Source organism: Electrophorus electricus, chromosome 3 (genome assembly GCF_041902795.1).
Source record: "Electrophorus electricus isolate QZ-2024a chromosome 3, ASM4190279v1, whole genome shotgun sequence".
Classification (NCBI taxonomy): Eukaryota; Metazoa; Chordata; class Actinopteri; order Gymnotiformes; family Gymnotidae; genus Electrophorus; species Electrophorus electricus.
Genome location: NC_137499.1, coordinates 39,502,835 through 39,556,472, shown reverse-complemented (window position 1 = coordinate 39,556,472; position 53,638 = coordinate 39,502,835). Strand labels below are relative to the sequence as shown.

Genomic DNA, 53,638 nt, shown 5'->3' with positions numbered 1-53,638 from the left:
TTGATAAATATTTATTATTCAGTACAGACACTACCTGAGATTTTCAGATCATTCCAAGGGGTTCCTACTTTTGCTAGGCCACATGCGCTTGAATACCTGACATACGGAACTGTTATGAGTTGCTCATAACAGAAAGAGGAAGAATGAAAAGCAATTTTGCTTTTTGATTTTAAAGAAGCGAAACTATCCCTTAGCTTATTTTGACTCAGTAATATGCCATAATTACATATGTGAATTCGTCAAAGACGAATTATTTGGGTTTCTATGTGCTTATATAGTTGATATGCTCTGTATTTGTGAGGTAGACGGTGGGCAGTTTATCTCGTATGCTGATCCCGCTCTCGTTTTGGAACGGGAACAAGGCCCCTGAACGTCACTAACTTTGTGGACCTGGTGAGGAAAACAAATACTAATTGTGACTTTTTTCATTCCCAATTTTTGGGGAAAAAAGACCTAAAACACTGGCATACACCTACATGATCTTACCTGACCTCACTAACGAAACCTTTTCTCCTAAGGGGATTTGGCACGAAATGACCCAAAGTTACCTGCCTCAGATGTTGAAGGCTGCTCATTGTCCTCCTCGGGACTGCTTAGATATACATCTTCCGTCTCATGGAGCATGCCAGCATCTTACATATCTATGGCGTTAACCTTTACTGAATTCCTCAAAGAAATCAGAATTTCACATTAAGTAGCTTAGCTATTTCTTACCTATAACTAGGTTAGCTAGTTAGCAGTAGCTAGATATCAACACCGTCAGACGTGTCAGTTATCGGTTTTACAGCATTTGTCATGAACATATCAGAGAGTGTTGATGCTGATCCTGATACCGTTAGTGAGGGTAAGTAGCTAACATTAGCTATGTTTGGTAAGTTGATGTTTAGCCAAACAGTAGCAAGCTAGCTAACTGAACTGTCTGGTACGTGTCATGAGATTGATGATGTGTCCTTAGGTAGGGGGGGGGGGGGGGGGGGGGCTACTGGGACTGTGTAATAACTTTGCCTACGTGGTTATGCTGAGTGCTGCCCAAGACATTTTAAAACAACAGGAATCTCAGAACACAACAGTGCGTGCAAATTATAGGTCTGTATATGCTTGTCTGCCTGTATTACAGTGTGCCTAGTTGCCTGCAGAAAAATGATCTTGTCACACAATTACAATAAATAATTTAATTTGCCAGAATAAAATTAATAAATGGCATCTAAAATTTCTCATACTGAATGCCTACCTCAGTGTGGCTATCTGTACAGGAAATGCACTGAAGCACTTTTGTAAGCTGTTCTGGAAAAGAGCCATCTGATAAATGCCATAAATGCTGATGAAGTTGCCTGGTAGCAGAGGGTACATGCTGAGTTGGCTGAGTGTGTTGCCCTGTGTATTTTGTAGACTCCAGCACCAGGTCTGCAGCAAACAAAGAGTGGAAACAGCAGCAACTCGAGTCGCTATGACTGCAACCCTGTGTCAACTGCAGTAAGTCTCTCGCATGCACAGAAACGAATGATGCATCCTGTATGTGTCCCATACCCTGATAGTTTTATCAACACACTGTCATTACATGTGCTAGTTATTTTCTTTTTTTGAACTGTGCCATGATGCAAGTTAATTGGCTTATTGTAAAGATGTGTTGGTATGCTTACAGACCTATTATTGTGTCTGTTCTGTCATATGCTATAATTCTTCTCTCTGTCTTCAGGCGGTCCTTCTGGCTGACATCATACCCACTCTACTAATCAAGCTAACAGCACTGTGTTTCTTACAAAAATGGTTTATGGGTACTGGCTACAAATATGTAGTATGAAAGGTCACAGTTTGAATTAGGAACACAAGTCTGACTGCCTAACATCAGTACCAGGGTGTAGATTTTCAGGGCCAAAAATGGGCCAAAAAAGATTTAACTAACTCTGAAAAGTCAAAAATTGCAAAAAGTGTTTCAGAGGGATGTAGCACTCTTAAAATTGCTAAGCTGTTGGGGCGTGATCACAGAACCCTCAAAGGTTTTGTTGCAAATAGTCAACAGGGTCGCAAGAAACGTGTTGAGAAAAAAAGACGGAAATTAACTGCCAAAGATTTGAGAAGAATCAAAAGTGCAGCGACCAGGAACCAATTATCCTCCAGTGCTGTCATATTCCAGAACTGCAACCTATCTGGAGTGCCCAGAAGTACAAGGTGTTCAGTACTCAGAGATATGGCCAAAGTAAGGAAGGCTGAAACCTGACCACCACTGAACAAGACATATAAGGTGAAATGTTCTTGTCATCACTGACAACCAGTTCTTGTCATCACTGACACATTTAAGAAGGCTAAATTAAAAGTCGTGGTGTTGTTCCAAATGCATAACTGCTTCCATACAGCAGAAACCACACATGCACATGCACCCCTGTAACTAGTCATTAGTAAATCATGACTCTTGTAGCACTGAAGAAGCATAAAGGCGGTCAATTAATTAAAAAAACAAACGAACAAAAAAAAAAACCATATATTTAATATGACGTGAGCTTCACATATACTGCTGCTGAGTATATGTGAAGAGAGGCAGGATTGGCGGGTGGGGATTGCCGGGTGGGGCTTGTCATAAATGATTTTGAGCTGTTTCATTCTAAATAGTTTAGAAGAGTGCAGATCTGCAAACTCCATCACAGTTTGGGCATCTGAAAATTACATGGACCATAAATATTTTTTATATTGTAAATCTGTGTAGTTTTATCCATCTTGCAACTTTTATTTCACTGTTTATATTGTACACTCAATTTGATCAGGTTTTATGTTCTATGATTTTATTATCCAGTGCATTACCATTATGTTTGTACTGTTTTTTATCTTGTGTGTACTATTTTGTTCTGAAGTTTTGAAAAGCCCTATACAACTAAAGTTTACTTATTATTATTATTATTAATAGTAGTAGTAGTACTAGTAGTAGTAGTAGTACAATCAAACGGTTTAGTTTAATGGTTTAGTTGGCTTTATTGAAGCTTCATGTTTTAATTCAGGCCACATGATCATAGTGATCTGAGTGTAGTCCTCTTCCTCCTCTTCATCTGTGATGGGCACAGTGATGCCAATCTGTCCATCCTCATCTAATATGGATGAAAGTAGAGGATGGTTGCACAGCGTCCATTTTCATTTAGTCAAAGAAATAACCTGATAAGCCTGCCTGCATGGCATTAATGTTACTCTAATGCAGCATATTTACCTGGGGAACAGGACATCCTGCGTGACTGAGCTCAGCGATGGCAGGCTTGGGAGTTCCGCATGCAGGCAGGCAAGGAGGGAGAGAGGCTGGGGAGACAGGCAGGCAGGCAAGGAGGAAGGCTGGGGAGGCAGACAGACAGGCATGCAGGGAAAGAGGGAGGGAGGTAGGAATGGAGGGAGGAAGGCTGCAGAGGCAGGCAGGCATGCAAGCGGGGAGGGAGGGAGGGAGGGAGGGAAGCTGGGGAGGCAGGTAGGCAGGAACTGAGGGAGGCCGAGGAGGCACAGAGGGAGGCTAAAGAGGCATACAGGCAAGCAAGCAGGGGGGGGAGTGAGGGAGGCAGGGGAGGAAGGGAGGCCATCAGGGAGAGAGGGAGGGAAGCTGGGGAGGGAGGAAGGCTGGGAGGCAAGCATGTAGGGAGGGAGTGAGAGAGGCTGGGGTGGGAGTGCGGCAGGCAGGGAGGCCAGCAGGGAGAGAGGGAGGGAGACTGGGAAGCTGGCAGGGATAGAGGGAGGAAGGCTAGGGAGGCAGGGGAGGAAGGGAGGCCAGCAGGCAGGCAAGAAGGCAAGCAGGTAGGGAGGGAGTGAGAGAGGCTGGGGTGGGAGTGCGGCAGGCAGGCAGACAGGGTGGGAGGGAAGGCTGGGGTGGTAGGAAGAGAAGGATGCTGGGGATACATGCAGCCAGACAAGCAACATGTGACCCGTACTCCAGGGGAAGGCTGGGAATACATGCGGCTGGACAATTAGAATGGAGACCCAGACTCCGGGTGGAGGCCGGGTATAACCAGAGCTGGACGATTTGAATAGAGACCCAGACTCCAGGGAGAGACTGGGGATACATGCAGCTGGACAAGCAGCATGGAGTCCCAGACTCTGGGTGGAGGCTGGGGATACATACGGCCAGAATGTTTGAATGGAGACCCAGACTCCAAGGAGACCCTGGGGATGCATGCGGCTGGATGAGCAGCATGGAGACCCAGATTCCAGATGGAGGCTGGGGATACATACAGCCAGAGGATTTGAATTGAGACCCAGACTCCTGGTGGAGGCTGGGGACACCCGGAGCTGGAAGATTTGAATAGAGACCCAGACTCCAGGGAGACAGTGTCAATACATGCGACTGGACAAGCAGCATGGAGACACCGACTCCGCATGGAGCCTGGGGATACATACGGCCAGAGTATTTGAATAGACACACAGACTCTGGGGAGACTCTGTGGATACATGTGGCTGGACGAGCAGCATGGAGACCCAGACTCCGCGCGGAGGTTCATGATACATGCTGTTCATTTGGCCAAATCTAACCCCAGTCTTCCTCCCTTGCTCTTTCCCTACCCTCCCTCCCTCACTGCCTGCCTTTCTCCTTCACTCCCCAGCTCCCCTCCCTCCTTGCCTATCTGTCTGCATGCCTGCCTCCCCATACTTCCTCCCTCCCTCCCTTCCTGTCTCCTGCCTCCTTCCCTCCCTTTCTTTCTCTCTGCCTGCCTCCCTCCCTGCCTGCCTGACACAGTGAAGCATTCACCCTTGCCACGCTCACTCTCCATCGTTACGCAGAAAACATGAGACGAAGCTTTCAGCTGGGGGCTGACGATGAGTCTTGAAGCTGGCTGGAGCAACAGTCTGTCCATCCTTGTCTAAAATGGATGAAAGTAGAGGATGTTTGCACAATGTTTATTTTCATTTAGTCAGAGAAATAACTTGATAAGCCTGCCTACATTGTGTTAATGTTACTCTAATGCAGCATATTTACCTGGGGAACGGGACATCCTGCGTGACTGAGCTCAGCGATGGCAGGCTTGGGAGGTCCGCATGCAGGCAGGCAAGGAGGGAGAGAGGCTGGGGAGGCAGGTAGGGATAGAGGGAGTGGGGCTGGGGAGGCAGACAGATAGGCAGGCAGGGAAAGAGGGAGGAAAGTTGGAATGGAGGGAGGAAGGCTGCAGAGGCAGGCAGGCATGCAAGCAGGCAGGTAGGCTGGAACTGAGGGAGGCCGAGGAGGCAGAGAGGGAGGCTAAAGAGGCATACAGTCAAGCAAGCAGGGGAGGAGTGAGGGAGGCAGGGGAGGAAGGGAGGCCATCAGAGAGAGAAGGAGGGAGGCTGGGGAGGCAAACAGGTAGGGAGGGAGGGAGAGAGGCTGGGGTGGGAGTGCGGCAAGCAGGGAGGACAGTAGGGAGAGAGGGAGGGAGGCTGAGGAGGGAGCAAGGGAGGCTGGGAAGCTGGCAGGGAAAGAGGGAGGAAGGCTGGGGAGGAAAGCAGGCAAGTAGGCAGGAACTGAGGGAGGCCGAGGAGGCAGAGAGGGAGGCTGGAGAGGCATACAGGCAAGCAAGCAGGGAGGGAGTGAGGGAGGCAGGGGAGGAAGGGAGGCCATCAGGGAGAGAAGGAGGGAGGCTGGGGAGGCAAGCAGGTAGGGAGGGAGTTAGAGAGGCTGGGGTGGGAGTGCGGCAGGCAGGCAGACAGGGTGGGAGGGAAGGCTGGGGTGGCAGGAAGAGAAGGATGCTGGGGATACATGCAGCCAGACAAGCAACATGTGACCCGTACTCCAGGGGAAGGCAGGGAATACATGCGGCTGGACAATTAGAATGGAGACCCAGACTCCGGGTGGAGGCCGGGTATAACCAGAGCTGGACGATTTGAATAGAGACCCAGACTCCAGGGAGAGACTGGGGATACATGCAGCTGGACAAGCAGCATGGAGTCCCAGACTCTGGGTGGAGGCTGGGGATACATACGGCCAGAATGTTTGAATGGAGACCCAGACTCCAAGGAGACCCTGGGGATGCATGCGGCTGGATGAGCAGCATGGAGACCCAGATTCCAGATGGAGGCTGGGGATATATACAGCCAGAGGATTTGAATTGAGACCCAGACTCCTGGTGGAGGCTGGGGACACCCGGAGCTGGAAGATTTGAATAGAGACCCAGACTCCAGGGAGACAGTGTCAATACATGCAACTGGACAAGCAGCATGGAGACTCAGACTCCGGATGGAGCCTGGGGATACATACGGCCAGAGTATTTGAATAGACACCCAGACTCTGGGGAGCCTATGTGGATACATGCGGCCAGACGAGCAGCATGGAGACCCAGACTCCGCGCGGAGGTTCATGATACATGCTGTTCAGCTGGCCACATCTAACCCCAGTCTACCTCCCTTCCTCTTTCCCCACCCTCCCTCCCTCACTGCCTGCCTGCCTTTCTCCTTCACTCCCCAGCTCCCCTCCCTCCTTGCCTATCTGTCTGCATGCCTGCCTCCCCATCCTTCCTCCCTCCCTCCCTCCGTTCCTCCCTGCCTGCCTGACACAGCGAAGCATTCACCCTTGCCACGCTCACTCTCCATCGTTCTGCAGAAAACATGAGACGGAGCTTTCAGCTGGGGGCTGACGATGAGTCTTGAAGCTGGCTGGAGCAACAGTCTGTCCATCCTTGTCTAATATGGATGAAAGTAGAGGATGTTTGCACGGTGTTCATTTTCGTTTAGTCAGAGAAATAAGTTGATAAGCCTGCCTACATTGTGTTAATGTTACTCTAATGCAGCATATTTACCTGGGGAACGGGACGTCCTGCTTGACTGAGCTCAGCGATGGCAGGGTTTGGAGGTCCGTAACCAGGCAGGCAAGGAGGGAGAGAGGCTGGGCAGACAGGCAGGCAGGGAAGGAGGAAGGCGGGTGAGGCAGGCAGGCATGCATGCATGCATGGAGGGAGGGAGGGAGGCTGGGGAGGCAAGCAGGCAGGCAGGCAGGAAGTAAGTAAGGAAGGCCGAGGAGGCAGGGCAAGAGGGAGGGACGCAAGCAAGCAGGGATGGAGTGAGGGAGGCTAGGGACGAAGAGAGGCCAGCAGCGAGAGAGGGAGGGAGGCTGGGGACGCAAGCAGGCAGGCAAGAAGGCAAGCAGGTAGGGAGGGAGTGAGAGAGGCTGGGGCGGGAGTGAGGCAGGCAGGCAGACAGGGTGGGAGGGAAGGCTGGGGTGGTAGGAAGAGAGGGAGGCTGGGGATACATGCAGCCAGAGAAGCAACATGTGACCTATACTCCAGCGGATGGCTGGGAATACATGCGGCCAGACAATTGGAATGGAAACCCAGACTCCAGGGAGAGGCTGTGGATACAAACAGCCAGAGGATTGGAATGGAGACCCAGACTCCAGGGAGACCCTGGTGAGCATGCGGCTGGATGAGCAGCATGGAGACGCAGACTCCAGATGGAGGCTGGGGATACATATGGCCAGAGGATATGAATGGAGACCCAGACTCCTGGTGGAGGCTGGGGACATGCGGAGCTGGAGGATTTCAATAGAGACCCAGACTCCAGGGAGACAGTGTCGATACATGCGGCTGGACAAGCAGCATGGAGACCCAGACTCCGGATGGAGGCTGGGGATACATACAGCCAGAGGATTTGAATGGAGACCCAGACTCCTGGTGGAGGCTGGGGACACCTGGAGCTGGAAGATTTGAATAGAGACCCAGACTCCAGGGAGACAGTGTCAATACATGTGACTGGACAAGTAGCATGGAGACCCAGACTCCGCGCGGAGGTTCATGATACATGCTGTTCATTTGGCCACATCTAACCCCAGTCTACCTCCCTTCCTCTTTCCCCACCCTCCCTCCCTCACTGCCTGCCTGCCTTTCTCCTTCACTCCCCAGCTCCCCTCCCTCCTTGCCTATCTGTCTGAATACCTGCCTCCCCATCCTTCCTCCCTCCATCCCTCCCTTCTTTCCTGTCTGCCTGCCTCCTTAGACTCCCTCCCTCATTTTCTGCCTGCCTCCCTCCCTGTCTGCCTGCCTGGCACATTGATGTGTTCGCCCTTGCCGCACGCTCACTCCCCGTTGTTGTGCAGCAAACATGAGACGGAGCTTTCAGCTTGGGGCTGACGATAAGTTTTGAAGCTGGCTGGAGCAACAGTCTGTCCATCTTCGTCTAATATGGATGAAAGTAAAGGATGTTTGACCCACTGTCAGAAAAGCATTGCTAAAAACAAGTGTTTATCTCGGCGTCGTATAATTGTGATGGATTGGACAATTTGGAACTGGTTCCCGATTCCCGTCACTTTGCTTCATGATTGAAAACGTTGATTGTGTGTTGAAAACAGATGGGGTTTTTTATATAAGTGGCTGTGAATAGATTTGCTTTTGCTATTAAAGTGTGTTCTTCCTAACATCATACCTTCTCAGATTCACTATTAATTTGAGTTGTCTCTTGTTTATAGTCTCAGACTGCTACTTATGTATCTTACACAAAATTGAATGTTTCCCATTGCAAAGCCAAGACTATTCTGACATATTAAAGGAAGCGTTATTAAAATGACTTCATTCTGGTTACCATGGTATTAAGACTGGAACGCTTTGAGAATACCAACTCCGGACAGATAAACAGAAAACCTATAGTAGAGATGATGCATAAAATGACTGCTTGATGAAAATAGATATTTACTCTCATGTGCAGGAGAAGCTGCCGCATCTCTCGCCTCCTTCAGTGTCTGCTGCTCCTCCCTCGTCTTCCTCGGCCACTTTCCCGGCGTCCCCTCATCCGCTGCCTTGTGGTGTCCCAGGTGGAAAAGGAATACTCACACTGCGATGTGAGGGGTTGGTGCCGATGTCTACTCTATACGTAAAAGGATGGATTCTGTTTCAACGAAAATCCGTGTCAGTTTAAAACCAGGGTAACATGGTAAACCACAAAGTTAGTTTTCAGCTCATGAGGCACAGCTTTGGAAATACCCGAGACAAATGCCAATAATTACCAATATCTGAGCTGCGTGATTTTATCCCCAACACTTCTTAAAATTGTATTAAGAAAATATAACTATTTCCTTACAAGCTTGATTTCGCGTCAATTGTAACATATAATTCGATGAAGAAGTTGTTTTGGTCTATAAATCTAATCGCATTATCTTCTTAATGACAATCGGAACACGTTCGCGCTAATATTTTGTTGACACAATGACGAAATAATACACGCTTGTTTCACCAAGACCAGTCGCGATGCACGCGCCCATTTAACAGGCGTAATAATGACCGTTGCTAAGCAACCTGCGCTGCTACGTAGCAAAATTGCTACTCGTACTCACTGTGGCAAGATAGTTCGCTGTTTCCTACTAGATTACCAAGTATAGAGCAAAACAAAACCCACCGACAGTGAAATACATAAATCAATCGAATTACATAGTTCATATAAACCACACTGACCTCTAAACAAAGCAGTGTAACAACAACGGTTACCTCGGTTACCAATTTGCTCCTAAGTCTCTGAATCAGGCCTGCGTTGTTATAGCTAGACATCAGAAGAACTGCAACGATGTCTGCATCGCAGCCACCCTGCTATTGCAACGTTTAAAACTGTTCCCAAAGACGCTGCCTATGAAATCTGAACATACACCTGTTCCCGTCTAGGCGTAAATTTTACGGCCGGTCCTGTGGAAAATTTAGCTTGTGACCGGTGGATAAAACCTTACACTAGCAGTTAGCCAGTCGAAAAGATCAGATACGATCAGAACGGAGTCGGGCGGTTTGCCTTTATCGTGTGCTGTGTTGCTTTACGCCCTGTAATCTCCACCTCGCTGGGTGAACGGCTTATCCGTAAATAAGGTCAAGTAGCATACCGTCTATCCACAGATAAGAATTAATGGAAGAAATTAATTAGCTAACAGTATCTATGTAAATGTATGTATACACACCAACGGTGAAAGTTCCTGCCTCAAATCGGACACGTTTCAAAGCTTTAAAACTTGTCTCGTGAAATGACCGTATTTATACCTTTTTGTAGCCACATAGTGATGTCACAACGATGTGACGTCATTATGGACCGTGCCATTAGGCCTAGCGCTTTATTAGTAGGACTCTACTAATTTCAGAAGAAAATCAGTTAATTTCACTGACCTGTTTTATCAAAAATATTTCACGAATTTTAGGATACAAATTAATTTGCTACATTTCACGGAATGTATTAAATAACACTTCACAAGCTTCATGGTAGGATAGTCACTTAGTCTCACTAGGCCTGCCATCCTAAGATAATTGCCTTTGTCTGAGTGGTAAGCACTGAACATCAGGAGACGTTGTTGGGCTTCATTCCTTCTCACTGAGAATTCGTGGATAGGCAGCCCCGTACTGACTTTAGTTTAGCCTGGAACCGTAAATAACTTCCAAAACATAACAGCGATGTTTGTAAAGCAACGTTTTTTAAAACCAGAATCAGGAATGTTCATGAAAAAGAAACCCACATCAGCAATCAAAAGGAGAAATAGTGCAGGTCATTTCCCAGTTACTTTTGTTTTCTTTTACTCTGCTCTGTAGGCTTCAGCATAAATCCTTAGGAGGCCTCTTTGACAGGCCTCTAGGCGCCTCAGTCAAAGGCCTCTAGAGGACTCAGTCCTTGGTTCAAGGATGAACAGCCCGGCCAAGTGTTTGCTACCTGCTATTGTTGTTCTTGTGCCTTGGACTGTACTCGTGTTTTTTCACTTTTGACTCATACATTTGCCCCTTTTTCCTCTGCGTTCATTCTGGTTTTGACCCTGTTTTTGCCTTTGGACCTTGATTTTTGGCCGTACCCTGTTTTGTGCTCCTTTTGTTAAAACCCCTTACCTGCATATGGATCCTTCTCACCACTCTGAGCCTCATTTATTACATTAATATAAGCTGCTTGCTTTCATTTTAGTTGCTTTGTTTGATTTGCTAAGAACATGATGCTCAGATATCACCTCACATCACTTCTCTGTATGTTTTCTTAGACCTATTTAATTTCTGGCTTTTTTTGAACTATTTGTTTAGCATTGTCATTGTAGTGTTGAGTCTCCCAATACATGTAGGCTATCTTACTAATACTAAGTTCCTCACTGCACCTAACACTTTCCTAATGATGATGAGACTAGAAAGAACTGAAATGGTCTTAGAATCATTAAGTCACATAGCCTATGTTTTGCTGTATACTAAAACATTTCTACTGACAATGAAGTATAATAGTTATTGTAACAGATCTTAGTGTAATAGTGTAACATTGGGTGCTAAGAGTTGTTTGTTGTTTGCATTATTCAAACAACTTGGCACACAAACATCTGGTGCATGCAAATGTCACCAACTGCTAGATGATTCCAGAAAGCACTAGAGAACAGTCTAATATACTGAGTGCTGTTCAAGAATCTGGAATGGCCGATGAACAGTTAATGGTTATAAAATGTTATAAACCCACTGATGAACAATTAATACTTATAAAATGTTATAAACCCACTGATGAACAATTAATGGTTATACATGTTATGTGTTCTGCAGATCAACAAAAAATGTCAAATGCTAATCAGAAATGCCTAGCACAATAAATTTCTATTATGAGAGAGACCAAAAGAGCATGTGGGCTCCCAGGAGACATAGTTCCTGTCTGAAAAGAGAATGAAGCCAATCTTCATGGACCCGGGGCCAGCTCTTTAAAGGGAAGTCATCACCCCCCTTTTCCACAGTCTGCACCTGTGGACACAAACCCATGGGCACCCATGTGCTGGTACATGTAACAGCAAATGAAATCTAGAAATAACAACAAAATGTCTTACCCAAAAGAAGCCCCCAATGAAATATTTTTTGTTTAGGCATGCAGAATGTTCAGTGTAACCTATACCTGGTTTCTCTGACATAGGTTCCTTTTCCATCTTTTGTATGGTAAAGCATCAGTATCTCATCACTATTCACTGATCAAGCTCATCACTGCTGTCCTCCTCTTCATCTTCATCGGTGCCACCCCAACAGTCTCTCCTACTCAGAGCTCAAAGTAGGCCGGTACTCACTGGTACGCAGGACCGGCACGTCTACATTTTATTATTTGGCTTTTTTTTCTTTTTTTTGCGTAACAGCACTTCTCTAGCTGATGCTCATGTGTTCCTGTTCTCTCTACAATTCTATTACAGGACAAGTAACATTAATGCTGGACAAGAAACGGAACCTTAATGCTAGTCTACGTGATGTTAATGAGAAATAATGATGTTGGCTTGGCTCCAAAAGGGCACATACAGTCAGGCACTGACACAACAGAGCTTCAACCAGAACTAGTATTAAATATATGCGGGGACCTGGCCACCACCCTGGGCCAGCCAACCCACCCAGGCTCAGGCAAGGACCCAACCCAAACAAGGCCATTACTTTTTGGCTGTCTCTTCTTTTGTGTATCTCCACAGACTGCACACCAGTGTTGTTTATCTACAGTTCCCATATCATCCCAGCCATTCAACAGATGATGCAATTGCTCCAACTCTTCCTCTGACCCTTATCCATCTGAACAAAAAGACACATACGTTAGAATGCTGTTCTGACTGGGAAATCCCCATCAGTCTGGATCAGGATCAATGTCTCCAGCACCACTACACTGAACACTGTTACCCATAGTGTTGTGTGCTCAGTCCACTGTTGTTCACTTTGCTGACCCAAAACTGCAGAGATGCACAGCTTGAACCACGTCATCAAGTTCACTGATGACAGGCCTGTGGGGGGTCTCATCAGCGGGATGATGAGTCAGCATACAGAGAGGAAGTGCAGTGGCAAAGTCAAGAAACTGTCTCTGAATGTGGAAAAAACTAAAGAGATGGTGGATGACTTTAGGAAAGTACATGGTGATCAATCTCCAGTCAATATCAATATCCAGTCAATATCAATATCAGCTCCTTTGTGGAAATCATCACAAGCACCAAGTTCATTGGTGTCCACCTAGCAGAGAACCTCACCTGGACCCTCAAAACCAGCTCCATAGCCAAGAAAACCCAGCAGTAATTCCTACTTCTAGCTCATCCCCCTACCACTATCCTCACCATGTTCTACAATAGAGCGCATCCTGAGCAGCTGCTTCACTACCTGGTTTGGGAATTGCTCTGTCTCAGATGGCAAAACCCCGAGGAGAATAGAATGAACAGCCGAAAAGGTCCTCAGGGTCTCTCTCCCCACGGTCCTGGAAGAACATTATTTATATTTGTATGTTTATAGCTACTAAGACAATAAAAAGCGTCTTGACCTCTCTTTTGACCTCTTGATCTTTGTTTACCAGACTAGATCTTAAGTTATGGGCCACCCATTGTATTTCTTCTGTAACCAGGCCCCACCTTTGATCTTTATGCCCTTCTGAAGATCTGTCATTTTGCTGACTTCGAGTTGGCTTTATCTTGGTTTGAAGTTTCCGATTTCAAGGGGCACAGAGGAAGTGGCCTGTTGCTTGTATACTGTATCCTAGGATCTTGAGCATAACTATAGCAGTGGTATATACCAGTTTGTTGGTTTCAGTTATACAGGTTGTTGGTATTGTGCTTATTGCTGCATTTACATCTGCAAGCATACTGTCTGATGGTAGCTTACCACCAAGTTAGGTGAGCCTCAAGCAGTGGATGACAGTAGTTACCTTGGTCATGATCATCATCTGCATGGCCACAGTTGGACCACACAATGTCCACATTACAGTTTGGCTCTGGTGGATTCCAGGTGCAGTCTGCACTTTCTGTCTCAGATGCAATACGTGTTCTGTTTGGGCATCTTTACATTATTATTATACTTTACATACAAAATATAACAGAATCCAGTATTATTTATTATCTTTTATATACGGTGAATATAAAGTTTTTCCTTCTTTTTATATTGTATATTGTACAGCAGAAACCACACATACACATGCACCCCTGTAACTATAGTGATTAGTAAATCATGCCTTCTAGCACTGATGAAACAAAAAAGGGGTCAATTATGAAAAAAAAAAAAGGTATACAATTTAATGTGATGTGAGCTTCACATATAGTGCTGCTGAGTATTTGTAGGACTAACACACCATTTCAGTTTAATTACATTTATTTAATTAGATTTCAGGAGCTCAAAAAGCTAAAAATGTTTTTTATGTTTCCTTAGTTTTTCTTCTTAATATATTTATTTTCATAAGAAAGATTACATTATGGACTGTCAAGACCACAAATTTAAGCCATTTTGTCCAGATCATTTTATTAACAATAAATATCAAAATATATTTAGATGAATATTTACAACACCGTAATATTTACCTTTTTGTAAAATGTTTCACTGGAAAAACATTGTAATGACAAATCTCACATATTGATAGTGTTACAAGGTTCTAAACGTTATTAATGCACTAGCAATGACAAAAGATGCTATTGTCCACATCAGCTAATTCTCCACATGCTGTGAAGCACAACTGAACAATACAGGCAACAACATTTTCTTCAGGAGAAACTAATTCAAAAAGAGCACTCTGAGTCCATACAAGAAGTTCACGTCCCTAATCGACCTCTTCAATAGTGGGCCCCTGGGTGCCGGCCCCTGAGCGGGCACGGGCCTGAGCTCCACAGCTTCCAGCTGGCATCCCTCCATGGTACAGTTTGGCGATGATGGGGTTGCACACCTTCTCCAGCTCCTTCAACTGATGTACGTACTCCTCCTTTTCAGCCAGCTGGTTGTTCTCCAGCCACATGATGGCTTGGTTGCACCTCTCAATGACTTTCTTCTTGTCATCCTCACTGATGTTGTTCTTCAAGTTCTCATCTTCCACACTGTTCTTCATGTTAAAGGCATAGGACTCCAGAGTGTTCTTAGCAGCAATCTTCTCTCTCTGCAGGTCATCCTCTGCCTTATATTTGTCTGCAACCTGCACCATCCTCTCAATCTCCTCCTTGCTCAGCCTGCCCTTATCGTTGGTGATGGTGATCTTGTTCACTTTGCCAGTGCTTTTGTCCACTGCCGACACATTCAAAATGCCATTGGCGTCAATGTCAAAGGTCACCTCAATCTGAGGGACTCCTCGAGGTGCAGGTGGGAGGCCCGTCAGCTCAAACTTCCCCAGCAGGTTGTTGTCTTTTGTCATGGCTCTTTCACCTTCGTAAACCTGGATCAGAACACCGGGCTGGTTGTCTGCATATGTGCTGAAGATCTGGGTCTGCTTGGTGGGGATGGTGGTGTTGCCATTGATGAGAGCGGTCATGACTCCACCTGCGGTCTCCATGCCCAGAGACAGCGGGGCCACATTCAGCAGCAACAGGTCCTGGACATTTCCAGATGTGTCGCCCATTAAGATGGCAGCCTGAACTGCGGCACCGGAAGCCACTGCCTCATCTGGATTGATGCTTTTGTTCAACTCTTTGCCGTTGAAGAAAGGCTGCAAAAGTTTCTGGATTTTGGGGATTCTCGTAGCACCTCCAACCAAGACAATGTCATGGATCTGGGATTTGTCCATTTTGGCATCTCTAAGGGCTTTCTCCACAGGATTCAGTGTTCCCCTGAACAGGTCAGAGCACAGCTCCTCAAAACGTGCTCTGGTAACAGAAGTGTAGAAGTCAATGCCCTCATACAGGGAGTCGATCTCGATGCTTGCCTGAGAGCTGGAGGACAGGGTTCTCTTGGCCCTCTCACAGGCTGTGCGCAATCTCCTCAGTGCACGCTTGTTCTGGCTGATGTCCTTCTTGCACTTCCTCTTAAACTCCTCCACAAAATGGTTGACCAGGCAGTTGTCAAAGTCCTCCCCACCCAGGTGTGTGTCTCCTGCTGTTGCTTTCACCTCAAAGATGCCATCTTCAATAGTCAGGATGGACACATCGAACGTACCCCCTCCTAAGTCAAAGATCAGCACATTGCGCTCTCCCTGCTTGCCTTTGTCCAGGCCGTAGGCGATCGCTGCAGCTGTGGGCTCATTGATTATCCTTAGGACGTTCAGCCCAGCAATCGCACCAGCAAATTTGGTTGCTTGCCTCTGAGAGTCATTGAAGTAGGCAGGTACAGTAATAACAGCGTTGGTTACCTTCTGACCCAGGTAGGCCTCTGCAGTTTCCTTCATTTTCACCAGGACCATGGAGGAGATCTCTTCAGGGTAAAAGGACTTCTTCTCTCCTTTGTACTCAACTTGCCCTGTTAAAGCCGTTGGTTTACTCCTCCTCGCTCGTGCGTTAGTTACCTGTCCGTGAACGCTGTGTCTTCCACGAGCTGCCGCTCGCGCTTTATATTCAAGCAGGTAACGCCCCCGTTCACCTCGCGACAGTTCTAGAGGTTTCTCCATTGCGCGAGCTCACCAACCGCGAGTCAGCCAGCGACGCCGCCAGTCCAACTGTAGACTACTGATGTCTCTGAGACCGAATTAGTCCGTAGAAATGAAACAAAGATCCAGGATGGTCTGAAAGGGGACAATACCAACAAATAACCAAACAAGTTGGAAAATGGGACATAAATGGGAAAGCGGAACCACATAGGCTATGTAAATGACTATAAATAAATGTTTTACTTTATCATAAAATTACTTCAGTCATTCCGGGCCAACGTAACGTTTCCTATTTCCCCACATTTAAGGACTGCTGTATATGTTATATTGTTCAATAAATCTGTATACAAAAGGTATTCATTAAACGTGTTTTTACTTAGATTAGTTTCAGTAGGACATTCGAGTAAAAGCAACAGAAAAAACGTGGTCCGTCCAGAACTTTCCCCCGCTGTGGTCTTGCGTCAGTGGTGGGCGTGGCCGCATCAGCTTGCTTTATTCTAATTGGTCTGATTCGCACGAGCGTTGGAGAAACAAAGAGAAATGTCAGGAAGTGAAGGGAGAGCGGTGTGGCCGGGAAGTTCATAAAATCAGAGGATTAATAAAACTGCGAGAGGGAACATGTGGATGCAGTGATCGAATACTCTGGGTCATTAGAGAGGGAAACACATTCACATGGCAAGCAGGAGACAAAACCAAAACAAAGACACGTGGCCATGGCAACGCGAAGGGTTGGTCTTCAGCCCGCCCTTCGCCATGGCCTGCCACTCCCTACGCTGAAGATGGAAATCACTGGACTGTATAAATTCTTATTGATAAATATTTATTATTCAGTACAGACACTACCTGAGATTTTCAGATCATTCCAAGGGGTTCCTACTTTTGCTAGGCCACATGCGCTTGAATACCTGACATACGGAACTGTTATGAGTTGCTCATAACAGAAAGAGGAAGAATGAAAAGCAATTTTGCTTTTTGATTTTAAAGAAGCGAAACTATCCCTTAGCTTATTTTGACTCAGTAATATGCCATAATTACATATGTGAATTCGTCAAAGACTAATTATTTGGGTTTCTATGTGCTTATATAGTTGATATGCTCTGTACTTGTGAGGTAGACGGTGGGCAGTTTATCTCGTATGCTGATCCCGCTCTCGTTTTGGAACGGGAACAAGGCCCCTGAACGTCACTAACTTTGTGGACCTGGTGAGGAAAACAAATACTAATTGTGACTTTTTTCATTCCCAATTTTTGGGGAAAAAAGACCTAAAACACTGGCATACACCTACATGATCTTACCTGACCTCACTAACGAAACCTTTTCTCCTAAGGGGATTTGGCACGAAATGACCCAAAGTTACCTGCCTCAGATGTTGAAGGCTGCTCATTGTCCTCCTCGGGACTGCTTAGATATACATCTTCCGTCTCATGGAGCATGCCAGCATCTTACATATCTATGGCGTTAACCTTTACTGAATTCCTCAAAGAAATCAGAATTTCACATTAAGTAGCTTAGCTATTTCTTACCTATAACTAGGTTAGCTAGTTAGCAGTAGCTAGATATCAACACCGTCAGACGTGTCAGTTATCGGTTTTACAGCATTTGTCATGAACATATCAGAGAGTGTTGATGCTGATCCTGATACCGTTAGTGAGGGTAAGTAGCTAACATTAGCTATGTTTGGTAAGTTGATGTTTAGCCAAACAGTAGCAAGCTAGCTAACTGAACTGTCTGGTACGTGTCATGAGATTGATGATGTGTCCTTAGGTAGCAGATCTTGACACCGGTTGAGGAATCAAAGCCGATTTTGTTTAGTGTGTTCCACTAGTCAGATAACTAGCTAGCTAACTAAATGGATGAGGAAAGCAGTAATTTGTGTGAGGGAGTGTTGTTGGTTATGTGAACATTACTGATTATATTTGAGTAAACTCAACCCTTTACCTCTCTCTCTCTCTCTCTCTCTCTCTCTCTCTCTCTCTCTCTCTCTCTCTCTCTCTCTCTCTCTGTGTGTGTGTGTGTATGTGTGTGTGTGTGTGTGTGTGTGGGCTACTGGGACTGTGTAATAACTTTGCCTACGTGGTTATGCTGAGTGCTGCCCAAGACATTTTAAAACAACAGGAATCTCAGAACACAACAGTGCGTGCAAATTATAGGTCTGTATATGCTTGTCTGCCTGTATTACAGTGTGCCTAGTTGCCTGCAGAAAAATGATCTTGTCACACAATTACAATAAATAATTTAATTTGCCAGAATAAAATTAATAAATGGCATCTAAAATTTCTCATACTGAATGCCTACCTCAGTGTGGCTATCTGTACAGGAAATGCACTGAAGCACTTTTGTAAGCTGTTCTGGAAAAGAGCCATCTGATAAATGCCATAAATGCTGATGAAGTTGCCTGGTAGCAGAGGGTACATGCTGAGTTGGCTGAGTGTGTTGCCCTGTGTATTTTGTAGACTCCAGCACCAGGTCTGCAGCAAACAAAGAGTGGAAACAGCAGCAACTCGAGTCGCTATGACTGCAACCCTGTGTCAACTGCAGTAAGTCTCTCGCATGCACAGAAACGAATGATGCATCCTGTATGTGTCCCATACCCTGATAGTTTTATCAACACACTGTCATTACATGTGCTAGTTATTTTCTTTTTTTGAACTGTGCCATGATGCAAGTTAATTGGCTTATTGTAAAGATGTGTTGGTATGCTTACAGACCTATTATTGTGTCTGTTCTGTCATATGCTATAATTCTTCTCTCTGTCTTCAGGCGGTCCTTCTGGCTGACATCATACCCACTCTACTAATCAAGCTAACAGCACTGTGTTTCTTACAAAAATGGTTTATGGGTACTGGCTACAAATATGTAGTATGAAAGGTCACAGTTTGAATTAGGAACACAAGTCTGACTGCCTAACATCAGTACCAGGGTGTAGATTTTCAGGGCCAAAAATGGGCCAAAAAAGATTTAACTGACTCTGAAAAGTCAAAAATTGCAAAAAGTGTTTCAGAGGGATGTAGCACTCTTAAAATTGCTAAGCTGTTGGGGCGTGATCACAGAACCCTCAAAGGTTTTGTTGCAAATAGTCAACAGGGTCGCAAGAAACGTGTTGAGAAAAAAAGACGGAAATTAACTGCCAAAGATTTGAGAAGAATCAAAAGTGCAGCGACCAGGAACCAATTATCCTCCAGTGCTGTCATATTCCAGAACTGCAACCTATCTGGAGTGCCCAGAAGTACAAGGTGTTCAGTACTCAGAGATATGGCCAAAGTAAGGAAGGCTGAAACCTGACCACCACTGAACAAGACATATAAGGTGAAATGTTCTTGTCATCACTGACAACCAGTTCTTGTCATCACTGACACATTTAAGAAGGCTAAATTAAAAGTCGTGGTGTTGTTCCAAATGCATAACTGCTTCCATACAGCAGAAACCACACATGCACATGCACCCCTGTAACTAGTCATTAGTAAATCATGACTCTTGTAGCACTGAAGAAGCATAAAGGCGGTCAATTAATTAAAAAAACAAACAAACAAACAAAAAAAAACATATATTTAATATGACGTGAGCTTCACATATACTGCTGCTGAGTATATGTGAAGAGAGGCAGGATTGGCGGGTGGGGATTGCCGGGTGGGGCTTGTCATAAATGATTTTGAGCTGTTTCATTCTAAATAGTTTAGAAGAGTGCAGATCTGCAAACTCCATCAGTTTGGGCATCTGAAAATTACATGGACCATAAATATTTTTTATATTGTAAATCTGTGTAGTTTTATCCATCTTGCAACTTTTATTTCACTGTTTATATTGTACTCAATTTGATCAGGTTTTATGTTCTATGATTTTATTATCCACTGCATTACCATTATGTTTGTACTGTTTTTTATCTTGTGTGTACTATTTTGTTCTGAAGTTTTGAAAAGCCCTATACAACTAAAGTTTACTTATTATTATTATTATTAGTAGTAGTAGTAGTACTAGTAGTAGTAGTAGTACAATCAAACGGTTTAGTTTAATGGTTTAGTTGGCTTTATTGAAGCTTCATGTTTTAATTCAGGCCACATGATCATAGTGATCTGAGTGTAGTCCTCTTCCTCCTCTTCATCTGTGATGGGCACAGTGATGCCAATCTGTCCATCCTCATCTAATATGGATGAAAGTAGAGGATGGTTGCACAGTGTCCATTTTCATTTAGTCAAAGAAATAACCTGATAAGCCTGCCTGCATGGCATTAATGTTACTCTAATGCAGCATATTTACCTGGGGAACAGGACATCCTGCGTGACTGAGCTCAGCGATGGCAGGCTTGGGAGTTCCGCATGCAGGCAGGCAAGGAGGGAGAGAGGCTGGGGAGACAGGCAGGCAGGCAAGGAGGAAGGCTGGGGAGGCAGACAGACAGGCATGCAGGGAAAGAGGGAGGGAGGTAGGAATGGAGGGAGGAAGGCTGCAGAGGCAGGCAGGCATGCAAGCGGGGAGGGAGGGAGGGAGGGAGGGAAGCTGGGGAGGCAGGTAGGCAGGAACTGAGGGAGGCCGAGGAGGCACAGAGGGAGGCTAAAGAGGCATACAGGCAAGCAAGCAGGGGGGGGGAGTGAGGGAGGCAGGGGAGGAAGGGAGGCCATCAGGGAGAGAGGGAGGGAAGCTGGGGAGGGAGGAAGGCTGGGAGGCAAGCATGTAGGGAGGGAGTGAGAGAGGCTGGGGTGGGAGTGCGGCAGGCAGGGAGGCCAGCAGGGAGAGAGGGAGGGAGACTGGGAAGCTGGCAGGGATAGAGGGAGGAAGGCTAGGGAGGCAGGGGAGGAAGGGAGGCCAGCAGGCAGGCAAGAAGGCAAGCAGGTAGGGAGGGAGTGAGAGAGGCTGGGGTGGGAGTGCGGCAGGCAGGCAGACAGGGTGGGAGGGAAGGCTGGGGTGGTAGGAAGAGAAGGATGCTGGGGATACATGCAGCCAGACAAGCAACATGTGACCCGTACTCCAGGGGAAGGCTGGGAATACATGCGGCTGGACAATTAGAATGGAGACCCAGACTCCGGGTGGAGGCCGGGTATAACCAGAGCTGGACGATTTGAATAGAGACCCAGACTCCAGGGAGAGACTGGGGATACATGCAGCTGGACAAGCAGCATGGAGTCCCAGACTCTGGGTGGAGGCTGGGGATACATACGGCCAGAAGGTTTGAATGGAGACCCAGACTCCAAGGAGACCCTGGGGATGCATGCGGCTGGATGAGCAGCATGGAGACCCATATTCCAGATGGAGGCTGGGGATACATACAGCCAGAGGATTTGAATTGAGACCCAGACTCCTGGTGGAGGCTGGGGACACCCGGAGCTGGAAGATTTGAATAGAGACCCAGACTCCAGGGAGACAGTGTCAATACATGCAACTGGACAAGCAGCATGGAGACTCAGACTCCGGATGGAGCCTGGGGATACATACGGCCAGAGTATTTGAATAGACACACAGACTCTGGGGAGACTCTGTGGATACATGTGGCTGGACGAGCAGCATGGAGACCCAGACTCCGCGCGGAGGTTCATGATACATGCTGTTCATTTGGCCAAATCTAACCCCAGTCTTCCTCCCTTGCTCTTTCCCTACCCTCCCTCCCTCACTGCCTGCCTTTCTCCTTCACTCCCCAGCTCCCCTCCCTCCTTGCCTATCTGTCTGTATGCCTGCCTCCCCATACTTCCTCCCTCCCTCCCTTCCTGTCTCCTGCCTCCTTCCCTCCCTTTCTTTCTCTCTGCCTGCCTCCCTCCCTGCCTGCCTGACACAGTGAAGCATTCACCCTTGCCACGCTCACTCTCCATCGTTACGCAGAAAACATGAGACGAAGCTTTCAGCTGGGGGCTGACGATGAGTCTTGAAGCTGGCTGGAGCAACAGTCTGTCCATCCTTGTCTAAAATGGATGAAAGTAGAGGATGTTTGCACAATGTTTATTTTCATTTAGTCAGAGAAATAACTTGATAAGCCTGCCTACATTGTGTTAATGTTACTCTAATGCAGCATATTTACCTGGGGAACGGGACGTCCTGCGTGACTGAGCTCAGCGATGGCAGGCTTGGGAGGTCCGCATGCAGGCAGGCAAGGAGGGAGAGAGGCTGGGGAGGCAGGTAGGGATAGAGGGAGTGGGGCTGGGGAGGCAGACAGATAGGCAGGCAGGGAAAGAGGGAGGAAAGTTGGAATGGAGGGAGGAAGGCTGCAGAGGCAGGCAGGCATGCAAGCAGGCAGGTAGGCTGGAACTGAGGGAGGCCGAGGAGGCAGAGAGGGAGGCTAAAGAGGCATACAGGCAAGCAAGCAGGGGAGGAGTGAGGGAGGCAGGGGAGGAAGGGAGGCCATCAGAGAGAGAAGGAGGGAGGCTGGGGAGGCAAACAGGTAGGGAGGGAGGGAGAGAGGCTGGGGTGGGAGTGCGGCAAGCAGGGAGGACAGTAGGGAGAGAGGGAGGGAGGCTGAGGAGGGAGCAAGGGAGGCTGGGAAGCTGGCAGGGAAAGAGGGAGGAAGGCTGGGGAGGAAAGCAGGCAAGTAGGCAGGAACTGAGGGAGGCCGAGGAGGCAGAGAGGGAGGCTGGAGAGGCATACAGGCAAGCAAGCAGGGAGGGAGTGAGGGAGGCAGGGGAGGAAGGGAGGCCATCAGGGAGAGAAGGAGGGAGGCTGGGGAGGCAAGCAGGTAGGGAGGGAGTTAGAGAGGCTGGGGTGGGAGTGCGGCAAGCAGGGAGGCCAGTAGGGAGAGACGGAGGGAGGCTGAGGAGGGAGGGAGGGAGGCTGGGAAGCTGGCGTGGAAAGAGGGAGGAAGGCTGGGGAGGCAAGCAGGCAGGTAGGCAGGAACTGAGGGAGGCCGAGGAGGCAGAGAGGGAGGCTGGAGAGACATACAGGCAAGCAAGCAGGGAGGGAGTGAGGGAGGCAGGGGAGGAAGGGAGGCCAGCAGGCAGGCAAGAAGGCAAGCAGCTAGGGAGGGAGTGAGAGAGGCTGGGGTGGGAGTGCGGCAGGCAGGCAGACAGGGTGGGAGGGAAGGCTGGGGTGGTAGGAAGAGAAGGATGCTGGGGATACATGCAGCCAGACAAGCAACATGTGACCCGTACTCCAGGGGAAGGCTGGGAATACATGCGGCTGGACAATTAGAATGGAGACCCAGACTCCGGGTGGAGGCCGGGTATAACCAGAGCTGGACGATTTGAATAGAGACCCAGACTCCAGGGAGAGACTGGGGATACATGCAGCTGGACAAGCAGCATGGAGTCCCAGACTCTGGGTGGAGGCTGGGGATACATACGGCCAGAATGTTTGAATGGAGACCCAGACTCCAAGGAGACCCTGGGGATGCATGCGGCTGGATGAGCAGCATGGAGACCCAGATTCCAGATGGAGGCTGGGGATACATACAGCCAGAGGATGTGAATTGAGACCCAGACTCCTGGTGGAGGCTGGGGACACCCGGAGCTGGAAGATTTGAATAGAGACCCAGACTCCAGGGAGACAGTGTCAATACATGCAACTGGACAAGCAGCATGGAGACTCAGACTCCGGATGGAGCCTGGGGATACATACGGCCAGAGTATTTGAATAGACACCCAGACTCTGGGGAGCCTATGTGGATACATGCGGCCAGACGAGCAGCATGGACACCCAGACTCCTCGCGGAGGTTCATGATACATGCTGTTCATCTGGCCACATCTAACCCCAGTCTACCTCCCTTCCTCTTTCCCCACCCTCCCTCCCTCACTGCCTGCCTGCCTTTCTCCTTCACTCCCCAGCTCCCCTCCCTCCTTGCCTATCTGTCTGCATGCCTGCCTCCCCATCCTTCCTCCCTCCCTCCCTCCGTTCCTCCCTGCCTGCCTGACACAGCGAAGCATTCACCCTTGCCACGCTCACTCTCCATCGTTCTGCAGAAAACATGAGACGGAGCTTTCAGCTGGGGGCTGACGATGAGTCTTGAAGCTGGCTGGAGCAACAGTCTGTCCATCCTTGTCTAATATGGATGAAAGTAGAGGATGTTTGCACGGTGTTCATTTTCGTTTAGTCAGAGAAATAAGTTGATAAGCCTGCCTACATTGTGTTAATGTTACTCTAATGCAGCATATTTACCTGGGGAACGGGACGTCCTGCTTGACTGAGCTCAGCGATGGCAGGGTTTGGAGGTCCGTAACCAGGCAGGCAAGGAGGGAGAGAGGCTGGGGAGACAGGCAGGCAGGGAAGGAGGAAGGCGGGTGAGGCAGGCAGGCATGCATGCATGCATGGAGGGAGGGAGGGAGGCTGGGGAGGCAAGCAGGCAGGCAGGCAGGAAGTAAGTAAGGAAGGCCGAGGAGGCAGGGCAAGAGGGAGGGACGCAAGCAAGCAGGGATGGAGTGAGGGAGGCTAGGGACGAAGAGAGGCCAGCAGCGAGAGAGGGAGGGAGGCTGGGGACGCAAGCAGGCAGGCAAGAAGGCAAGCAGGTAGGGAGGGAGTGAGAGAGGCTGGGGCGGGAGTGAGGCAGGCAGGCAGACAGGGTGGGAGGGAAGGCTGGGGTGGTAGGAAGAGAGGGAGGCTGGGGATACATGCAGCCAGAGAAGCAACATGTGACCTATACTCCAGCGGATGGCTGGGAATACATGCGGCCAGACAATTGGAATGGAAACCCAGACTCCAGGGAGAGGCTGTGGATACATACAGCCAGAGGATTGGAATGGAGACCCAGACTCCAGGGAGACCCTGGTGATGCATGCGGCTGGATGAGCAGCATGGAGACGCAGACTCCAGATGGAGGCTGGGGATACATATGGCCAGAGGATATGAATGGAGACCCAGACTCCTGGTGGAGGCTGGGGACATGCGGAGCTGGAGGATTTCAATAGAGACCCAGACTCCAGGGAGACAGTGTCGATACATGCGGCTGGACAAGCAGCATGGAGACCCAGACTCCGGATGGAGGCTGGGGATACATACAGCCAGAGGATTTGAATGGAGACCCAGACTCCTGGTGGAGGCTGGGGACACCTGGAGCTGGAAGATTTGAATAGAGACCCAGACTCCAGGGAGACAGTGTCAATACATGTGACTGGACAAGTAGCATGGAGACCCAGACTCCGCGCGGAGGTTCATGATACATGCTGTTCATTTGGCCACATCTAACCCCAGTCTACCTCCCTTCCTCTTTCCCCACCCTCCCTCCCTCACTGCCTGCCTGCCTTTCTCCTTCACTCCCCAGCTCCCCTCCCTCCTTGCCTATCTGTCTGAATACCTGCCTCCCCATCCTTCCTCCCTCCATCCCTCCCTTCTTTCCTGTCTGCCTGCCTCCTTAGACTCCCTCCCTCATTTTCTGCCTGCCTCCCTCCCTGTCTGCCTGCCTGGCACATTGATGTGTTCGCCCTTGCCGCACGCTCACTCCCCGTTGTTGTGCAGCAAACATGAGACGGAGCTTTCAGCTTGGGGCTGACGATAAGTTTTGAAGCTGGCTGGAGCAACAGTCTGTCCATCTTCGTCTAATATGGATGAAAGTAAAGGATGTTTGACCCACTGTCAGAAAAGCATTGCTAAAAACAAGTGTTTATCTCGGCGTCGTATAATTGTGATGGATTGGACAATTTGGAACTGGTTCCCGATTCCCGTCACTTTGCTTCATGATTGAAAACGTTGATTGTGTGTTGAAAACAGATGGGGTTTTTTATATAAGTGGCTGTGAATAGATTTGCTTTTGCTATTAAAGTGTGTTCTTCCTAACATCATACCTTCTCAGATTCACTATTAATTTGAGTTGTCTCTTGTTTATAGTCTCAGACTGCTACTTATGTATCTTACACAAAATTGAATGTTTCCCATTGCAAAGCCAAGACTATTCTGACATATTAAAGGAAGCGTTATTAAAATGACTTCATTCTGGTTACCATGGTATTAAGACTGGAACGCTTTGAGAATACCAACTCCGGACAGATAAACAGAAAACCTATAGTAGAGATGATGCATAAAATGACTGCTTGATGAAAATAGATATTTACTCTCATGTGCAGGAGAAGCTGCCGCATCTCTCGCCTCCTTCAGTGTCTGCTGCTCCTCCCTCGTCTTCCTCGGCCACTTTCCCGGCGTCCCCTCATCCGCTGCCTTGTGGTGTCCCAGGTGGAAAAGGAATACTCACACTGCGATGTGGGGGGTTGGTGCCGATGTCTACTCTATACGTAAAAGGATGGATTCTGTTTCAACGAAAATCCGTGTCAGTTTAAAACCAGGGTAACATGGTAAACCACAAAGTTAGTTTTCAGCTCATGAGGCACAGCTTTGGAAATACCCGAGACAAATGCCAATAATTACCAATATCTGAGCTGCGTGATTTTATCCCCAACACTTCTTAAAATTGTATTAAGAAAATATAAGTATTTCCTTACAAGCTTGATTTCGCGTCAATTGTAACATATAATTCGATGAAGAAGTTGTTTTGGTCTATAAATCTAATCGCATTATCTTCTTAATGACAATCGGAACACGTTCGCGCTAATATTTTGTTGACACAATGACGAAATAATACACGCTTGTTTCACCAAGACCAGTCGCGATGCACGCGCCCATTTAACAGGCGTAATAATGACCGTTGCTAAGCAACCTGCGCTGCTACGTAGCAAAATTGCTACTCGTACTCACTGTGGCAAGATAGTTCGCTGTTTCCTACTAGATTACCAAGTATAGAGCAAAACAAAACCCACCGACAGTGAAATACATAAATCAATCGAATTACATAGTTCATATAAACCACACTGACCTCTAAACAAAGCAGTGTAACAACAACGGTTACCTCGGTTACCAATTTGCTCCTAAGTCTCTGAATCAGGCCTGCGTTGTTATAGCTAGACATCAGAAGAACTGCAACGATGTCTGCATCGCAGCCACCCTGCTATCGCAACGTTTAAAACTGTTCCCAAAGACGCTGCCTATGAAATCTGAACATACACCTGTTCCCGTCTAGGCGTAAATTTTACGGACGGTCCTGTGGAAAATTTAGCTTGTGACCGGTGGATAAAACCTTACACTAGCAGTTAGCCAGTCGAAAAGATCAGATACGATCAGAACGGAGTCGGGCGGTTTGCCTTTATCGTGTGCTGTGTTGCTTTACGCCCTGTAATCTCCACCTCGCTGGGTGAACGGCTTATCCGTAAATAAGGTCAAGTAGCATACCGTCTATCCACAGATAAGAATTAATGGAAGAAATTAATTAGCTAACAGTATCTATGTAAATGTATGTATACACACCAACGGTGAAAGTTCCTGCCTCAAATCGGACACGTTTCAAAGCTTTAAAACTTGTCTCGTGAAATGACCGTATTTATACCTTTTTGTAGCCACATAGTGATGTCACAACGATGTGACGTCATAATGGACCGTGCCATTAGGCCTAGCGCTTTATTAGTAGGACTCTACTAATTTCAGAAGAAAATCAGTTAATTTCACTGACCTGTTTTATCAAAAATATTTCACGAATTTTAGGATACAAATTAATTTGCTACATTTCACGGAATGTATTAAATAACACTTCACAAGCTTCATGGTAGGATAGTCACTTAGTCTCACTAGGCCTGCCATCCTAAGATAATTGCCTTTGTCTGAGTGGTAAGCACTGAACATCAGGAGACGTTGTTGGGCTTCATTCCTTCTCACTGAGAATTCGTGGATAGGCAGCCCCGTACTGACTTTAGTTTAGCCTGGAACCGTAAATAACTTCCAAAACATAACAGCGATGTTTGTAAAGCAACGTTTTTTAAAACCAGAATCAGGAATGTTCATGAAAAAGAAACCCACATCAGCAATCAAAAGGAGAAATAGTGCAGGTCATTTCCCAGTTACTTTTGTTTTCTTTTACTCTGCTCTGTAGGCTTCAGCATAAATCCTTAGGAGGCCTCTTTGACAGGCCTCTAGGCGCCTCAGTCAAAGGCCTCTAGAGGACTCAGTCCTTGGTTCAAGGATGAACAGCCCGGCCAAGTGTTTGCTACCTGCTATTGTTGTTCTTGTGCCTTGGACTGTACTCGTGTTTTTTCACTTTTGACTCATACATTTGCCCCTTTTTCCTCTGCGTTCATTCTGGTTTTGACCCTGTTTTTGCCTTTGGACCTTGATTTTTGGCCGTACCCTGTTTTGTGCTCCTTTTGTTAAAACCCCTTACCTGCATATGGATCCTTCTCACCACTCTGAGCCTCATTTATTACATTAATATAAGCTGCTTGCTTTCATTTTAGTTGCTTTGTTTGATTTGCTAAGAACATGATGCTCAGATATCACCTCACATCACTTCTCTGTATGTTTTCTTAGACCTATTTAATTTCTGGCTTTTTTTGAACTATTTGTTTAGCATTGTCATTGTAGTGTTGAGTCTCCCAATACATGTAGGCTATCTTACTAATACTAAGTTCCTCACTGCACCTAACACTTTCCTAATGATGATGAGACTAGAAAGAACTGAAATGGTCTTAGAATCATTAAGTCACATAGCCTATGTTTTGCTGTATACTAAAACATTTCTACTGACAATGAAGTATAATAGTTATTGTAACAGATCTTAGTGTAATAGTGTAACATTGGGTGCTAAGAGTTGTTTGTTGTTTGCATTATTCAAACAACTTGGCACACAAACATCTGGTGCATGCAAATGTCACCAACTGCTAGATGATTCCAGAAAGCACTAGAGAACAGTCTAATATACTGAGTGCTGTTCAAGAATCTGGAATGGCCGATGAACAGTTAATGGTTATAAAATGTTATAAACCCACTGATGAACAATTAATACTTATAAAATGTTATAAACCCACTGGTGAACAATTAATGGTTATACATGTTATGTGTTCTGCAGATTAACAAAAAATGTCAAATGCTAATCAGAAATGCCTAGCACAACAAATTTCTATTATGAGAGAGACCAAAAGAGCATGTGGGCTCCCAGGAGACATAGTTCCTGTCTGAAAAGAGAATGAAGCCAATCTTCATGGACCCGGGGCCAGCTCTTTAAAGGGAAGTCATCATCCCCCTTTTCCACAGTCTGCACCTGTGGACACAAACCCATGGGCACCCATGTGCTGGTACATGTAACAGCAAATGAAATCTAGAAATAACAACAAAATGTCTTACCCAAAAGAAGCCCCCAATGAAATATTTTTTGTTTAGGCATGCAGAATGTTCAGTGTAACCTATACCTGGTTTCTCTGACATAGGTTCCTTTTCCATCTTTTGTATGGTAAAGCATCAGTATCTCATCACTATTCACTGATCAAGCTCATCACTGCTGTCCTCCTCTTCATCTTCATCGGTGCCACCCCAACAGTCTCTCCTACTCAGAGCTCAAAGTAGGCCGGTACTCACTGGTACGCAGGACCGGCACGTCTACATTTTATTATTTGGCTTTTTTTTCTTTTTTTTGCGTAACAGCACTTCTCTAGCTGATGCTCATGTGTTCCTGTTCTCTCTACAATTCTATTACAGGACAAGTAACATTAATGCTGGACAAGAAACGGAACCTTAATGCTAGTCTACGTGATGTTAATGAGAAATAATGATGTTGGCTTGGCTCCAAAAGGGCACATACAGTCAGGCACTGACACAACAGAGCTTCAACCAGAACTAGTATTAAATATATGCGGGGACCTGGCCACCACCCTGGGCCAGCCAACCCACCCAGGCTCAGGCAAGGACCCAACCCAAACAAGGCCATTACTTTTTGGCTGTCTCTTCTTTTGTGTATCTCCACAGACTGCACACCAGTGTTGTTTATCTACAGTTCACATATCATCCCAGCCATTCAACAGATGATGCAATTGCTCCAACTCTTCCTCTGACCCTTATCCATCTGAACAAAAAGACACATACGTTAGAATGCTGTTCTGACTGGGAAATCCCCATCAGTCTGGATCAGGATCAATGTCTCCAGCACCACTACACTGAACACTGTTACCCATAGTGTTGTGTGCTCAGTCCACTGTTGTTCACTTTGCTGACCCAAAACTGCAGCGATGCACAGCTTGAACCACGTCATCAAGTTCACTGATGACAAGACTGTGGGGGGTCTCATCAGCGGGATGATGAGTCAGCATACAGAGAGGAAGTGCAGTGGCAAAGTCAAGAAACTGTCTCTGAATGTGGAAAAAACTAAAGAGATGGTGGATGACTTTAGGAAAGTACATGGTGATCAATCTCCAGTCAATATCAATATCCAGTCAATATCAATATCAGCTCCTTTGTGGAAATCATCACAAGCACCAAGTTCATTGGTGTCCACCTAGCAGAGAACCTCACCTGGACCCTCAAAACCAGCTCCATAGCCAAGAAAACCCAGCAGTAATTCCTACTTCTAGCTCATCCCCCTACCACTATCCTCACCATGTTCTACAATAGAGCGCATCCTGAGCAGCTGCTTCACTACCTGGTTTGGGAATTGCTCTGTCTCAGATGGCAAAACCCCGAGGAGAATAGAATGAACAGCCAAAAAGGTCCTCAGGGTCTCTCTCCCCACGGTCCTGGAAGAACATTATTTATATTTGTATGTTTATAGCTACTAAGACAATAAAAAGCGTCTTGACCTCTCTTTTGACCTCTTGATCTTTGTTTACCAGACTAGATCTTAAGTTATGGGCCACCCATTGTATTTCTTCTGTAACCAGGCCCCACCTTTGATCTTTATGCCCTTCTGAAGATCTGTCATTTTGCTGACTTCGAGTTGGCTTTATCTTGGTTTGAAGTTTCCGATTTCAAGGGGCACAGAGGAAGTGGCCTGTTGCTTGTATACTGTATCCTAGGATCTTGAGCATAACTATAGCAGTGGTATATACCAGTTTGTTGGTTTCAGTTATACAGGTTGTTGGTATTGTGCTTATTGCTGCATTTACATCTGCAAGCATACTGTCTGATGGTAGCTTACCACCAAGTTAGGTGAGCCTCAAGCAGTGGATGACAGTAGTTACCTTGGTCATGATCATCATCTGCATGGCCACAGTTGGACCACACAATGTCCACATTACAGTTTGGCTCTGGTGGATTCCAGGTGCAGTCTGCACTTTCTGTCTCAGATGCAATACGTGTTCTGTTTGGGCATCTTTACATTATTATTATACTTTACATACAAAATATAACAGAATCCAGTATTATTTATTATCTTTTATATACGGTGAATATAAAGTTTTTCCTTCTTTTTATATTGTATATTGTACAGCAGAAACCACACATACACATGCACCCCTGTAACTATAGTGATTAGTAAATCATGCCTTCTAGCACTGATGAAACAAAAAAGGGGTCAATTATGAAAAAAAAAAAAGGTATATAATTTAATGTGATGTGAGCTTCACATATAGTGCTGCTGAGTATTTGTAGGACTAACACACCATTTCAGTTTAATTACATTTATTTAATTAGATTTCAGGAGCTCAAAAAGCTAAAAATGTTTTTTATGTTTCCTTAGTTTTTCTTCTTAATATATTTATTTTCATAAGAAAGATTACATTATGGACTGTCAAGACCACAAATTTAAGCCATTTTGTCCAGATCATTTTATTAACAATAAATATCAAAATATATTTAGATGAATATTTACAACACCGTAATATTTACCTTTTTGTAAAATGTTTCACTGGAAAAACATTGTAATGACAAATCTCACATATTGATAGTGTTACAAGGTTCTAAACGTTATTAATGCACTAGCAATGACAAAAGATGCTATTGTCCACATCAGCTAATTCTCCACATGCTGTGAAGCACAACTGAACAATACAGGCAACAACATTTTCTTCAGGAGAAACTAATTCAAAAAGAGCACTCTGAGTCCATACAAGAAGTTCACGTCCCTAATCGACCTCTTCAATAGTGGGCCCCTGGGTGCCGGCCCCTGAGCGGGCACGGGCCTGAGCTCCACAGCTTCCAGCTGGCATCCCTCCATGGTACAGTTTGGCGATGATGGGGTTGCACACCTTCTCCAGCTCCTTCAACTGATGTACGTACTCCTCCTTTTCAGCCAGCTGGTTGTTCTCCAGCCACATGATGGCTTGGTTGCACCTCTCAATGACTTTCTTCTTGTCACCCTCACTGATGTTGTTCTTCAAGTTCTCATCTTCCACACTGTTCTTCATGTTAAAGGCATAGGACTCCAGAGTGTTCTTAGCAGCAATCTTCTCTCTCTGCAGGTCATCCTCTGCCTTATATTTGTCTGCAACCTGCACCATCCTCTCAATCTCCTCCTTGCTCAGCCTGCCCTTATCGTTGGTGATGGTGATCTTGTTCACTTTGCCAGTGCTTTTGTCCACTGCCGACACATTCAAAATGCCATTGGCGTCAATGTCAAAGGTCACCTCAATCTGAGGGACTCCTCGAGGTGCAGGTGGGAGGCCCGTCAGCTCAAACTTCCCCAGCAGGTTGTTGTCTTTTGTCATGGCTCTTTCACCTTCGTAAACCTGGATCAGAACACCGGGCTGGTTGTCTGCATATGTGCTGAAGATCTGGGTCTGCTTGGTGGGGATGGTGGTGTTGCCATTGATGAGAGCGGTCATGACTCCACCTGCGGTCTCCATGCCCAGAGACAGCGGGGCCACATTCAGCAGCAACAGGTCCTGGACATTTCCAGATGTGTCGCCCATTAAGATGGCAGCCTGAACTGCGGCACCGGAAGCCACTGCCTCATCTGGATTGATGCTTTTGTTCAACTCTTTGCCGTTGAAGAAAGGCTGCAAAAGTTTCTGGATTTTGGGGATTTTCGTAGCACCTCCAACCAAGACAATGTCATGGATCTGGGATTTGTCCATTTTGGCATCTCTAAGGGCTTTCTCCACAGGATTCAGTGTTCCCCTGAACAGGTCAGAGCACAGCTCCTCAAAACGTGCTCTGGTAACAGAAGTGTAGAAGTCAATGCCCTCATACAGGGAGTCGATCTCAATGCTTGCCTGAGAGCTGGAGGACAGGGTTCTCTTGGCCCTCTCACAGGCTGTGCGCAATCTCCTCAGTGCACGCTTGTTCTGGCTGATGTCCTTCTTGCACTTCCTCTTAAACTCCTCCACAAAATGGTTGACCAGGCAGTTGTCAAAGTCCTCCCCACCCAGGTGTGTGTCTCCTGCTGTTGCTTTCACCTCAAAGATGCCATCTTCAATAGTCAGGATGGACACATCGAACGTACCCCCTCCTAAGTCAAAGATCAGCACATTGCGCTCTCCCTGCTTGCCTTTGTCCAGGCCGTAGGCGATCGCTGCAGCTGTGGGCTCATTGATTATCCTTAGGACGTTCAGCCCAGCAATCGCACCAGCAAATTTGGTTGCTTGCCTCTGAGAGTCATTGAAGTAGGCAGGTACAGTAATAACAGCGTTGGTTACCTTCTGACCCAGGTAGGCCTCTGCAGTTTCCTTCATTTTCACCAGGACCATGGAGGAGATCTCTTCAGGGTAAAAGGACTTCTTCTCTCCTTTGTACTCAACTTGCCCTGTTAAAGCCGTTGGTTTACTCCTCCTCGCTCGTGCGTTAGTTACCTGTCCGTGAACGCTGTGTCTTCCACGAGCTGCCGCTCGCGCTTTATATTCAAGCAGGTAACGCCCCCGTTCACCTCGCGACAGTTCTAGAGGTTTCTCCATTGCGCGAGCTCACCAACCGCGAGTCAGCCGGCGACGCCGCCAGTCCAACTGTAGACTACTGATGTCTCTGAGACCGAATTAGTCTGTAGAAATGAAACAAAGATCCAGGATGGTCTGAAAGGGGACAATACCAACAAATAACCAAACAAGTTGGAAAATGGGAAAGCGGAACCACATAGGCTATGTAAATGATTATAAATAAATGTTTTACTTCATCATAAAATTACTTCAGTCATTCCGGGCCAACGTAACGTTTCCTATTTCCCCACATTTAAGGACTGCTGTATATGTTATATTGTTCAATAAATCTGTATACAAAAGGTATTCATTAAACGTGTTTTTACTTAGATTAGTTTCAGTAGGACATTCGAGTAAAAGCAACAGAAAAAACGTGGTCCGTCCAGAACTTTCCCCCGCTGTGGTCTTGCGTCAGTGGTGGGCGTGGCCGCATCAGCTTGCTTTATTCTAATTGGTCTGATTCGCACGAGCGTTGGAGAAACAACGAGAAATGTCAGGAAGTGAAGGGAGAGCGGTGTGGCCGGGAAGTTCATAAAATCAGAGGATTAATAAAACTGCGAGAGGGAACATGTGGATGCAGTGATCGAATACTCTGGGTCATTAGAGAGGGAAACACATTCACATGGCAAGCAGGAGACAAAACCAAAACAAAGACACGTGGCCATGGCAACGCGAAGGGTTGGTCTTCAGCCCGCCCTTCGCCATGGCCTGCCACTCCCTACGCTGAAGATGGAAATCACTGGACTGTATAAATTCTTATTGATAAATATTTATTATTCAGTACAGACACTACCTGAGATTTTCAGATCATTCCAAGGGGTTCCTACTTTTGCTAGGCCACATGCGCTTGAATACCTGACATACGGAACTGTTATGAGTTGCTCATAACAGAAAGAGGAAGAATGAAAAGCAATTTTGCTTTTTGATTTTAAAGAAGCGAAACTATCCCTTAGCTTATTTTGACTCAGTAATATGCCATAATTACATATGTGAATTCGTCAAAGACGAATTATTTGGGTTTCTATGTGCTTATATAGTTGATATGCTCTGTACTTGTGAGGTAGACGGTGGGCAGTTTATCTCGTATGCTGATCCCGCTCTCGTTTTGGAACGGGAACAAGGCCCCTGAACGTCACTAACTTTGTGGACCTGGTGAGGAAAACAAATACTAATTGTGACTTTTTTCATTCCCAATTTTTGGGGAAAAAAGACCTAAAACACTGGCATACACCTACATGATCTTACCTGACCTCACTAACGAAACCTTTTCTCCTAAGGGGATTTGGCACGAAATGACCCAAAGTTACCTGCCTCAGATGTTGAAGGCTGCTCATTGTCCTCCTCGGGACTGCTTAGATATACATCTTCCGTCTCATGGAGCATGCCAGCATCTTACATATCTATGGCGTTAACCTTTACTGAATTCCTCAAAGAAATCAGAATTTCACATTAAGTAGCTTAGCTATTTCTTACCTATAACTAGGTTAGCTAGTTAGCAGTAGCTAGATATCAACACCGTCAGACGTGTCAGTTATCGGTTTTACAGCATTTGTCATGAACATATCAGAGAGTGTTGATGCTGATCCTGATACCGTTAGTGAGGGTAAGTAGCTAACATTAGCTATGTTTGGTAAGTTGATGTTTAGCCAAACAGTAGCAAGCTAGCTAACTGAACTGTCTGGTACGTGTCATGAGATTGATGATGTGTCCTTAGGTAGCAGATCTTGACACCGGTTGAGGAATCAAAGCCGATTTTGTTTAGTGTGTTCCACTAGTCAGATAACTAGCTAGCTAACTAAATGGATGAGGAAAGCAGTAATTTGTGTGAGGGAGTGTTGTTGGTTATGTGAACATTACTGATTATATTTGAGTAAACTCAACCCTTTACCTCTCTCTCTCTCTCTGTGTGTGTGTGTGGGCTACTGGGACTGTGTAATAACTTTGCCTACGTGGTTATGCTGAGTGCTGCCCAAGACATTTTAAAACAACAGGAATCTCAGAACACAACAGTGCGTGCAAATTATAGGTCTGTATATGCTTGTCTGCCTGTATTACAGTGTGCCTAGTTGCCTGCAGAAAAATGATCTTGTCACACAATTACAATAAATAATTTAATTTGCCAGAATAAAATTAATAAATGGCATCTAAAATTTCTCATACTGAATGCCTACCTCAGTGTGGCTATCTGTACAGGAAATGCACTGAAGCACTTTTGTAAGCTGTTCTGGAAAAGAGCCATCTGATAAATGCCATAAATGCTGATGAAGTTGCCTGGTAGCAGAGGGTACATGCTGAGTTGGCTGAGTGTGTTGCCCTGTGTATTTTGTAGACTCCAGCACCAGGTCTGCAGCAAACAAAGAGTGGAAACAGCAGCAACTCGAGTCGCTATGACTGCAACCCTGTGTCAACTGCAGTAAGTCTCTCGCATGCACAGAAACGAATGATGCATCCTGTATGTGTCCCATACCCTGATAGTTTTATCAACACACTGTCATTACATGTGCTAGTTATTTTCTTTTTTTGAACTGTGCCATGATGCAAGTTAATTGGCTTATTGTAAAGATGTGTTGGTATGCTTACAGACCTATTATTGTGTCTGTTCTGTCATATGCTATAATTCTTCTCTCTGTCTTCAGGCGGTCCTTCTGGCTGACATCATACCCACTCTACTAATCAAGCTAACAGCACTGTGTTTCTTACAAAAATGGTTTATGGGTACTGGCTACAAATATGTAGTATGAAAGGTCACAGTTTGAATTAGGAACACAAGTCTGACTGCCTAACATCAGTACCAGGGTGTAGATTTTCAGGGCCAAAAATGGGCCAAAAAAGATTTAACTGACTCTGAAAAGTCAAAAATTGCAAAAAGTGTTTCAGAGGGATGTAGCACTCTTAAAATTGCTAAGCTGTTGGGGCGTGATCACAGAACCCTCAAAGGTTTTGTTGCAAATAGTCAACAGGGTCGCAAGAAACGTGTTGAGAAAAAAAGACGGAAATTAACTGCCAAAGATTTGAGAAGAATCAAAAGTGCAGCGACCAGGAACCAATTATCCTCCAGTGCTGTCATATTCCAGAACTGCAACCTATCTGGAGTGCCCAGAAGTACAAGGTGTTCAGTACTCAGAGATATGGCCAAAGTAAGGAAGGCTGAAACCTGACCACCACTGAACAAGACATATAAGGTGAAATGTTCTTGTCATCACTGACAACCAGTTCTTGTCATCACTGACACATTTAAGAAGGCTAAATTAAAAGTCATGGTGTTGTTCCAAATGCATAACTGCTTCCATACAGCAGAAACCACACATGCACATGCACCCCTGTAACTAGTCATTAGTAAATCATGACTCTTGTAGCACTGAAGAAGCATAAAGGCGGTCAATTAATTAAAAAAACAAACAAACAAACAAAAAAAAACCATATATTTAATATGACGTGAGCTTCACATATACTGCTGCTGAGTATATGTGAAGAGAGGCAGGATTGGCGGGTGGGGCTTGTCATAAATGATTTTGAGCTGTTTCATTCTAAATAGTTTAGAAGAGTGCAGATCTGCAAACTCCATCACAGTTTGGGCATCTGAAAATTACATGGACCATAAATATTTTTTATATTGTAAATCTGTGTAGTTTTATCCATCTTGCAACTTTTATTTCACTGTTTATATTGTACACTCAATTTGATCAGGTTTTATGTTCTATGATTTTATTATCCAGTGCATTACCATTATGTTTGTACTGTTTTTTATCTTGTGTGTACTATTTTGTTCTGAAGTTTTGAAAAGCCCTATACAACTAAAGTTTACTTATTATTATTATTATTATTATTAATAGTAGTAGTAGTACTAGTAGTAGTAGTAGTACAATCAAACAGTTTAGTTTAATGGTTTAGTTGGCTTTATTGAAGCTTCATGTTTTAATTCAGGCCACATGATCATAGTGATCTGAGTGTAGTCCTCTTCCTCCTCTTCATCTGTGATGGGCACAGTGATGCCAATCTGTCCATCCTCATCTAATATGGATGAAAGTAGAGGATGGTTGCACAGCGTCCATTTTCATTTAGTCAAAGAAATAACCTGATAAGCCTGCCTGCATGGCATTAATGTTACTCTAATGCAGCATATTTACCTGGGGAACAGGACATCCTGCGTGACTGAGCTCAGCGATGGCAGGCTTGGGAGTTCCGCAAGCAGGCAGGCAAGGAGGGAGAGAGGCTGGGGAGACAGGCAGGCAGGCAAGGAGGAAGGCTGGGGAGGCAGACAGACAGGCATGCAGGGAAAGAGGGAGGGAGGTAGGAATGGAGGGAGGAAGGCTGCAGAGGCAGGCAGGCATGCAAGCGGGGAGGGAGGGAAGCTGGGGAGGCAGGTAGGCAGGAACTGAGGGAGGCCGAGGAGGCACAGAGGGAGGCTAAAGAGGCATACAGGCAAGCAAGCGGGGGGGGAGTGAGGGAGGCAGGGGAGGAAGGGAGGCCATCAGGGAGAGAGGGAGGGAAGCTGGGGAGGGAGGAAGGCTGGGAGGCAAGCATGTAGGGAGGGAGTGAGAGAGGCTGGGGTGGGAGTGCGGCAGGCAGGGAGGCCAGCAGGGAGAGAGGGAGGGAGACTGGGAAGCTGGCAGGGATAGAGGGAGGAAGGCTAGGGAGGCAGGGGAGGAAGGGAGGCCAGCAGGCAGGCAAGAAGGCAAGCAGGTAGGGAGGGAGTGAGAGAGGCTGGGGTGGGAGTGCGGCAGGCAGGCAGACAGGGTGGGAGGGAAGGCTGGGGTGGTAGGAAGAGAAGGATGCTGGGGATACATGCAGCCAGACAAGCAACATGTGACCCGTACTCCAGGGGAAGGCTGGGAATACATGCGGCTGGACAATTAGAATGGAGACCCAGACTCCGGGTGGAGGCCGGGTATAACCAGAGCTGGACGATTTGAATAGAGACCCAGACTCCAGGGAGAGACTGGGGATACATGCAGCTGGACAAGCAGCATGGACTCCCAGACTCTGGGTGGAGGCTGGGGATACATACGGCCAGAATGTTTGAATGGAGACCCAGACTCCAAGGAGACCCTGGGGATGCATGCGGCTGAATGAGCAGCATGGAGACCCAGATTCCAGATGGAGGCTGGGGATACATACAGCCAGAGGATTTGAATTGAGACCCAGACTCCTGGTGGAGGCTGGGGACACCCGGAGCTGGAAGATTTGAATAGAGACCCAGACTCCAGGAAGACAGTGTCAATACATGCGACTGGACAAGCAGCATGGAGACACCGACTCCGCATGGAGCCTGGGGATACATACGGCCAGAGTATTTGAATAGACACACAGACTCTGGGGAGACTCTGTGGATACATGTGGCTGGACGAGCAGCATGGAGACCCAGAATCCGCGCGGAGGTTCATGATACATGCTGTTCATTTGGCCAAATCTAACCCCAGTCTTCCTCCCTTGCTCTTTCCCTACCCTCCCTCCCTCACTGCCTGCCTTTCTCCTTCACTCCCCAGCTCCCCTCCCTCCTTGCCTATCTGTCTGCATGCCTGCCTCCCCATACTTCCTCCCTCCCTCCCTTCCTGTCTCCTGCCTCCTTCCCTCCCTTTCTTTCTCTCTGCCTGCCTCCCTCCCTGCCTGCCTGACACAGTGAAGCATTCACCCTTGCCACGCTCACTCTCCATCGTTACGCAGAAAACATGACGAAGCTTTCAGCTGGGGGCTGACGATGAGTCTTGAAGCTGGCTGGAGCAACAGTCTGTCCATCCTTGTCTAAAATGGATGAAAGTAGAGGATGTTTGCACAATGTTTATTTTCATTTAGTCAGAGAAATAACTTGATAAGCCTGCCTACATTGTGTTAATGTTACTCTAATGCAGCATATTTACCTGGGGAACGGGACGTCCTGCGTGACTGAGCTCAGCGATGGCAGGCTTGGGAGGTCCGCATGCAGGCAGGCAAGGAGGGAGAGAGGCTGGGGAGGCAGGTAGGGATAGAGGGAGTGGGGCTGGGGAGGCAGACAGATAGGCAGGCAGGGAAAGAGGGAGGAAAGTTGGAATGGAGGGAGGAAGGCTGCAGAGGCAGGCAGGCATGCAAGCAGGCAGGTAGGCTGGAACTGAGGGAGGCCGAGGAGGCAGAGAGGGAGGCTAAAGAGGCATACAGGCAAGCAAGCAGGGGAGGAGTGAGGGAGGCAGGGGAGGAAGGGAGGCCATCAGAGAGAGAAGGAGGGAGGCTGGGGAGGCAAACAGGTAGGGAGGGAGGGAGAGAGGCTGGGGTGGGAGTGCGGCAAGCAGGGAGGACAGTAGGGAGAGAGGGAGGGAGGCTGAGGAGGGAGCAAGGGAGGCTGGGAAGCTGGCAGGGAAAGAGGGAGGAAGGCTGGGGAGGAAAGCAGGCAAGTAGGCAGGAACTGAGGGAGGCCGAGGAGGCAGAGAGGGAGGCTGGAGAGGCATACAGGCAAGCAAGCAGGGAGGGAGTGAGGGAGGCAGGGGAGGAAGGGAGGCCATCAGGGAGAGAAGGAGGGAGGCTGGGGAGGCAAGCAGGTAGGGAGGGAGTTAGAGAGGCTGGGGTGGGAGTGCGGCAAGCAGGGAGGCCAGTAGGGAGAGACGGAGGGAGGCTGAGGAGGGAGGGAGGGAGGCTGGGAAGCTGGCGTGGAAAGAGGGAGGAAGGCTGGGGAGGCAAGCAGGCAGGTAGGCAGGAACTGAGGGAGGCCGAGGAGGCAGAGAGGGAGGCTGGAGAGACATACAGGCAAGCAAGCAGGGAGGGAGTGAGGGAGGCAGGGGAGGAAGGGAGGCCAGCAGGCAGGCAAGAAGGCAAGCAGCTAGGGAGGGAGTGAGAGAGGCTGGGGTGGGAGTGCGGCAGGCAGGCAGACAGGGTGGGAGGGAAGGCTGGGGTGGTAGGAAGAGAAGGATGCTGGGGATACATGCAGCCAGACAAGCAACATGTGACCCGTACTCCAGGGGAAGGCTGGGAATACATGCGGCTGGACAATTAGAATGGAGACCCAGACTCCGGGTGGAGGCCGGGTATAACCAGAGCTGGACGATTTGAATAGAGACCCAGACTCCAGGGAGAGACTGGGGATACATGCAGCTGGACAAGCAGCATGGAGTCCCAGACTCTGGGTGGAGGCTGGGGATACATACGGCCAGAATGTTTGAATGGAGACCCAGACTCCAAGGAGACCCTGGGGATGCATGCGGCTGGATGAGCAGCATGGAGACCCAGATTCCAGATGGAGGCTGGGGATACATACAGCCAGAGGATGTGAATTGAGACCCAGACTCCTGGTGGAGGCTGGGGACACCCGGAGCTGGAAGATTTGAATAGAGACCCAGACTCCAGGGAGACAGTGTCAATACATGCAACTGGACAAGCAGCATGGAGACTCAGACTCCGGATGGAGCCTGGGGATACATACGGCCAGAGTATTTGAATAGACACCCAGACTCTGGGGAGCCTATGTGGATACATGCGGCCAGACGAGCAGCATGGACACCCAGACTCCTCGCGGAGGTTCATGATACATGCTGTTCATCTGGCCACATCTAACCCCAGTCTACCTCCCTTCCTCTTTCCCCACCCTCCCTCCCTCACTGCCTGCCTGCCTTTCTCCTTCACTCCCCAGCTCCCCTCCCTCCTTGCCTATCTGTCTGCATGCCTGCCTCCCCATCCTTCCTCCCTCCCTCCCTCCGTTCCTCCCTGCCTGCCTGACACAGCGAAGCATTCACCCTTGCCACGCTCACTCTCCATCGTTCTGCAGAAAACATGAGACGGAGCTTTCAGCTGGGGGCTGACGATGAGTCTTGAAGCTGGCTGGAGCAACAGTCTGTCCATCCTTGTCTAATATGGATGAAAGTAGAGGATGTTTGCACGGTGTTCATTTTCGTTTAGTCAGAGAAATAAGTTGATAAGCCTGCCTACATTGTGTTAATGTTACTCTAATGCAGCATATTTACCTGGGGAACGGGACGTCCTGCTTGACTGAGCTCAGCGATGGCAGGGTTTGGAGGTCCGTAACCAGGCAGGCAAGGAGGGAGAGAGGCTGGGGAGACAGGCAGGCAGGGAAGGAGGAAGGCGGGTGAGGCAGGCAGGCATGCATGCATGCATGGAGGGAGGGAGGGAGGCTGGGGAGGCAAGCAGGCAGGCAGGCAGGAAGTAAGTAAGGAAGGCCGAGGAGGCAGGGCAAGAGGGAGGGACGCAAGCAAGCAGGGATGGAGTGAGGGAGGCTAGGGACGAAGAGAGGCCAGCAGCGAGAGAGGGAGGGAGGCTGGGGACGCAAGCAGGCAGGCAAGAAGGCAAGCAGGTAGGGAGGGAGTGAGAGAGGCTGGGGCGGGAGTGAGGCAGGCAGGCAGACAGGGTGGGAGGGAAGGCTGGGGTGGTAGGAAGAGAGGGAGGCTGGGGATACATGCAGCCAGAGAAGCAACATGTGACCTATACTCCAGCGGATGGCTGGGAATACATGCGGCCAGACAATTGGAATGGAAACCCAGACTCCAGGGAGAGGCTGTGGATACATACAGCCAGAGGATTGGAATGGAGACCCAGACTCCAGGGAGACCCTGGTGATGCATGCGGCTGGATGAGCAGCATGGAGACGCAGACTCCAGATGGAGGCTGGGGATACATATGGCCAGAGGATATGAATGGAGACCCAGACTCCTGGTGGAGGCTGGGGACATGCGGAGCTGGAGGATTTCAATAGAGACCCAGACTCCAGGGAGACAGTGTCGATACATGCGGCTGGACAAGCAGCATGGAGACCCAGACTCCGGATGGAGGCTGGGGATACATACAGCCAGAGGATTTGAATGGAGACCCAGACTCCTGGTGGAGGCTGGGGACACCTGGAGCTGGAAGATTTGAATAGAGACCCAGACTCCAGGGAGACAGTGTCAATACATGTGACTGGACAAGTAGCATGGAGACCCAGACTCCGCGCGGAGGTTCATGATACATGCTGTTCATTTGGCCACATCTAACCCCAGTCTACCTCCCTTCCTCTTTCCCCACCCTCCCTCCCTCACTGCCTGCCTGCCTTTCTCCTTCACTCCCCAGCTCCCCTCCCTCCTTGCCTATCTGTCTGAATACCTGCCTTCCCATCCTTCCTCCCTCCATCCCTCCCTTCTTTCCTGTCTGCCTGCCTCCTTAGACTCCCTCCCTCATTTTCTGCCTGCCTCCCTCCCTGTCTGCCTGCCTGGCACATTGATGTGTTCGCCCTTGCCGCACGCTCACTCCCCGTTGTTGTGCAGCAAACATGAGACGGAGCTTTCAGCTTGGGGCTGACGATAAGTTTTGAAGCTGGCTGGAGCAACAGTCTGTCCATCTTCGTCTAATATGGATGAAAGTAAAGGATGTTTGACCCACTGTCAGAAAAGCATTGCTAAAAACAAGTGTTTATCTCGGCGTCGTATAATTGTGATGGATTGGACAATTTGGAACTGGTTCCCGATTCCCGTCACTTTGCTTCATGATTGAAAACGTTGATTGTGTGTTGAAAACAGATGGGGTTTTTTATATAAGTGGCTGTGAATAGATTTGCTTTTGCTATTAAAGTGTGTTCTTCCTAACATCATACCTTCTCAGATTCACTATTAATTTGAGTTGTCTCTTGTTTATAGTCTCAGACTGCTACTTATGTATCTTACACAAAATTGAATGTTTCCCATTGCAAAGCCAAGACTATTCTGACATATTAAAGGAAGCGTTATTAAAATGACTTCATTCTGGTTACCATGGTATTAAGACTGGAACGCTTTGAGAATACCAACTCCGGACAGATAAACAGAAAACCTATAGTAGAGATGATGCATAAAATGACTGCTTGATGAAAATAGATATTTACTCTCATGTGCAGGAGAAGCTGCCGCATCTCTCGCCTCCTTCAGTGTCTGCTGCTCCTCCCTCGTCTTCCTCGGCCACTTTCCCGGCGTCCCCTCATCCGCTGCCTTGTGGTGTCCCAGGTGGAAAAGGAATACTCACACTGCGATGTGGGGGGTTGGTGCCGATGTCTACTCTATACGTAAAAGGATGGATTCTGTTTCAACGAAAATCCGTGTCAGTTTAAAACCAGGGTAACATGGTAAACCACAAAGTTAGTTTTCAGCTCATGAGGCACAGCTTTGGAAATACCCGAGACAAATGCCAATAATTACCAATATCTGAGCTGCGTGATTTTATCCCCAACACTTCTTAAAATTGTATTAAGAAAATATAAGTATTTCCTTACAAGCTTGATTTCGCGTCAATTGTAACATATAATTCGATGAAGAAGTTGTTTTGGTCTATAAATCTAATCGCATTATCTTCTTAATGACAATCGGAACACGTTCGCGCTAATATTTTGTTGACACAATGACGAAATAATACACGCTTGTTTCACCAAGACCAGTCGCGATGCACGCGCCCATTTAACAGGCGTAATAATGACCGTTGCTAAGCAACCTGCGCTGCTACGTAGCAAAATTGCTACTCGTACTAACTGTGGCAAGATAGTTCGCTGTTTCCTACTAGATTACCAAGTATAGAGCAAAACAAAACCCACCGACAGTGAAATACATAAATCAATCGAATTACATAGTTCATATAAACCACACTGACCTCTAAACAAAGCAGTGTAACAACAACGGTTACCTCGGTTACCAATTTGCTCCTAAGTCTCTGAATCAGGCCTGCGTTGTTATAGCTAGACATCAGAAGAACTGCAACGATGTCTGCATCGCAGCCACCCTGCTATTGCAACGTTTAAAACTGTTCCCAAAGACGCTGCCTATGAAATCTGAACATACACCTGTTCCCGTCTAGGCGTAAATTTTACGGCCGGTCCTGTGGAAAATTTAGCTTGTGACCGGTGGATAAAACCTTACACTAGCAGTTAGCCAGTCGAAAAGATCAGATACGATCAGAACGGAGTCGGGCGGTTTGCCTTTATCGTGTGCTGTGTTGCTTTACGCCCTGTAATCTCCACCTCGCTGGGTGAACGGCTTATCCGTAAATAAGGTCAAGTAGCATACCGTCTATCCACAGATAAGAATTAATGGAAGAAATTAATTAGCTAACAGTATCTATGTAAATGTATGTATACACACCAACGGTGAAAGTTCCTGCCTCAAATCGGACACGTTTCAAAGCTTTAAAACTTGTCTCGTGAAATGACCGTATTTATACCTTTTTGTAGCCACATAGTGATGTCACAACGATGTGACGTCATAATGGACCGTGCCATTAGGCCTAGCGCTTTATTAGTAGGACTCTACTAATTTCAGAAGAAAATCAGTTAATTTCACTGACCTGTTTTATCAAAAATATTTCACGAATTTTAGGATACAAATTAATTTGCTACATTTCACGGAATGTATTAAATAACACTTCACAAGCTTCATGGTAGGATAGTCACTTAGTCTCACTAGGCCTGCCATCCTAAGATAATTGCCTTTGTCTGAGTGGTAAGCACTGAACATCAGGAGACGTTGTTGGGCTTCATTCCTTCTCACTGAGAATTCGTGGATAGGCAGCCCCGTACTGACTTTAGTTTAGCCTGGAACCGTAAATAACTTCCAAAACATAACAGCGATGTTTGTAAAGCAACGTTTTTTAAAACCAGAATCAGGAATGTTCATGAAAAAGAAACCCACATCAGCAATCAAAAGGAGAAATAGTGCAGGTCATTTCCCAGTTACTTTTGTTTTCTTTTACTCTGCTCTGTAGGCTTCAGCATAAATCCTTAGGAGGCCTCTTTGACAGGCCTCTAGGCGCCTCAGTCAAAGGCCTCTAGAGGACTCAGTCCTTGGTTCAAGGATGAACAGCCCGGCCAAGTGTTTGCTACCTGCTATTGTTGTTCTTGTGCCTTGGACTGTACTCGTGTTTTTTCACTTTTGACTCATACATTTGCCCCTGTTTCCTCTGCGTTCATTCTGGTTTTGACCCTGTTTTTGCCTTTGGACCTTGATTTTTGGCCGTACCCTGTTTTGTGCTCCTTTTGTTAAAACCCCTTACCTGCATATGGATCCTTCTCACCACTCTGAGCCTCATTTATTACATTAATATAAGCTGCTTGCTTTCATTTTAGTTGCTTTGTTTGATTTGCTAAGAACATGATGCTCAGATATCACCTCACATCACTTCTCTGTATGTTTTCTTAGACCTATTTAATTTCTGGCTTTTTTTGAACTATTTGTTTAGCATTGTCATTGTAGTGTTGAGTCTCCCAATACATGTAGGCTAGCTTACTAATACTAAGTTCCTCACTGCACCTAACACTTTCCTAATGATGATGAGACTAGAAAGAACTGAAATGGTCTTAGAATCATTAAGTCACATAGCCTATGTTTTGCTGTATACTAAAACATTTCTACTGACAATGAAGTATAATAGTTATTGTAACAGATCTTAGTGTAATAGTGTAACATTGGGTGCTAAGAGTTGTTTGTTGTTTGCATTATTCAAACAACTTGGCACACAAACATCTGGTGCATGCAAATGTCACCAACTGCTAGATGATTCCAGAAAGCACTAGAGAACAGTCTAATATACTGAGTGCTGTTCAAGAATCTGGAATGGCCGATGAACAGTTAATGGTTATAAAATGTTATAAACCCACTGATGAACAATTAATACTTATAAAATGTTATAAACCCACTGATGAACAATTAATGGTTATACATGTTATGTGTTCTGCAGATTAACAAAAAATGTCAAATGCTAATCAGAAATGCCTAGCACAACAAATTTCTATTATGAGAGAGACCAAAAGAGCATGTGGGCTCCCAGGAGACATAGTTCCTGTCTGAAAAGAGAATGAAGCCAATCTTCATGGACCCGGGGCCAGATCTTTAAAGGGAAGTCATCACCCCCCTTTTCCACAGTCTGCACCTGTGGACACAAACCCATGGGCACCCATGTGCTGGTACATGTAACAGCAAATGAAATCTAGAAATAACAACAAAATGTCTTACCCAAAAGAAGCCCCCAATGAAATATTTTTTGTTTAGGCATGCAGAATGTTCAGTGTAACCTATACCTGGTTTCTCTGACATAGGTTCCTTTTCCATCTTTTGTATGGTAAAGCATCAGTATCTCATCACTATTCACTGATCAAGCTCATCACTGCTGTCCTCCTCTTCATCTTCATCGGTGCCACCCCAACAGTCTCTCCTACTCAGAGCTCAAAGTAGGCCGGTACTCACTGGTACGCAGGACCGGCACGTCTACATTTTATTATTTGGCTTTTTTTTCTTTTTTTTGCGTAACAGCACTTCTCTAGCTGATGTTCATGTGTTCCTGTTCTCTCTACAATTCTATTACAGGACAAGTAACATTAATGCTGGACAAGAAACGGAACCTTAATGCTAGTCTACGTGATGTTAATGAGAAATAATGATGTTGGCTTGGCTCCAAAAGGGCACATACAGTCAGGCACTGACACAACAGAGCTTCAACCAGAACTAGTATTAAATATATGCGGGGACCTGGCCACCACCCTGGGCCAGCCAACCCACCCAGGCTCAGGCAAGGACCCAACCCAAACAAGGCCATTACTTTTTGGCTGTCTCTTCTTTTGTGTATCTCCACAGACTGCACACCAGTGTTGTTTATCTACAGTTCACATATCATCCCAGCCATTCAACAGATGATGCAATTGCTCCAACTCTTCCTCTGACCCTTATCCATCTGAACAAAAAGACACATACGTTAGAATGCTGTTCTGACTGGGAAATCCCCATCAGTCTGGATCAGGATCAATGTCTCCAGCACCACTACACTGAACACTGTTACCCATAGTGTTGTGTGCTCAGTCCACTGTTGTTCACTTTGCTGACCCAAAACTGCAGCGATGCACAGCTTGAACCACGTCATCAAGTTCACTGATGACAAGACTGTGGGGGGTCTCATCAGCGGGATGATGAGTCAGCATACAGAGAGGAAGTGCAGTGGCAAAGTCAAGAAACTGTCTCTGAATGTGGAAAAAACTAAAGAGATGGTGGATGACTTTAGGAAAGTACATGGTGATCAATCTCCAGTCAATATCAATATCCAGTCAATATCAATATCAGCTCCTTTGTGGAAATCATCACAAGCACCAAGTTCATTGGTGTCCACCTAGCAGAGAACCTCACCTGGACCCTCAAAACCAGCTCCATAGCCAAGAAAACCCAGCAGTAATTCCTACTTCTAGCTCATCCCCCTACCACTATCCTCACCATGTTCTACAATAGAGCGCATCCTGAGCAGCTGCTTCACTACTTGGTTTGGGAATTGCTCTGTCTCAGATGGCAAAACCCCGAGGAGAATAGAATGAACAGCCGAAAAGGTCCTCAGGGTCTCTCTCCCCTCCATCATGGACATTTACAACACACGCTGATTTCTCAATGCTACCAGCATTATAGATGAGCCCACACATCACTCATACAAACTCTGTTAGTCTCAGAATAGGTACAAAACATGTGGGTGTTTTCAGCCATACTGTGCAACAGTTTCTTCCCCCCTGCCATCAGAATTCTCAACTCCCAGAGACTTACAACAAATATTGGATTCCGTTTAACAATACTGTGTTCTGAAATGAGTGTATTGGCTGTTACCTCAGTGACTGCTGTATGCTGTACGCATATCTATTAAAATGCCATAGTATTGTGCACTGGTTTGCTGACTTCGAGTTGGCTTTATCTTGGTTTGAAGTTTCCAATTTCAAGGGGCACAGAGGAAGTGGCCTGTTGCTTGTATACTGTATCCTAGGATCTTGAGCATAACTATAGCAGTGGTATATACCAGTTTGTTGGTTTCAGTTATACAGGTTGTTGGTATTGTGCTTATTGCTGCATTTACATCTGCAAGCATACTGTCTGATGGTAGCTTACCACCAAGTTAGGTGAGCCTCAAGCAGTGGATGACAGTAGTTACCTTGGTCATGATCATCATCTGCATGGCCACAGTTGGACCACACAATGTCCACATTACAGTTTGGCTCTGGTGGATTCCAGGTGCAGTCTGCACTTTCTGTCTCAGATGCAATACGTGTTCTGTTTGGGCATCTTTACATTATTATTATACTTTACATACAAAATATAACAGAATCCAGTATTATTTATTATCTTTTATATACGGTGAATATAAAGTTTTTCCTTCTTTTTATATTGTATATTGTACAGCAGAAACCGCACATACACATGCACCCCTGTAACTATAGTGATTAGTAAATCATGCCTTCTAGCACTGATGAAACAAAAAAGGGGTCAATTATGAAAAAAAAAAAAAGGTATATAATTTAATGTGATGTGAGCTTCACATATAGTGCTGCTGAGTATTTGTAGGACTAACACACCATTTCAGTTTAATTACATTTATTTAATTAGATTTCAGGAGCTCAAAAAGCTAAAAATGTTTTTTATGTTTCCTTAGTTTTTCTTCTTAATATATTTATTTTCATAAGAAAGATTACATTATGGACTGTCAAGACCACAAATTTAAGCCATTTTGTCCAGATCATTTTATTAACAATAAATATCAAAATATATTTAGATGAATATTTACAACACCGTAATATTTACCTTTTTGTAAAATGTTTCACTGGAAAAACATTGTAATGACAAATCTCACATATTGATAGTGTTACAAGGTTCTAAACGTTATTAATGCACTAGCAATGACAAAAGATGCTATTGTCCACATCAGCTAATTCTCCACATGCTGTGAAGCACAACTGAACAATACAGGCAACAACATTTTCTTCAGGAGAAACTAATTCAAAAAGAGCACTCTGAGTCCATACAAGAAGTTCACGTCCCTAATCGACCTCTTCAATAGTGGGCCCCTGGGTGCCGGCCCCTGAGCGGGCACGGGCCTGAGCTCCACAGCTTCCAGCTGGCATCCCTCCATGGTACAGTTTGGCGATGATGGGGTTGCACACCTTCTCCAGCTCCTTCAACTGATGTACGTACTCCTCCTTTTCAGCCAGCTGGTTGTTCTCCAGCCACATGATGGCTTGGTTGCACCTCTCAATGACTTTCTTCTTGTCATCCTCACTGATGTTGTTCTTCAAGTTCTCATCTTCCACACTGTTCTTCATGTTAAAGGCATAGGACTCCAGAGTGTTCTTAGCAGCAATCTTCTCTCTCTGCAGGTCATCCTCTGCCTTATATTTGTCTGCAACCTGCACCATCCTCTCAATCTCCTCCTTGCTCAGCCTGCCCTTATCATTGGTGATGGTGATCTTGTTCACTTTGCCAGTGCTTTTGTCCACTGCCGACACATTCAAAATGCCATTGGCGTCAATGTCAAAGGTCACCTCAATCTGAGGGACTCCTCGAGGTGCAGGTGGGAGGCCCGTCAGCTGAAACTTCCCCAGCAGGTTGTTGTCTTTTGTCATGGCTCTTTCACCTTCGTAAACCTGGATCAGAACACCGGGCTGGTTGTCTGCATATGTGCTGAAGATCTGGGTCTGCTTGGTGGGGATGGTGGTGTTGCCATTGATGAGAGCGGTCATGACTCCACCTGCGGTCTCCATGCCCAGAGACAGCGGGGCCACATTCAGCAGCAACAGGTCCTGGACATTTCCAGATGTGTCGCCCATTAAGATGGCAGCCTGAACTGCGGCACCGGAAGCCACTGCCTCATCTGGATTGATGCTTTTGTTCAACTCTTTGCCGTTGAAGAAAGGCTGCAAAAGTTTCTGGATTTTGGGGATTCTCGTAGCACCTCCAACCAAGACAATGTCATGGATCTGGGATTTGTCCATTTTGGCATCTCTAAGGGCTTTCTCCACAGGATTCAGTGTTCCCCTGAACAGGTCAGAGCACAGCTCCTCAAAACGTGCTCTGGTAACAGAAGTGTAGAAGTCAATGCCCTCATACAGGGAGTCGATCTCGATGCTTGCCTGAGAGCTGGAGGACAGGGTTCTCTTGGCCCTCTCACAGGCTGTGCGCAATCTCCTCAGTGCACGCTTGTTCTGGCTGATGTCCTTCTTGCACTTCCTCTTAAACTCCTCCACAAAATGGTTGACCAGGCAGTTGTCAAAGTCCTCCCCACCCAGGTGTGTGTCTCCTGCTGTTGCTTTCACCTCAAAGATGCCATCTTCAATAGTCAGGATGGACACATCGAACGTACCCCCTCCTAAGTCAAAGATCAGCACATTGCGCTCTCCCTGCTTGCCTTTGTCCAGGCCGTAGGCGATCGCTGCAGCTGTGGGCTCATTGATTATCCTTAGGACGTTCAGCCCAGCAATCGCACCAGCAAATTTGGTTGCTTGCCTCTGAGAGTCATTGAAGTAGGCAGGTACAGTAATAACAGCGTTGGTTACCTTCTGACCCAGGTAGGCCTCTGCAGTTTCCTTCATTTTCACCAGGACCATGGAGGAGATCTCTTCAGGGTAAAAGGACTTCTTCTCTCCTTTGTACTCAACTTGCCCTGTTAAAGCCGTTGGTTTACTCCTCCTCGCTCGTGCGTTAGTTACCTGTCCGTGAACGCTGTGTCTTCCACGAGCTGCCGCTCGCGCTTTATATTCAAGCAGGTAACGCCCCCGTTCACCTCGCGACAGTTCTAGAGGTTTCTCCATTGCGCGAGCTCACCAACCGCGAGTCAGCCAGCGACGCCGCCAGTCCAACTGTAGACTACTGATGTCTCTGAGACCGAATTAGTCCGTAGAAATGAAACAAAGATCCAGGATGGTCTGAAAGGGGACAATACCAACAAATAACCAAACAAGTTGGAAAATGGGAAAGCGGAACCACATAGGCTATGTAAATGACTATAAATAAATGTTTTACTTTATCATAAAATTACTTCAGTCATTCCGGGCCAACGTAACGTTTCCTATTTCCCCACATTTAAGGACTGCTGTATATGTTATATTGTTCAATAAATCTGTATACAAAAGGTATTCATTAAACGTGTTTTTAATTAGATTAGTTTCAGTAGGACATTCGAGTAAAAGCAACAGAAAAAACGTGGTCCGTCCAGAACTTTCCCCCGCTGTGGTCTTGCGTCAGTGGTGGGCGTGGCCGCATCAGCTTGCTTTATTCTAATTGGTCTGATTCGCACGAGCGTTGGAGAAACAACGAGAAATGTCAGGAAGTGAAGGGAGAGCGGTGTGGCCGGGAAGTTCATAAAATCAGAGGATTAATAAAACTGCGAGAGGGAACATGTGGATGCAGTGATCGAATACTCTGGGTCATTAGAGAGGGAAACACATTCACATGGCAAGCAGGAGACAAAACCAAAACAAAGACACGTGGCCATGGCAACGCGAAGGGTTGGTCTTCAGCCCGCCCTTCGCCATGGCCCGCCACTCCCTACGCTGAAGATGGAAATCACTGGACTGTATAAATTCTTATTGATAAATATTTATTATTCAGTACAGACACTACCTGAGATTTTCAGATCATTCCAAGGGGTTCCTACTTTTGCTAGGCCACATGCGCTTGAATACCTGACATACGGAACTGTTATGAGTTGCTCATAACAGAAAGAGGAAGAATGAAAAGCAATTTTGCTTTTTGATTTTAAAGAAGCGAAACTATCCCTTAGCTTATTTTGACTCAGTAATATGCCATAATTACATATGTGAATTCGTCAAAGACGAATTATTTGGGTTTCTATGTGCTTATATAGTTGATATGCTCTGTACTTGTGAGGTAGACGGTGGGCAGTTTATCTCGTATGCTGATCCCGCTCTCGTTTTGGAACGGGAACAAGGCCCCTGAACGTCACTAACTTTGTGGACCTGGTGAGGAAAACAAATACTAATTGTGACTTTTTTCATTCCCAATTTTTGGGGAAAAAAGACCTAAAACACTGGCATACACCTACATGATCTTACCTGACCTCACTAACGAAACCTTTTCTCCTAAGGGGATTTGGCACGAAATGACCCAAAGTTACCTGCCTCAGATGTTGAAGGCTGCTCATTGTCCTCCTCGGGACTGCTTAGATATACATCTTCCGTCTCATGGAGCATGCCAGCATCTTACATATCTATGGCGTTAACCTTTACTGAATTCCTCAAAGAAATCAGAATTTCACATTAAGTAGCTTAGCTATTTCTTACCTATAACTAGGTTAGCTAGTTAGCAGTAGCTAGATATCAACACCGTCAGACGTGTCAGTTATCGGTTTTACAGCATTTGTCATGAACATATCAGAGAGTGTTGATGCTGATCCTGATACCGTTAGTGAGGGTAAGTAGCTAACATTAGCTATGTTTGGTAAGTTGATGTTTAGCCAAACAGTAGCAAGCTAGCTAACTGAACTGTCTGGTACGTGTCATGAGATTGATGATGTGTCCTTAGGTAGCAGATCTTGACACCGGTTGAGGAATCAAAGCCGATTTTGTTTAGTGTGTTCCACTAGTCAGATAACTAGCTAGCTAACTAAATGGATGAGGAAAGCAGTAATTTGTGTGAGGGAGTGTTGTTGGTTATGTGAACATTACTGATTATATTTGAGTAAACTCAACCCTTTACCTCTCTCTCTCTCTCTCTCTCTGTGTGTGTGTGTGTGTGTGTGTGTGTGTGTGGGCTACTGGGACTGTGTAATAACTTTGCCTACGTGGTTATGCTGAGTGCTGCCCAAGACATTTTAAAACAACAGGAATCTCAGAACACAACAGTGCGTGCAAATTATAGGTCTGTATATGCTTGTCTGCCTGTATTACAGTGTGCCTAGTTGCCTGCAGAAAAATGATCTTGTCACACAATTACAATAAATAATTTAATTTGCCAGAATAAAATTAATAAATGGCATCTAAAATTTCTCATACTGAATGCCTACCTCAGTGTGGCTATCTGTACAGGAAATGCACTGAAGCACTTTTGTAAGCTGTTCTGGAAAAGAGCCATCTGATAAATGCCATAAATGCTGATGAAGTTGCCTGGTAGCAGAGGGTACATGCTGAGTTGGCTGAGTGTGTTGCCCTGTGTATTTTGTAGACTCCAGCACCAGGTCTGCAGCA

The 53,638-nt window shown here is 46.5% G+C and overlaps 3 protein-coding genes across 3 annotated transcripts; all 3 read right to left on the bottom strand.

Moving 5' to 3' along the window:
• Positions 1-14,288: 14,288 nt before the first annotated feature.
• Positions 14,289-16,041, bottom strand: LOC145653831 (heat shock 70 kDa protein-like). Its single transcript, XM_081708190.1, has one exon. It carries the CDS (start codon positions 15,991-15,993, stop codon positions 14,431-14,433), a length of 1,563 nt encoding a protein of 520 aa, XP_081564316.1. The 5' UTR covers positions 15,994-16,041; the 3' UTR covers positions 14,289-14,430.
• A 15,764-nt stretch (positions 16,042-31,805) lies between these two features.
• On the bottom strand, positions 31,806-33,714 carry LOC145653860 (heat shock 70 kDa protein-like). Its single transcript, XM_081708442.1, has one exon. It carries the CDS (start codon positions 33,712-33,714, stop codon positions 31,948-31,950), a length of 1,767 nt encoding a protein of 588 aa, XP_081564568.1. The 3' UTR covers positions 31,806-31,947.
• Positions 33,715-49,335: 15,621 nt separating this feature from the next.
• Positions 49,336-51,088, bottom strand: LOC145653830 (heat shock 70 kDa protein-like). Its single transcript, XM_081708184.1, has one exon. It carries the CDS (start codon positions 51,038-51,040, stop codon positions 49,478-49,480), a length of 1,563 nt encoding a protein of 520 aa, XP_081564310.1. The 5' UTR covers positions 51,041-51,088; the 3' UTR covers positions 49,336-49,477.
• Between the last annotated feature and the right edge of the window lie 2,550 nt (positions 51,089-53,638).

What these genes read in the sequence shown, in the direction of transcription:
- LOC145653831 (XM_081708190.1), bottom strand. Translation starts at nt 15,993, where the DNA reads ATGGTCCTGGTGAAAATGAAGGAAACTGCAGAGGCCTACCTGGGTCAG.
- LOC145653830 (XM_081708184.1), bottom strand. Translation starts at nt 51,040, where the DNA reads ATGGTCCTGGTGAAAATGAAGGAAACTGCAGAGGCCTACCTGGGTCAG.
- LOC145653860 (XM_081708442.1), bottom strand. Translation starts at nt 33,714, where the DNA reads ATGGAGAAACCTCTAGAACTGTCGCGAGGTGAACGGGGGCGTTACCTG.